This window comes from Artemia franciscana, chromosome 20, assembly GCF_032884065.1.
Source record: "Artemia franciscana chromosome 20, ASM3288406v1, whole genome shotgun sequence".
NCBI lineage: Eukaryota > Metazoa > Arthropoda > Branchiopoda > Anostraca > Artemiidae > Artemia > Artemia franciscana.
This window is the reverse complement of record NC_088882.1, coordinates 19,326,417-19,398,505: the sequence shown is the minus strand read 5'-3', so window position 1 is coordinate 19,398,505 and position 72,089 is coordinate 19,326,417. Positions and strand designations below refer to the sequence as shown.

At 35.8% G+C, this 72,089-nt stretch overlaps 4 protein-coding genes across 7 annotated transcripts in view; all 4 read right to left on the bottom strand.

The window, feature by feature from the left end:
* The window catches only part of LOC136039857 (uncharacterized), a 14,851-nt gene extending 3,576 nt beyond the window's left edge, over window positions 1-11,275 (bottom strand). Inside the window, exons 1-4 of the mRNA XM_065723795.1 lie at window positions 11,086-11,275; window positions 6,124-6,588; window positions 4,033-4,215; window positions 1-450 (exon numbers count right to left, since the gene is read on the bottom strand). The exon at window positions 1-450 is cut by the window's left edge and continues 3,576 nt beyond it. Coding sequence (XP_065579867.1) covers window positions 32-450; window positions 4,033-4,215; window positions 6,124-6,588; window positions 11,086-11,173 — 1,155 coding nt within the window. The 5' untranslated portion in view covers window positions 11,174-11,275 and the 3' untranslated portion in view covers window positions 1-31. The remainder of the gene's footprint in view (window positions 451-4,032; window positions 4,216-6,123; window positions 6,589-11,085) is intronic.
* A 7,976-nt stretch (window positions 11,276-19,251) lies between these two features.
* LOC136039855 (SREBP regulating gene protein-like) lies at window positions 19,252-57,047 on the bottom strand. Of its 2 annotated transcripts, XM_065723792.1 has the most exons (5): window positions 56,884-57,020; window positions 37,904-38,041; window positions 30,504-30,675; window positions 24,450-24,592; window positions 19,252-20,620 (listed from the first exon to the last, which is right to left on the bottom strand). In XM_065723792.1, the coding sequence occupies exons 2-5, from the start codon at window positions 37,910-37,912 to the stop codon at window positions 20,381-20,383; spliced, it is 564 nt and encodes a 187-aa protein (XP_065579864.1). In that variant the 5' UTR covers window positions 37,913-38,041; window positions 56,884-57,020; the 3' UTR covers window positions 19,252-20,380. The 2 variants fall into 2 exon arrangements, with proteins under 2 accessions (XP_065579864.1, XP_065579863.1); XM_065723791.1 differs by lacking the exon at window positions 37,904-38,041 and having other exon boundaries at window positions 56,884-57,047.
* Window positions 36,143-56,732, bottom strand: LOC136039856 (uncharacterized protein C15orf61 homolog). The gene is made up of 3 exons (XM_065723794.1): window positions 56,700-56,732; window positions 50,662-51,002; window positions 36,143-36,350 (listed from the first exon to the last, which is right to left on the bottom strand). Exons 2-3 carry the CDS (start codon window positions 50,993-50,995, stop codon window positions 36,223-36,225), a joined length of 462 nt encoding a protein of 153 aa, XP_065579866.1. The 5' UTR covers window positions 50,996-51,002; window positions 56,700-56,732; the 3' UTR covers window positions 36,143-36,222.
* Window positions 57,048-63,848: 6,801 nt separating the features above from the next.
* LOC136039854 (GATOR complex protein Iml1-like) overlaps window positions 63,849-72,089 on the bottom strand; it is a 104,730-nt gene continuing 96,489 nt past the window's right edge. For all 3 annotated transcript variants that reach the window (XM_065723788.1, XM_065723790.1, XM_065723789.1), the window contains 2 exons: window positions 69,808-70,103; window positions 63,849-64,081 (listed from right to left, as the gene is read on the bottom strand). In XM_065723788.1, the coding sequence (XP_065579860.1) occupies window positions 63,917-64,081; window positions 69,808-70,103 (461 nt within the window). In that variant the 3' untranslated portion in view covers window positions 63,849-63,916. The remainder of the gene's footprint in view (window positions 64,082-69,807; window positions 70,104-72,089) is intronic.

The window sequence follows — 72,089 nt, the reverse complement described above, 5'->3', positions numbered from 1 at the left end:
TCAATAAACTTACCAGTAAGAAGACAGCAAATTAAGGGGCAGACTTTCTCTTTTTTGGATTGCAAAATAAGGAAGGCACACTATTCGGCTTCAATAACCCACCTCCCATGTATAACTCTTCCCTGAAATGCTTGGAACATACATAAGCATCCGAGGGTGTAAGGCGCTTATTATTCGCCCTGGCAACTTTAGCCTCCCATTTTTCCGCTAATTCCGGTTCTTTTGGAAAAGTACACAAATACTTGGCATTTCCTGGAATATTTGGGCAGTTAATAAGACAGCAACGACGTGGTGCGTTTGGATCGATTTTCCGTTGCTTCTTAGTCGGTCCCCTTAGTTTCTGTAATTTGGCTAAAGGTTTATCTTCTTCGTCAGATTCAGTGGATTTGTGAGGTCTTGACGGTCCTCTTGGTTTTGTGCTTTTGGCTTCCTTCTTCTTTTGGTTCACCACTGTAAAATCAATATTAAATTAATAAGTTTTCAAAGCAGAAACCAATTTATTAAAGCCAACTTTTCAAGACGATATCTTTCGGCCACAGCACCATTGGAAGTTTTGTTTAATTTCTAGCTTGCACTGAAACGTCTAGCGTTAAAACCCAAAAAGAAAAGTAAAAATTTTCATTCGGAAGTCCAAAAATTAGCAAGACTACTTTGACAAAAACAAAAAAATATGACATGATCTTCCCTAGTATTTTATTTTTTGTTGTCTCCATACATTTACATTCTTGTTACTTTGTTACTGTCTGAGGTTGCACTTGAAGTAAATGCAAACCCAAGCTCAATCCCTGGCTTCAAACTAAATACAAAAACTATAGGCTGTTAGCCATGGTTGCACAATAAAATAGAAAAAAGGACCTATTTATAAGCTATTATGCTTTAATGTTGTTGTAACTTGAATTATTTATAATTTTGTTTGCCTTATCCCTATTTTCAGGTCATGGATTCCACTAGAGGGGGCAGGGAGGAATGCGTAATTTCGAGTTTTTGTTGTCTTATATACATCGTTGAATAAACTATGGGCTATTAACCATGGTTGCACAACAAAATAGAAAAAACGACCTATTTATAAGCTATTATGCCTTAATGTTGTTGTAATTTGAATTATTTCTAATTTTCTTTGCTCTATCCCTGTTTTCAGGTCATTGATTCCACTGGAGGGGGCAGGAAGGAATATATAATTTCGAGTTTTCGGTGTCATATATACATCGTTGATTAGACTATGGGCTGTTAGCCATGGTTGCACAATAAAATAGAAAAAAAACGACCTGTTTATAAACTATTATGCCTTAATGTTGTTGTAATTTGAATTATTTCTAATTTTCTTTGCTCTATCCCTGTTTTCAGGTCATGGATTCCACTGGAGGGGGCAGGGAGGAATGCGTAATTTCGAGTTTTTGGTGCCGTATAAACATCGTTGATTAAACTATGGGCTGTTAGCCATGGTTGCACAAAAAAAAGAAACAAAAACGACCTGTTTATAAGCTATTATGCTTTAATGCTGTTGTAATTCGAATTATTTCTAATTTTCTTTGCTCTAGCCCTGTTTTCAGGTAATGGATTCCACCTGAGGAGACAGGGAGGAATGCGTAGTTTTGAGTTTTTGGTATTGTATATACATTGTTGATTAAACATACTTAAACCTGATTTCTATGTCTCGATGAATTTACTAACAATAATTAAAAAAACAATGCAAATAATAATCGCATTGGTTTGATATTACTAATAACTAAATACAGTCAAGGGTTGCTAAATTAGTAGCGACAAAACAGGTTCCTCTCAATGTTTAAATTTTTGCTGCACTACCTTTCTATTCTAAGTTCAGTAAATAGTGTCATAATTTACATCACTGACGTTTCTAATTTACGCTTTTTCTTTACGAAAACGAAAAAAAACATTAATAAATATATCTTTTTTAAAGCCACTAAAACTAAAGATAAATATTTTCTAGGAGCTGTGGTGGTGGTGGGGGGGTCTTGGTACTGAGTGATATTTTTTTATGAAAAAGGGACTAGTTGGCCAGATAGGTTAGAGAGCATCCGAATTAGAGTAAAACAGATAGGAATTAAACTATGGCTCAGTGTTGAACATTCAACAGGAGTTAGCGACTAGTCTAGAAATGACTCTTTTCATGGCAAAACTATAATCTTTCAAAAATTACATCTTTCTATAATATAAAAAAAAAAAAAAAAATAATGGTAAAGAAAGGCTCATTGAATACGTGCAGAAAAATGCCCACGATAGGTCAAATGCCTATATTTGACTTGCTTTAAAGATAAGTTAAGGACCTTTCCAAGTAACAAAGCTAATCCAACAAACAGCCCTTTTTCCTCCACAAACTGGTTACCATGGTTGATACGTCTTTAGGATGACATGTCACATTATCTTAAAAGTCATGTGCGCACGGTAAAAGTACAAAACAAACGTGGATATTTTGTAGAGAGCACAGGTGTAATCAACTATTTAAACATGCCATCTAGGAATTACCTGACATATCACTTACAGGTTTATCCTACACTACTATGTGATTACCTTTCTTTTGCAATTTTTTAGTACATTATTTTTCTGCTGTCTTACGGTTTGTATATTGCAAAGCATGACAATAATTTTTACCACCATTCGACAGCTGAGATTCCGCTTTATTCATTATGCGAATTATTTTTTCGATATTTATTTTTAATTTTTTTTAAATTGTTTGCTGACATGTCAGAAACATGCAAAAAGCGGAAAGCTTTCCTATTTTATAGTTCCTGCACTGCAAAGTAGGATAACTCACAGATAATATAGACCGTAAAAAAGCTGACATACATGTCACAATATGCCCTTAATTTCCAAAAGCAGAACCTTTACCTGTTAGTTTATATCATGAGTGTAATACATGATATAAAGGATACCTGCAATCCTGATAACGCCAAGGAGTAATGACATATTGATATTATAAATCTTGACAACAACACATATATAGATTTGTATACAATAAAGAGAACACTCCCCAACTAAAACGTAATTAGGACTTTTTTTGCTTTCTAAAGCATTTGCTAATGTACCAAATGTCTCTGTTCTTTTATACATACAAGTACGTGATTAAAAAAGAAAAAAGAGGAAGGCATAATTGTCATATAAAAGCGAGAGACAGAGACAGTGAAGTTCATTCTTATTTCTAAGTGAAATTTTTGAGAATGTAAATTCATCACTAATACTTCAATCCAAAATGATGGTTGCGAAAAAACCCATAATGTCAGTTTATCAACCATATAGAAAAAATTTCTGCATATTCCATACCATATTCAGTTATCTGAGCATGGTCAATTTTATTACTATCGTAGTTACGTTTCGTAAAACATAGCTACTGTAGCCTCTGTGTTTCCTGTGCAATACTAACTATATCTTTCATTTTTCACCCACCATATAGAAAATAATTCTGCATATTCTAGACTAGATATGGTCATCTGAAAACAGTATCTTTCATTACTGTTATTGCAATATTTCTTAAACCATAGTTGCTGTAGCTCCTGTGCTCCCTAATATACGATGCTAACGACATCTTTTATTTTTAATCAACAATTTAAACACAAAAAAATCTTATTATGTTAAAATCTATTCAATCAAAACTTTTTAAGCTCTTTGTGGTAAACATAGACTGTATGAATAATGCATTTACTTTGAGAATGTGATGGTCATCCTAGTTAAACAGAGTTATTTACTCATACTTCTCATTGCTAAAATACATTAATAAGTGGTCAGTACAAGAAAAACATTGTATTTTAGGAGAAAACTTTACAATTTACAATTTTGCAGCAGCAAACTGTTGGGACTGTCAAGGTCCCAACAGTTTGCTGTTGGGACCTTGTATAGAGTCGGTTCATAAATGGTTCTTATGGCCCAATAATCAGAAAATAAAACCATCTAATATTTTTTTTTACTCCCTGTTATGTATCATTCAATTCAAGGATAATTCACTCACAAAATAGTGGGTCCCTTAAAAATACAATCAGCTCAAAATATGCATTATAAAAGTTACCAAACTTTACTTACATGACTTTCTGATCAGCGAAAGCGGTTGATGCTCACTTTCAGTATGTACTTTGAGAGCTTCTTCATCCTTCAAAGTAAGTTGACATTCAATACATCTACGAGAGCAAATCTCGTTCCAATGACGTTCCAAGTGGTTCTGAGTTCGAAAGTATCTTTCACACTTGTCGCATTTTAAGGATTCATCTGAAAGCATGATAAATATTACAAACATATTTCACTACCTGTTTCTAGTCCGTAATAAAAATGCTCTTCATATAATGACTTATTTGGTTACTAATGGAATGAATACAAAAGGTATGGTAATCATCAGCTCTATTTATTCATCACTGGTTCTGTGATTTTTGTCTTCCAAATGTTAACCAATTCTACCTCTAATGAATTTTTTAAAAACATTGTTTTTTGTTACATAGTTAAGAATTATCTGGACAGTTTAGTCTCCGAATAAAAAAAATTCAGGCTTGAAAGCTCCTCAAAAAACGAGCTAAAAAGAAAAAAAGGTGGTTATCATAGAAAGTAGATCAAAAAATATTCAACTTTATTAGGTTAACATTTATAATTTATTTTTTCCAGGTTGTAAGTAAACACTTTCAACAACATAAATAACTACACTCGGGCCGAGGGGGATACCTGATGGAAAGAATTCCTTTCTTAATGTCATCTTATTTCATCTGTTTAAGCAAAAAAGGTTCTACCTATAGAACAGAAATACAAGATCGTTTCACAAGATGCAAGAGGGATATAAGTCTGGGAACATGTTAGGAACGCCTGATCTAGGGTATGGAGAACACATTTGACATTAAATATTTCCTATTCTAGTTGCATATTTTTCAATACCAGCCGTCCACAAAAATATATAGGACATGATCAGCAAATATACATAAACAACCAAAACAGACATAAAAAATCAACATGTAGATATTTGAAATCAGAAACACCATAACAACGAATTGTTTTCCTGTGACGCCATTCCTGTGACACAAATTTTGCATCAGCAAAAAGCTACAAAACTTAATAACTTTATTTTTATAGTTTTTTTGTTGTTTTTTTTTGAAATTACAAATACAAATTTTACAATCCATTCCATTTTTAGTCAGCTACAACAAAAGATATTCATCTAAACACATGATCTCTACCATTTTAAAGGATCAAGTAAATACAATGGAAATAGCAAAAGAAAAAAAAAACAGAAAAGCCAAATTCGCCTTTACCCACAGAACTTTTACAGAAAACCTATAGCATTCTGCCGAAAAACAAACTTTCTGGTGGAACTGGTTCCCTTATGGAAACAATCCAATCCTTCCTTCCCAACGTAGTATTTGGACACATCCATACCATACCCACTTCTCCATACAAAAAAGCTAATCATTTCTACAAATGAGTTCAAAATTTCGCATGATTTTCCCTTTATATTCTTTTTAAGAATTTTCCCCTTAGCTTTCCCCTGGAATAAATTTGATGCTTCTCTGAACTAAAATATGCTCATATGACAGCGAGTTGGAATGAGTTTTTTTTTTGCAGAATAAACAAAATTACAAGAAAAAAAACTGAACGAGGTTGCGCTCTCCTTTCATGATAGCAGCCCAAGAAAAATTTTCAAGCCAAAGCACAAAATTTTCATTTCCTAGCCTCAAGGCAATCCATTTGAGTGATAGTCAGCAAGAAAACTTCAAAAAAAACCGAAAGTACAATTCCTATTTTCTTCATTAGTCTTATTGGCTGAAAAAGAATAACCATAAAGACAAACCAAAAAAAGTATAAATAAACATTTTTAGCAAAAATTTTGAAAATATCAATAATTCGATTTTTTATCAAAAAGACATTCATATGCATCTACGTGGTTTTGGTAGTAGTGGACATCAAATTAAAGAAATAAAAACGCAGGTGAAACGCCAGCAAAAACTTAAACACACATGGAACAAAAAGCTTAAGAGGGTGCAGATTTTCTTTGAATGCATAGTTGTAGATGTGAATAATGCTGTCAAGGTTTAATGGTGCAATTTTTATTGGGAATTGGCTGAAAAGGGATGATCATTAAGTCACACGAAAAACAATAAAAAGAAATCCACAACTAAATGATGCAAAAATACTAACCTAGCTGAACTTCATCACTGTCTGAGTCTTCCTTCTTCTTTCTATCCATCTGTATCTCTGCTTTATATTTCTTTGCAAGAAGTTCCAATTCATCAAATGCTTCTTGAAATCTCTTGGGTCTAACTATCTTCCTTCGTGAACGAGACGTTATCATAACGACCTTTTTATTTGCAGGTGTGCTCATTACTTTTCGTTTCATAGATGGCTCTGATCTAGACTTTGCAACACTTTTTCTATGAAGGAAACCTTTTTCTGGTGTTGCTTTTAAAGGGGTTACTTTTTCTTTTTGAAATATTTTTGGTTTAGGAGCAACTTTCTTCTCATATTTCTGTCCAGTTTTCTGAGGTCGTGCTGACATAACCAAGTCTGGCAGTTGAGGAACAGGGGATTCGAAGGTTGTGCTTTCGGGGGATGAAACATCTGGCCAATCCAAGTCTGAATCATAGTCAGATGACAATTCAGCATCTGAAAAGTATGAAAAAAAATTAACAAGCTACTAATATTACTTTTCCAGAGCGAATACATTTAGTGCATGTAGAAAGTCATATTGAATAAGCCTTTACTTACTTAGGTACCAAAAGAAATTTTCAGTATAGCCTGAAAACATATGTGAACACAAGTGAAGCCCAAGGGAGCAGCAATAGACTGAACAAAAACAAAATAGAGTTTGGACAAAATTTTGATATTTTTTTTTAGGAGTTCCTGAATGCAGGTACACTTTTAAGGTTTATTTAGTACACCTTCAAAAGTTTATTTGATACATGAAGATGTAGCCATTAGAGAGGGAGGCAATTAGTGCCTGACTACACCAAAGTGTCCAATGAAGACTGAACCATAAAATTTCAATTGTGCTGAAAAAAAAATTCAGATTGACAATACATGCTGAAATTGTAAATATTTTTGGACGCCTAAAAAATACCTGATAAGTCCAGGTTTATCACCTAAAAAAAAATCTCAAAGCATGAAAATATGCGAAAAAAGAGGTTTATAATTAAAATTCGAATATATTAAACATTTTAGATGTCCTTTTTGCACCTTAAACCTATTTACAGGTTTCGCATTTTGTTCTATTGCTTCTAGTTGTGGAGATTCATTCATTATATTTTTTAAACTGTCAAACTCGTACCCCCCCCCCCCACAAAGTCCTGTTGGCACTGTACAACCATGATTTGCTAAACGTTTGACTAGAGTGTAACTGAAACTCTAGAATTCTTAATATAACTTTTTGATTGTTAATTTTCTTTGGTTGAATAACTTTTACCAATCTCCTGTAGCATACTGAGGCACATACTGAGCCTATTTTCTCTGTGTTAATGATCACAAAATTTCATCACTGTGTTAGAACTCAGTGGCCAAACATAAGAGAGATTTACTGAAGAGTTACAATCGAAGCCCACTTGGTAAAAGTGACTACAAAGTGGGTATGACCCACTAAAACCAGTCTCCATTTATTTACAGCTAATAACACCACAGCCACTTCAGATAGAGAATGTAGGATGTTTGGGCATGACAAACAGCATCAGCCTTCCGGAAAGACACTCATATAACAAAACAACAAAAAGCAAAGCTTTCCTATGAATGTAAAGAGCAAAGTTGAAACTTAAAACAAACAAAAATTATTTATCTTCAGCCAGTTCAGAATATATCTACCAAATTTGAATAAAAATCTTTGATTGCTGCAAAGATTTTTCTACAAACATGGAACTTTCCCCTATTTCACAAAAACCTGTTGAAAATAAGAGTGGTATCTTTTAAGACGTTTCATAAACGAGTTATATAGATATTTGTCAGTTCACAATGATGTGTGACAAATTAAATAGCGAATGGCCCAATAGGGCTTTCGTGTGAATAAATTTATCTATCTATTTATTTTAACCATATAGCTAATTTGGTTAAAATTAGATGAATAAAAGAATTAAGAGCAATTTATGCCAGGAACAGAGACATGAGGTTGGAGGGGGCAATTCTCCTCCTAAGACACTTCTGGCACACTTATCCCGTTCTTTTTCTTTTTTTAATCTTTTTTAAAATAAACTTTTTAATTTGGTGCCCACCTCAAGTCAGATTGGCGCCCTTGGTTCAGCATATGATTAATTGGAGTCATATGATTAATTTTGCTTGCTAGATCTTCATCTTCAGAATGTGTTTTTTCTTTTTTTGGCAAATTTGTTTTATTCTCTTTCTTGTGTGCCCACCTCAAGTCACATTGGCGCCCTTGGTTCAGCAGCCCCCTTACCCAAGATTTTGCTCTTGATCTGTTAGAGATTCAGACATGAAACTGCTTGCACAATCAGTTTACAATTCATTTTTTCATAAAATTATAAGATAAACCTCGTTTTCATGAAAAATGAGTCATATGATTAATTTTGCTTGCTAGATCTTCACCTTCAGAATGTGTTTTTTTCTTATTTTGGCAAATTTGTTTTATTCTCTTTCTTGTGAGCCTGTTGAAAGAGGGTATGGTGTCTTGGCTTCAATGATGGGGATATGACAAGGCAACTTACAACATTGATTTATGTTAAGGATTAATTTTTTTGAGCTGCCCCTGTCCACTCCCCCCTCAAAAAATTCTTCATTTTGGTTTTGTGACTAATTAAATAGCAAATGGCTGAATAGGGCTTGTCTGTGATAAATCTGTATCTATTTATTTTAACTATATAGCTAATTGGGTTGAAATTAGATGAATGAAAGAGTTAAAAGCAATTTAGGTCAGGAACAGATCCATGGGGTTGGAGGGTGACTCTTCCCCCAAGATATTTCTGGCGCCCTTATTTGGTTCTTTTGTCTTTATTTTTTAATCTTTTTCAAAATAAATTTTTTAATTTGGTGCCCAACTCCAGTCACATTGGCGCCCTTGGTCCAATGGCCCCCTTACCCAATATTTTGCTCTTTATCTGCTTGAAATTCAGACATGAAACTGCTCTCACGATCAGTTTGCAAATCATTTCGTCATAAAATTACAAGACAATCCTCATTTTTAGGAAAATTTTCATATAATTAAACTTGCTTGCTAGATCTTAATCTTCCGATTGTTTTCTTTCTTTGGCAGATTTTTTTATTCTCTTCATTAAGAGCCAATTGGTTTAGGGTATGGATTCTTGGATTCATTGATAGGGGTGTGATAATGATGGGTCGCGGGAGGAGAGACACATTATAAAGGGGGTTTTGGGAAATGTTTTTGACATTTGAGTTTGCCAAGTGGGATTTGGGATAGCTAATTCCCATGCCCTATCTTATTGAGCTGCCTGACTGTAGTAAGATGCAGGGTAGAATACTATCTTCCTAATACAAAGGCCTAGTGGAATGTTGTCTATGTTATCCAAATACAATTGGGAAGTTAGAAACCCAGATTGATAAGGTTGACATATGCTGGCTGATTCACAAGTATCAATTATCTCAAGCTCTATTGTCCCTGCAAGACAACTTGGAAGACCATTGAATTTTTTTTATTGCCCTTGTCTCCCCCCTTAGTAGGGTATCTCAGGATTTCTTTCATAAGGTATAATCTCTGCCCTGGATTCATTCCTGCAACTTAATGGCAAAATTCTACTTTAGCTGCTTTTTACTATCTTGGAAGGGGTTAGGTTGGGAAAAACAAAACTTTCAGTAATGAATCCAGGGCTAATAATATACCCTAGGAAGATATTACAAAGGTTCTATGTTAAGTCTGTCCTGACTTCTAAGTGTTAAAAACTTGCCTACTCAAAAGGTCTATACCTATTGAAATTTTGGCAATATAATACCTATTTAACCTTAGTTTTCAGTTTCTAGGCTAATTCTCTGGTTTTAGTTCTAAAAATGCAATTCCTGTTATCAACAAGAATTCAACAAGAAACAGTTTTCTCATGCTTTATTTAAGCAGAAGATCTATAACCCTTTTCCAAGAGAGCAAAGAGTGGCTAGACTTAAATTTTACCCTATTTTTGATAAAATTATGCTTTAGCTATTTTTGACTATCTTGGAAAGGGGTTAGGTTAGGGAAATGAAACTTTAAGGGATAGATCTATAGGCTAAAATATGTCCTGGGAAGGTATTATGAAGTACCTAACTCTATTTCTTTGCCCTGTAGAGGGTCTGGAAATCTGCCTACATGACATGCCTATAGGGTACTTATTGAAATTTTGACAAAACAACATTTAACCTAAATTTTCAGTTGTTATTTTCCTTTTCTCTGGCTTTAGTTCTGAAATGAATTTCCTGTTGTTTAAGTAGAATTTTAAGCCAAATCAATGTTTTTTTTTCATTTTTGGTAAAATTCTACTTTAGCAACTTTTGGCTATCTTGGAAAGGGGTTAGATTAGGGAAATGAAACTTTCAGAGTGTGTCTACAGGCTAAAGTATATCACACAAGGTATTTTGAAGTACCCATCTCTACTCCTTCTCCTTCTAGAGGGCCCTGAAACTTGCCTACATGACAGGTCTATACCTATTTAATTTTGACAAAACAACATTTTACCTTAATTGTCAGTTACCAGTTGCTTTTTCTCTGCCTTTAGTTCTGAAAATGTAATTCCTGTTATTTGAGTAGAATTCTAAGCCATATCAATGTTTTTTCATCAAAATTTTGGAAATGTATTTGTGTATCTTTAAAACCTTGAAAATTGGGAATGAGCAAAGTTGTGAAGCCAAAAACAACTTTGTTGTACTTTATTCAAGCAGAAGATCTATTTTGCAAGGTTTCGCTTTTATAACAAACTTATTTTTAAAGGTCATCAAAGGTCGGGACCCTCTAGAGGGGGTGGAGGTAGGTATTTTGGAATACCTTCCCATGACATATTTTAGCCTTTAGATCCATCCCTGAAAGTTTTATTCTCTTAACATTAACCCCTTTTCAAGATAGCCAAAAGTAGCTAAAGTAGAATTTTACCCAAATTTTTTGCAATCAACTTCAATTCAATAGCTTACCAAGGTTAACTTAAAAGCCTAACCTACAAAATTCAAGTTCTAAATAATTGTACTTACCAAGATTCAAGAAACTTTGAGGGTCAAGCAGTTCAAAGGGTGAAAAAAACCCTAAATTTGATATTAGCTGAAGGGCAGCTACTTTCATTATCCTCTGCTCGAATTTCCTTACTTCTTAACAAGGTTTATTCATCAACTAGAAATGGCGTTTGGTTGAAGTCAGTGCGCTTTTGGTCAGTGTTTTCAAATAATTTTATCGCCCAAATTTAGATTAACGCAAATAAATAGAAAGTATTAAACGGCGCTTTCACATTTTGTTTTGCAGAAATACTTGAAAATAGACTAGCCAATAAATATAAATCCTAAGCAACATAAGAATACAAGATCTTTAATTTGCAGATTGGTTGGTATTTGCCTGCAATACGCGATTTGCAGTGGTATCTAGCAACCTAGTTAGATATGATCACACCCCATAATAAAAAATGAAATCCTCCATATGTCCGAAAACTAGGAATCAGACAAAAAAAAAAGTGCACAATAAGGACCACCTTGTCTGAAACCCCTAATAGGGAATTAACCATTACTTGGCTTGAACAACAAGGGAAATATATTAGCTAGAAAATCAAGAAAAGTGGCTGCAACCATGATATTCGTCATATATGGCAATTTTTTTCCCACAGCAATCATGGCACTGAAACAAAACAAAGAGTTGTTTGATGGCTAATTTTGAACGAAATTGCTAAATGAATTGTCAATTGTAATGAAAAATAAAATAGTTTCTAAAAAGAATCTTTTTTACAAAAACTCTAGTTTTCTATAGCACTGTAGTAGCTTTTGTTCTTATAACAACAGGAATCATTGGATTCATCAGATCATCGGATATAACTGAAACTTAGTAAAAATAAAACACGGCATCTAGTGACTAAAAGCTAATATAATACAAATGTCTTTTGAGAATTATCTGGATTAAGGTGATAGCTAACAACCTAGTAAGAGATATCACGTCAAATAGTAAAAAATGAAACAGTCCATAACTCCTAAAACTAAAATCAGATCAAAAAAACAAAAACAAGTAAATTATCAGAACCACCTTGTCCAAAACCCTTATATTGAAAAATCAACATCCTTTGGCTTGAAACACGAGAGAACTATATTACCTTGAAAATCAAGAAAGAGCCTACAACCACGATATTCATCATATACGGTTTTTCTTCTTTTTTTCCACTTGGCACTGGAGCATCGTAGAGAGCTGTTTGATAGCTCATTTCAAAGGAAATTGATGGGGTTCAAAACACTTTGTAATTAAAATCGATTATTTTGAAAAATGATGTCACAAAGATCAATTGAGACAGAAGAATTAAGATTTTTCTTTCAAATGGCATCACATAACTAGATTTAAAAAAATAAAACTATTTGCATATTTTTATATAACAGCAATTGTAAAAGTATTCTGGCTTTAAGGGCTGAACAAAATCAGTGTCCTAGAGAATTTACCTTCGTCTTTTTCTTCTGAGCATCTTGGATGCGGTGGTAGCTTGTATCCGGGTTACGGTGGTAGCTTGCAGCCTAGTAAGAGACGATCACGTCCCAAAGTAAGAAATCCCATAGCTCATAGCTCCTACTCACATCAAAAAAAGAAGGACAATATTAGAACTACTTTGTTCAATAGTCCTAAATAGTAAACTAACTGATTTCCTTTGGCTTGAATAAAGAGGGAAATTCATTCGCTTGAAAAACAAGAAACACGGCTCCAAGCACGATATTCTGCATCAAAGGCATTTTTCCATCTGTTTTCTTTGCAGCTAGTGGAGCACTGTAAAATCATAGAGAGCTGTTAAATGGCTCATTTGAATTATGTAAAGGATAAGTTTAGTTAATCATTCTGATGAACCATACATTGAGATCAAGGAGGCACACTCGTGCCTCTATAAAGAGGCGACACACGACAATGTTAAGCGATCTTCGGTTCCAGTGGTCGCAGACGGATGGGGAGGGATGCATTTCGTAGCCCGAGCTCCAACTAAGAAACCTGCAAAATTTCATCCCCCTCCAACTTTTTCTTCATGGGGAAAACCTGGCCGAAAGTTTCGACCTGTCAACCCAAGCCCCCCTTTAACGTTGTCCGATCGGGCTGAAATTCACAAGTTAAGGTCCCCTAGGGCCCAGGAGCTTATCCGCGAAATTTCAGCTTGATCCGATAACTCCTTCCCTGTTTTCCAGAAACCACGCATAGCCACTTAAAATTCATTTACTTTTTTTTCCTAGACGCCTACAGGTCACATCCGACATCGGATCTGGGTGTACGAAGACTCATTCGATGCGGAATTCTCCGAGTAATTTTCCTGGAAAGTTTCGTAGGAAAATCTTAACCCCCCGAAAGTTTCGACCCTCCAACCCCCCCCCCCCCCCCCCCACCCCTTTTAACGTTGTCCGATCAGGCTGAAATTCACAAGTTAAGGTCCCCTACGGCCCAGGAGCTTATCCGCGAAATTTCAGCTCGATCCGATAACTCCTTCCCTGTTTTCCAGAAACCACCCATTAGCTATTTAATTAACGGATTTCTCTCCATAAGAGCCCATGTTAATTTATAATTTTTAAAAGCTATTGAGAAGTTATATTTACACACATGCAAGTTATTAGCTCAGTTGGTAGAGCGTGAGACTTTTAATCCTCAGGTCAAGGGTTCAAGTCCCTTACGGGCGGTTTTTTTTCACAACATCAAAAAAATTTTGATAACACCTGGACAGCTTATCATTTGAGAGATAACAGAATATTAGCTTCTTATGAGCAAAAGAAACATTTCGGTCATTCTATCTATTTTTTTTCTATTTTATACAATGATTTAAAAGCGGGGGGGGGCGGCAGCCACCCAGGTTCCTCTCCTAATTCCTGTACGAGGAGTACAGGAATTATTAAATTACATCCACCATGGATTGTAAAAAAACGTACAGAAATAATATGAAAAAAACTTCGTTTTCTTAAAGAGTTAAAGAGGCTGCGTCCCAAAGTCGAACCTTAAAACGTACAGGAATTAGAAGAGGCAGTTGGGGGGCTACCGCCCCCCAAACCCCCAGCTTTTAAAGACTCTTTTGTACAGGTTTTTTTTTGGGGGGGGGGACTTCATTGTTTCTAATTACTAGTTTTGGCGCAATGGTTCTCCTGTCCTCTTGTGTTTAACATTTTTCGAAGTTATTCCATTATTCATTCATTTCAATTTTTTGTTAATTAAAAGAGGGCCTTTCCGAAGCCAAGAGCTGGGGGTTAGCAAAAAAACAAAAAACCTGTACAAAAGAGTCTTTAAAAGCTGGGGGTTTGGGGGGGCCCCCCAACTGCCTCTTCTAATTCCTGTACGTTTTAAGGTTCGACTTTGGGACGCAGCCTCTTTAACTCTTTAAGAAAACGAAGTTTTTTTCATATTATGAACCTTAAAGAATCACAGTACATTAAGTCAAATATTTGCCATAGTTATTTTGTCAAATAATCGTCTTTTAATATAGTCATTTAAGTATAACATACTATTACTACTAATAATAATAATAATAACTCACCGCAGCACCAAGCCGCCTGAGGCCAACACAGCTACGCACGCTCCTCCCACAACCTAATCTATTCCAAGCCTCTCTCTTTACACCCTCCCAGGAAGTTCCCATTTCCTTTAAAGCTTTATTTATGACATCCTCCCAACCCAAACGAGAACGACCTTCTTTCCGTGTAGCCCCAGACAGTTGGTCAAAAAGGACAATCTTCGGTGATCCTTCATCCTCCATCCGCAGAACATGGCCTAGGCATCTCAACCTTTCATCATAGCTGTAACTTAGTGAGAGGGGAATCATAGTTGTTATAACAAAGAACGAACTCTTGCCTATGCTAACTTGTGTAGGGAAATTAAATAAAGTATAGGCTTGTACAGTTATATTCAAAGTAAATATATTAAAGATTCCCTCCAATGGGGTATTGAATCCCGCTCACCCGCGTGACAAGCAGGTGTGCTTCCAAATGCACCATCGGAGACCTATGAAAAAATAAGTTACATATAAGACACGACAATAAGTTCGTCAATAGCGTCAATACACTAAAAAAATTATATTAGGAATCGGTCTGGTTAACTATAGATAAGGATTTTGAAAGTTTCATCGCTATCATAGCTGTACAGATGTCTGATACCAAGTAAATACCTATTTAAGAACAAACCACGAGACATAAAAACTAATAGTTAAGGTAATACAATGATCTTTTTTTAAGTTGCTTTTCTAGGTTATTATGCCATATTCGACTTACTCAGCTGCCTGATTTTTTTTAGGTCCGTCTCTTAGTATTCAAACTAAGAAAAAGCCGCTGGCTTTTTCCTGTTTGTAATCCGGGCTACGCGGTAGCTAGACAACCAAGTAAGAGACGATCACGTCCTACTAAGAAATATAATAGCCCATAGCTCCTGAAAATAGAGTCAGAACAAAAGATAAAATATGTTATTAGAATTGCCCTGTCCTAAAGCATTATGTAAGAAAGTTACAGCTCCATGGTTTGCGTTACGAAAAAAAATGGATTGCCTGGAAAAACAAGAAAAGTTCCCCGCTTTGCCCTTCCGGCATCCCCGTCGTAGTTGTGTCCCTGTCGTCATCTGTGTCCCAGTCTGTAACGTCATAATGTTTTCAATGGCTCTGGTGGTGCAGCCAGTTTAGGAAGTTTAACTTTTCCTGAGGCGCAACACATTCCCATTGTTTCTTCATTAAATTTCAAGGCCTTGCAATAGGGACAAATTTTAGACATAGTCTCGATTTGAACACATCTACTCAAGCTATAATCATCGACTGGGCTGTACCTGAATGCAAGGCGATAATTTTACGTTGCTCTTGTGATTCCTCGGCACGCTTTCTTTTGGCATTATCTCTTTGAGCCGCAAGCCTGCTTTCACGCTGTTCTTGTGGTTCCTCGTACATTTACAGAATGGTCAACGTGTTTATTTTTCAGTATCAACGCGTAACAAAGAGCCCTGAATCCACCACATACAACGTTAAGTGCTTTCTTCGCGTTATGTCAAAATGATTCTTTTGCAAAAACTGCTGTATTCTGAAGTGCCTACGTATTACACTTGGAATACTAATAAAAAACCATTTGAATGTGGAAAACGGGGCGAGGCAGTCGACGGCCAACGTAAAATCTTCAAAAACCACGATAGGAAGAATCCACACCATTCAACCCAATCAAGATGAATGCTTCTTTCTCTGCCTACTTTTGGTTAATGTATCCGGCCCGACGTCTTTTGAGCATTTCAGATCAATAAACGGGGCTATACATGACACTTATCGTAGTGCATGCCAAGCTCTGAATTTACCGGAGAACGACCAACACTGGGTTAATTGCATCAATGATGCATGCGAAACGTCAACTAGAAGTCAAATTCGTGCATTGTTTGGAATCATAGTGAAAACTTGCTCTTCTTCATCTCCTACAAAGTTATGGGAGAAATACAAATCGCGAATAGTCGAGGATTTACTCCACCAAATACGGCTAGAGAGGTCAGATATAAACTTGGACTTTACAACAGAAATTTATAACTGCACTTTAGTTATGATTGAAGATTAGTGCTTATCTATAACAAACGAACTTCTCAAGCATTTGGGAATGCCTTCACCAAATCGCGCTGCTGCTATCTCTTCATGTGTAGAATTGGATCGTGAACAAAGTTACAACCCGATTGATCTATTTTCGTTTGTACAAACAAATATTTCTAAGTTAACGTCTGAACAAAAAGGCATTTATGATCAGATAATGTATTGTGTCGATAACCAATTTGGAGAAATCTTCTTCTTAGATGCGCCAGGAGGTACTGGTAAAACGTATCTAATTAGATTGCTTCTGGCATCAATTCGATACAATAATGACATAGCGTTGGCCCTTGCATCGTCCGGAATAGCCGCAACGTTGCTGCCTGGTGGGAAAACAGCTCATTCTACTTTGAAATTGCCTCTGAATATGCAATCTACAGAAAATCCCACGTGCAAAATTTCCAAATCATCTGGGACGGGTAAAGTATTGCAGCAATGTAAACTTATTGTTTGGGACGAGTGAACAATGGCGCGCAAAAAATGGCTCGAGGCTCTCGAGCGATCATTGCAAGATTTGCGAGGAAATTCTAAACCCTTTGGCGGTACATTAATATTGCTTGCGGGAGATTTCAGACAAATATTACCTATTATTCCTAGATCGAAACCTGTGGATGAAATAAATGCTTGCCTGAAAAATTCTTATTTATGACCACACATAAATACCTTTAAATTAACTGTAAACACGCGTGTCCGATTGCAAAACCATCACTCTGGTGAAAAATTTTCAGATCAATTGCTGGTTATTGGAAACGCATTGTTCCTAGTTTACTCAATTTCAGGACGTATACAACTGCCTCCTGAAATCTGTAACTTAGTGACGTCAAAAATGATTTGGTTGAAAAGGTATTTCCGAATATTCTAACCAATTATAAAAATCATAAATGGCTAAGTGAATGAGCGATTCTGGCAGCCAAGAACAAAGAAGTCCACGAAATCAACAATATTATTCTGACCAAGATTCCAGACCAGGTCGTCATTTACAAGTCAGTCGACACAGTTCTGGAATCAAATGAAGCGGTTACCCATCAGAATTTTTAAATTCCCTGGATCTCCCAGGGTTTCCACCACACGTACTACAACTAAAACTAGGAGCACCAATAACACTGTTACGAAATATTAACCCACCAAGCTTTGCAATGGAACGCGACTTGCCGTAAAAAAAAACAATGGAAAACGTAATAGAAGCAACAATCTTGACACGGCCTTCCAAGGGTGAGACTGTTCTTATTCCTCGCATTCCCATGATTCCAACGGATCTGCCTTTTCAATTTCAAAGATTGCAATTCCAAATTCGATTAGCATTTGCAATCACCATCCACAAAGCTCAAGGGCAATCATTTGAAAAATGCGATATAGACCTTAATACGGATTGTTTTTCCCATGGACGATTATATGTTGCATGTTCTAGAGTCGGTAAACCAGACAGTCTATTTATATGTACAGACAATGAGACTGCGATGAATGTTGTATATCCACAAGTTTTACACAGTTAAAAATTAGCACCTTGCATACATACTGCTTTAGGGGGGGCAGGTTTAGGCTTGAGGCTCAGAGAGAAATTACCAAAAGAAAGCGTGTCGATGTATTACAAGAGCAACGCGAAACCTGGCTTGTGGCTGAAAGAGAAAATAAAAAAAGAAGGTGTGTCGAGGAATTACCAGAGTATATCAGAGGAATTACCAGTTATATATCCGCAAGTTTTAAGCAGTTACAAATTAGCACCTTGCACACGTGTTGCTGGGGCACGTTCTGGAAAAAAAACTAAAAAATAAAGAAGAAAAATAAAATAAAAAGAAAAGAAAAAGCTATTCGCAGACGAATACACAGCAATTGGAAAATACCAAAGACGGTTATTTGAAGAAGTGAGTTTAATATACACAAGAATACAATTTCCTTACCCACAGCAATGAGAAGAGATGGGCAAGGGGAGTTCTTCAAGGATCAGTGTTTCAAAGTAGAAATTTTTCGCAAAACTAGTCAGTTTGTCGCAAATTCTAGCTCCTTTATATTTAACATTTTTCATCATAAACATGTCACTTAATATTTTTAATTAACATTAATCTCAATGAATGGGGAAAATGTTAGGTAAAACTATTATTTTTACTAGTTTTTCGATGAGTTCAAGTTAACACTTGAAATACTTGACGGTCTTGATGATGTGTCTCTCAGAGACTGACTCGAGATTCCAGCCTTATTAGTTTCCCAATATCTTAGGGCCATCTAGGCTAAATTCTCCAGATTAACGATCATTCAAGTAGGGCAATTTTCAAGATAAACTACTTTCCGTTCATTGTTGTTCGTTATTTACGTTCATATACCCGGCCTTGGAAATTGCTACAAGAGAAATATTAAATTAAAATTGTTGACATTTTTCTATTTTCTTTGTCAAAATAATAATGCTAAAAACTCAAACTATGCGAAAATTTCTTACCCTGAAATATGTACCAATACTACGTTACAAGAAGACTTACGTCGACTTGACTCACAGAATAAGTAAAAGAACTCAGAGTGAGTGATTTTCAATCAATCAAATTTTCAGAGCCTATTAATCTAGCCAAGATTATTAAAGTATACATTTAAAATTTAAAATATCCTAAAATGATCAAGATGGATCAATATGTAAAGAGGTCAAATCCTTTATTTATAGTTTTAGCATTTCCCAATTCTTAAGCTAAATCAAGACCAAATACGTCTAAAGTCAGAAGTTTTAAAAACAACCTATTAACCATTTGATACGAGCTACATACACATGGTACAGATGAATAAACTCAGCACACAACAAACATATCACAAGAATTATTTCTAATCTTTAATATTGACGTCAGTACAAATTGGTTACACAAATTAGATGAACTTAAATCTGAAACAAGAATTGATTCAGCCCATGAAATAAAATACTCGACATGATAACTACAAGGGCTTAAGAAATACAGCTTCCAGGGAGGGGGAGAGCTATAGAGCCCTTGGTAATTTTGTCATGGATTTACAAGCTTTTGACACCATTAATGTGTAAAATTTGTATTTTCTTTGAAAATCCCACAAACTAAACAAAGACCTATGCTATCAATAGAAAAGACCAGGCTACAGAGCCTAATAAAAGAACATGTGACCAATATATATGTGCTCTGACTAATTACAAAACATTACCGTAATGCTTGTAAAAGATACAAAATCTATTAATGAGAGATGTGAAAAAGCGATATTGGTGAGAGTAGTTTTAAATATATTTGGAAATAATAGAAAAAAACAAGTTGGAGAAAATAGTATTTACTTTTATTCCTTTTCGTATCATCGTGATTCCCTTAGTATCATAGATTTATATTCACTATCAGCCGTGTTAATAAAGCCTTTAAAAGCCGCGTTAATAAACCGTTTTCATCCCAAGGACAAGTTCTTCTTCTTGAGTGGATTATTCATTGTTCTGAATGGTTGAGTTAAAGAAAGGATTTCGCAATAACATTGACAATAATAAAGTTTTTTTCTGCATGAATTTCCTGTTCAGAGGACATTTTTGGGGACACCGTAACTACAAAATTCATAAAATCCTTCAAAACTAAAATCTCAGTCAACATAAAAAGCAGTCTTGGTCGGATTAGGCTTTTGGAACTGTTATATAAAGGAATAAGGGTACTCAAACTTTTGGTTTTGATAATGATTTTTCTAAGATGAAAGTCATTTAGAGTTACTTCTTTATCTCTCATGAGCACAATTATCGTGTACAACTTTCCCGTGTTAAGAGTACTAGGAATTTATAGATTTTCATTGTCGTTGCGGGAAACAACAGGTGCAGCTTCAGTTTCCAGCACTGGTGGGCTTTCTCCAAAACAATGCTTAGCTCTTGGGTTCCTATATGTATTTTCATGAAAGACTGATCTTGAAGAGGTTCGACAAATTGTCCGACAAAATTCGAAAATATCAACTGCTGCCGCCCACAAAACATTCATTCCATTTGAACGTTCTGTTCCAAGGGATTTCTGTAGTATTTCTCGCTAGAAGAATAATAATATATAACATTCAAGGAGTAAAAAAAAATGGACAAGGAATTATATAGGAAATTTACAGAGCAATACGTTAAATTGGTAGGTAATATTACAAGAAAAATCTTCATCACATAAAAGAAAAAACTAAAATAAAACGAATATGTCTATGGACATTAACCATTAAACCATTTTGTTCATGCTACTTTTATGAGGTTTCTTATTTCTGCGCTTCCCATATCACTCCGCCAGAACCAAATCCTCCCAGTTAATTTAGTTTCGGTGGCACAAGCTATAAAGAAGCTTAAGTCTAGCTCTATTGTTTGTGATGGTATAAGTGCAAAACACATAAATGTTGATTGTCCAGCTCTAGTCCAACATTTACAACTTCTGTTTCAAATGTGCTTATGCACCTCGGTTGTGCCTGAAAGTTTTTTGGGCGGAACAGTTACTTCGATCCTGAAAAGAGGAAAGATTCCGACTGAGTGTGCATCTTACAGGCCAATAACGGTTTCCTGCAATATAAGCAAAATTTTAGAGTATCTTCTCCTCCCATCAGTAAATTCTTCGGCATATTTTGGTGAAAATCAGATTGGGTTTTCAGCTGGGGTAGGTTGCCAGCAGGCTCATCGAGTTTTGGCTAATGTTCTTACTGAGGCTACTAAAAAGGGATTCGAGTTACATTTATGTGCTTTGGATCTCTCCAAAGCCTTTAGCACTGTTGCGCATTCCCAAGCTATCTTTTCCCTTTTTAGTCACGGTATCAACATATCGGTAATTTTTCTTCTTAGATATTGGTATTCAAATTCCTTTTTGCGGATTAAAACGGATATGAGGGTTTCAGATAGTAAAATTCCAGTACGACGTGGGGTCCGGTAAGGTGCTGTGCTCTCCCCCTCTATTTTCAAACTTTGTATATCATCTGTCCTTTCCTCTATCCCACCTACTTGCATCCTTAATTCTGTAAATATTTCTTATCTTGCCTATGCGGATGATATTCTTTTGATCAGTAGGACTAAAAAAGGGCTCTCTTTGTCTGTTTCAACAGTAGCATCTAAACTTCATACGATTGGACTTTCTCTTAATCTTTCAAAGTATGAATATCTTTCATTTAATAGTAATATCACTACTCCCCTAATCTGTGGATCTTTTTCTATCCCGTCGGTTTCTTCATTTCGGTGGCTGGGAATTAACGTTAGTAAAACACTAAAATCCTTACGGACTCTCGCTGTTGCTGATTGCAAGAAGGATACTCTAAAATTGTTGCAAACCAAGGTAGATACAATATAAAGTCTCTTGCTAAATTATACTCGGTTTTTACAGATCATTCGGTTTTGTTTCTTTCTGGTATTTACCCTATTTTTCATAAAAAAGATATCAGTTCAATTCGTTCTTATTATTTCCGGTTTTCCCGTTTTCTATTGTATCTGCCTCCATCGTATAGGAATAGGAGTCTCATATCTATTTATAGTTTCCCGGATATTGGGTCGAAGCTCACGGAGCTTGCTGGTAAAATACCCCACTCTACTTATAAGTATCTGCCCACCCACAGAGGCCTTACTCGTTTGCTTTAGTGTCTTGTTTTTTCTGTTTTGTGTAGTGTTTGTTTTGTTTCTTTTATTGATACTACGCTTTGATTTTTTGCAGCGGGTCAAAAATAAATTATTATTATTATTAGAGCTGTTAAATTCTAGCTTTGTCAGCAAAATACCAACAATGAAAGAGAATCTAAATTTCGTCATGTTATCACAAGACGACATTTACAACGAAAGAGAATGAATCGGTGGTTGTAGTGTCGACACAAATATGAATCAGACACGGATTCTTTTTTCTATCAACAAGTGCCATGAAACGAACAAGACTATAATGGACAAATAGAGAGAAACAGGCACAAACGCAGAGATGAGACATTTGGGTCGCCCCCTCAAGGGAGCGTTCAAGTGTTTCTCCAACAGCTTCTCTTTTTCTATATAATTCACTTTTTTTTTTACTTTATCCTGTCCAAAACAGCTTGACCTCTATTCGTTTGAGTATCATCGTGATTCCCTTATTATCATAGAACTATATGCACTATCATTTACATATAAATTTTTTTTGCTCTCCTACTGTATAACAGACAAATAAGGTATAACAGTTCAAAACAGTTTTGACCCTGGGCCTGCCCAACTATCCTGCATATACACTGATAGGAAGCTACAGAGTAGCTTATCCTGATACTTCTAGGAACTATAAACTAGAAACAGAATAAACGTAAGTAAGTAAAAAAGTAAGTTAGACGGTACTAGACCCTTAAGGTCCAAACCGGCGGTGCTGATCTCTGTTTCGTAGCCCTTTAGCCTGGAAGTGCAATTGGTGGTTGGGAGCCGATTATACTGTGCTTTCACACACCCTTCCTGCTTACCTTCCCCAGTTTTCTCCAGGTACCATTTAGAGCTGGGTCAACTCTGGCTGAGCTTACAGAGTCACGCCACATACCCTCGTCCCAAACCAAATAACTGGCTACGCCTGGGATGGAACCCGTACCCCTTGGACGAAGAATTTTCAAACCAGCGCAACAACCACTTAGCCAGGACGGCTCCTTACAGAATAAACACTCTAATGTAACGCAGTTCAATAGCATCAATTCAAGATAAACCAAAGTTGCTATAATATTATTGTATTAACCACCCACTATGCGTAAAGTCTACAATCAGAGTGCAAAATTCAGATAAAAGACAACTTCTAAAAATGCAAAAAAAAAGAGTTAACTAATAAACACCAAACTGTACAGTCAAAAAGGCCAAAAGATAAGGGGCCAGTCTTGATAGAAATAATCAAATTGAAGGAAATGTCAAGATTTAATTTTCTAATTTTACAATCAAAGAAAATACTAGAATGGGATGGGAATTCCATCTACTGAAGGTTTACAACTCAGTTATATGAACTGTTTGCAAGTTTTAAATTAAGACTAAAAAGGAAACAGAAATATTTAATTCCTTTCTGTCTTCAAAAAAAAGAACTTTATGCCAAGATATAGTTACACATTCAAATCGAACACTTACACTGTCAACATGAAACCGTATCTACAAGACAAATTCTCTGCTCTATCGGCAACACTTACAAACAGAACGAGAGTTTAACTGGCCTAATGTTCTCACAGCAATTATATGTTTTTCAATGTTTACCCTCGATTTTCCCAAAATTAATAGAGCATAGTTCAATGGATGAGCGTGGTTACAATAGCTGTTCTGATATTTTAGAAGAAAACTTCCTAATTGCCCAGTAAGTCATTTTTTTTATTTTATTAATAGATTGACGCAAGAGTTAACATTTCAAAAGACTGCAACCAAGTTGCAATGTCAAGCAAATATTGCTCTCCCGTCAACATCTATCGGAGCCAAGGGTAGGAGCCATAGCATATGGGTCTCATCAATTTATATCTACGGCTGTTTTGCAAGAGCTGCTACTTTGATAAATTTTAATTATTAAATTTATTTCTCTTTAAATTTTGGTTTTAATTATCACAGTTCTGCCATAAGTATCCGCGATGAAAAGAATTATATTTAATTATTTAAAAAATTCAAAACCCAATTTCCTTATTCGTTTACAATTAAACGTATTTTACTTTTGCATTTTAACAATTATGGCAGGGACAGAATTCTCTAAATCAGCACAGAAACAAAAGCTATGTAATAGTTATCGTTACCGACAACGATTAGATTCAACAAATCTATTGACTCAGAGCCCCATTTCAGCATCCTTCACTTATTTAAGCTTGACAATAACTCAAAACTTTGGGGCTCTGCAAGCATAACACCAGTAAACATTGCTAAATCGTAACAGAAAGAAAAAGTATACCTACTTTGTCTGGCCTTAGGCAGCAAGAAACGCACATTTCGTATATGGAACAGCATCCATTCGTAGTACAAGAATCACAAGAGTACTTTTTAGATGCCAATTGACAGCAGCCATTTACAAGCATTTCTGACCGGGGACACACAAAACCTACAGAAATTTAAATTTTATTTTTGTCTTACTTAGAAAAATCAATTCGTTGAAACTGCATTCCATTTATGGTAGTTTATGTGGGACTTAAAGACTTATCCAATAACATCTGGGATCAGTGTTGCTACGAGCCAAAATGATTGGGGGGAGGAGCAAGAGATTTTACCGACTGGCTGGTCATTTTTATCAATTGTTTTTTGTCAATAATTAGCATAATGTCCGTTTCGAATACAATACGTAAAATCACTGCACGAGTCGGTAAAACCGCTGCATTTGCCAACCAAAATTTAGAATTTGGTACAAATCATGTCGCCATTTTAATCCTCTTTATTTAACAAAATGGATAATTGTGACACAATCAGTAAAAGACACCATCTATAATCTGTAACAACAGGGGTCGGTAAAACTGCTACGTTTACCGATCGAGATCGAAATCTGTGTAGATGACTTGTCAGTATTTTCGTGGTCTTTATAGGACCAAACAAGGAATCTTGCCGACTTATTTTTTTACTGAGTGAGCAAAAATATCCCGATATTAGATTGAGCAAAAAATGAAAAAAAATATTGACAAGTACCATCTTCTCTTGTCACGCACTCTTTTTTTCTCAGTTTCTAACAATTGAAAGGGGCAGATTATGTAAGTTATTTGAAGCACGAAGGAAAAAGGAGTTATTTGAAGCACGAAGGAAAAAGGTCGCCAGTTTTTGAATAAATTAATAATGAATAACCATATTCATAAAGCTTTATAACAATAAATTCATGGCAGCTAATTCACCAAAGGGGAAGTTTTGGCATACTCATTCAAAGGCGATCCATGGTCGTGCAAAACAGTGGCTACCAGCGACATCTCAGAGGAGACACAAGAAATATTAATGCAATAAAAAAAAAATTATTTTAAAGGGAAGAAATTTATGACAGATATGCTTGAGGGTCAGAGGCAGTGCTATAGCAGTACCTAAGTAAAGAGGCATATGCCTGCAATGTTTTATTCTTTTGGGTTTTTTTTTTCCTGGCCACTTCATGTTGAAAGAGTGGTCACAGAAACTCGAGAGGGAGCTCATTCGATCACGAACTGAAATTTTACTTCCTCTCTTAAGAGTTCAAATGATTGGACAGAAATCATCCCATGGTTTGTGACGCGAAAAATAGGCCCAAATTTGCTTTTACTCTGATTGGGTGCCACATAACTGGCCATGTATGCCGACACAAACGAACCATAGAGGAACAGATTGTCTTGAAAAAAACTGGGTTTCATCGATTCTTGAAACCAAAATGAGTCAAAAATTATTTTTTTCTGACCCGGCATGAAACTTTCAGGATGAGTAGAACGCTCTATACCCCTTGCCAGATTAGCCAAACACTTGGAAAACTATTGGTTCTATCACTATCTTAGCTCTTTGACTATCTACCTTGGTTCTACTGCCCTAGCAATGACGCATTGGCGGATAATAGATAGTCATATCTATTAACAAATGAACTAACAACATTTTTATACAATCCTAATGAGGGGGAATTAGTGCCAGGTTTGCTTCTCACTCAATTAGACTATCTGTCTTGGCTTTTTCTACAATTAGCTATGACTTGATGCCCACAACTATTCCATTTTAACTCACTGCTTGAGGCAGGCGTGACTTGCTAAAAGATAACAAACAAATATAGGTCCAATAAGAGAGACACACTTACTCCCGCCGTTTACCCGTGCCAAATTAACCAAAAACTTGGAAAACTATAGCTTATATCACTATCTTACCTATTTGACTATTTACCTTGGTTCTACTGCCCTAGCAATGACGCATGGACGGGTAATAGATAGACTATTAACAAATGAACTAACAATATTTTTATATAATCCTAATAAGGGAGGGATTAATGCCATGTTTGCTTCTCACTCAATTGGACTAACTGTCTTGGCATTTCTACAATTAGCCATGACTTGATGCTCAAAAATCTACTCAACCGCATAAAATTCAACCCCATTCACACGCAATTTAACGCAACTCTACTCACTCGCAATTTAATCTCCTGGAACTAAACCCTTCTATTTAACTCATTCCTTCGTGACACAACTTCACTTCCATTACAATCCATCCTCCTTAACTAGACAACATAACCCAAAAAGAAAGCAACAGAACTAATTTTATCGGGAGTGATAAAAGTTTGACTCAAATGAAATGGTCTCTATTCATTGATTAATTCTGGTTTTCCAGTCTGGTGTTGTCCAGGACTGGTACAGAATAATGTTGTAAGTAACAAGTTCATGTGATCATGCAAAACAAAGTGATATTTGATGAAATCAAAACCTCTTTCTGTCATTATTTTTAAGCCATTCTACAAGTAAAATATTCTTCAAAGAGCCTTATCAAAACCTAAAAGAAATAAAGCCATATAATAATTCAAACCTGAAACAAACAAAAATCACTATGAATGAATAGACGAAACCCAAAGGAACAGAAATTACAATAAATAATTACTTCAACCGACTACTACAAATGAACAGGTGAATACTAAAACAAACATAAATTAAAATGAATAATGAAACAAAGCTTAAAGCGAATCAAATTAGTACAAATAATATTGCTCTCCTAAGCTATCTTAGGGCCAAAACATCATTTGTGCGATACTGAAAAACGTCCTCTTATTATAATACATAGAAAAGTAAAAATTGCCGAGACTCCAAGGAACAAATGTCACTATATTTAAAGGATACAGTTCAAGTTCACGAAACTTTACTGACTTTGTATGCTTGTATTGTTTTTGTGAACTTATTTTTCATCAAAAGTTGGTTTATAATGCCGATAAAAACAAATGAACAACTTTTTTTTTATATAGGCCTAGTCTTGGACAGCCGTCAGCAACCTACGGCACGTGAGCCCCATGCAGCTCTTTCTTCGTCAAAGCGCAGCTCTTGAGTAATTCTGATTACGAATAGTTCAACAATAAAAACGAACCGCCAAAGCATAATAAAAACATTATAGCTTCTCTTTACGATGATGCCAACATGAATAATTGGAAAACGAAGTTACTCCACACAAATTATATCCAGATTTTCAACCCAAAGTATTTTGAAGTTTTTTTTTATTGGTTTATCTCCAAGGAAATTTGGTGGACCGAACCATGAATAATATTGCTGTTTTTACAGTTGTAGAAAGGTTATTTGGCTCTTAGAACCAATACAGTTGCCGGCCAGGGCTACATCCAGCTATTGGGGGAGCTGGGACACAATTCTGTTATAGCGTTGATCAAATATGGTAAGAGCACTGGAAGTTAAACTGAATGGCTTTTTCATCTTTCAGCTTAGGAATTAGTCAAAAAGTTCAACAAAATTGCCGCCAAATATTACTATAAACTTAAAATTTAAATACTTCAGATTGATACGTCTCGTTTTAGGATAAATCTTGTATATTTTTTCTCTCCTAGGTCCCTATACAAAAAGATTTTCCCCAAAAAAATCTTAAAAAGCTTGATTTTCAAAAATGTTTAGCCCTGTAAAATTATTAAAGCACCAACGTGACTGTGGGTTTAGGGCACTGCAATACGAAGTAGAAACTGCGAGAGAACCAGACTTCTGAGGTTAAGTAGCATTGAGTTGAAATGAATAAGGATTGAACTGATTGAGGCTTGAAATGAATAGGGATTAAGATGAGTAAGGGGTTGAATTGTATTGGAGTGCAGTTGCATAGAGATTAAGTTACTTGGGAGTCGAGCTAAATGAGGGTTAAGATGAAGGAGATGGGCAAAATAGAATTTAATTACATGGAGTGGAGTTGAGTGGGGTCAATTTGAATGGAGGTTGAGCTAAACGGAGGGATACCAAGTTTCGTAGAAAAATGTGGTTATTTTGATCATTAGTGTGAAGAACCCAGTTATTTCAGGCAATGCAAATACTACAATCAAAATTTGAGCAAAAAAGAAACCTCAAAGAAGACAAAAAAGGAAGCAACTTTGGCAATATTAAGTCTTGTCGTTCCATTTTTTTAAATTTAATTTTGCTTAAGAACCGAAACACAACTCTCTCCTTGAAAACTATTTTTATTTACAACACTGCGGTTTTATCTGTCAAAACGTCCACAACACAGTAACAACAAAAGAATGAAAATCCCCATGATAATTAATATTAATGAAAAGAACCTATAAAAGTAGACTGAATGTTTAAAATATACAGATATTAATTCCTTTAAGTCTTAGTATTGTTGATTCATTAATACTATAATTATTTCAAAAAATTTCTCAGGCGTGCTTTGTTTTTCAGTATAGCCCAAATTAAACTTTGGCATTTAAATAGCTTAGGGGTTATTAGCCCTTCTTTTGTTAGTTGTAATTTCTGTTCGTTTTAAGTTTGACTTGATTTTTCAATTTTAATATTTGTTGGTTTTATGATTGATTTATTCATCTGTAGCAACAGCAACATCTCTTATGTTTATGTTTTGTGTGAATTGCTATTTTAGTTTCGGTTCTTTTTGGGCTTCATTTATTCTTTGATTGTAGTTTATGTCCCTTTTGAGTTTCAATTATTATATGATTGATTTCTGCTTATTTTTAGTTTTAATATGGCTCTTTACTTTTTTGGAGTGTTGGAGTCCAAGTGTCGCTGATTGTTTGGTTTGGGATTTAGCTGTGGGATTCTGTAAGATCAGCCAGAGTTAACCAGGAGTTACTCAGCCTCAAATGAGTACCTGATGGAATTTGTGGTGAAAACAAAGGAAATGTCTGACGATTTGCCCCCAACTAGCGCACACAACTGCCGGCAGAAAGCAGAAGACCACGAAATCGATGCCTGTTGTTTGCAGACCATTAGTCTGCAAGCGAAATATACATAAAATAAAATTGGAAATTAACTAATGTGAAAGCAGCGAATAATTTAATTCATATCTAAAATGGTGAGCTTGCACTGCAAAATACTCAATCATTTAAGTCGTTGATTCCGAACCCACAATTATCAAGTGGTTCGGCATGTATGGTTTCAACAAAGCAGTACTAACCAGGTGAGAAAATAAAACATTGTTTGCGAAACTGTTTGATGGTCGGTAGTATATATATATATTTTTTTTTAAAAATTTAGCAATACAAAGAAAATTTAATAATACAATGGAAGATGGGTACAGAAAAATAAGACTACTCTGTCATGAATCTTAAAATGAATTATTAGAATACATTTTCAAGAAAACATCAGTTTGTCTTTGAATGACTTTCCCGATTCAGTTCTGGCAATAATTACAGATTCAATCCAAGGAAAATATTTCTGCATTACTATAATATTGAAAGAATATGCCTTCCCAGGGAAGGAACGTAATCTATCCAAATGCAAAACCAATTCTGCCAAGGCTGAAAGGTAGCTAAAAAACAAAACAAAAAAAACACACACACACGATACATCTTACATCAGCCAATAGTATGATTCGATTGCTTTTTCATTTCTGTTAACCCTACTAAACTAGGCGTCATTGTCGTGATCTACACGGGTGATTGCCTTGCTTACTTTCTGCACGCAGTGCCGACAATTTAAACCGAATATTCATTATGTTAAACAAGCCCAAATCTTTACCTTTCTTTGCATTTTGGTATTTTTTATTTGATATGTTTTTCCTGATTATTTAATTATTGAATTTGACTTTAAATATTATTTTCATAGTCATTGACAGAAGTCTCCATTTGGCACCTTGTCTCTTATAAATGTTTCTTGTTGAATTCAGGTTCTGAATTCTCCATCTTGCAAGTTCTGGCTGCATATACGTACATACTGCAGTTTAGAATTTACTACAGACAAGAACCTTATACAAAAAAAGAAGAAAGCTATATATGATGAGAGAGAGAGAGAGAGAGAGAGAGAGAGAGAAAGAGAGAGAAAGAGAGAGTGGGTGCGTCTGCATCAGATGACTAAGCTTTATCAAGGAGAAATCCTGCAACAATTCACCTCTGTCATCAGCAATCAGAACTTTTCCCTGTACTGTATTTCGGCAACTGGATGGCGGGCTGTCGTCAGTCGCATTTTCAGAAGCGGAATATAAAAAGCTGTGATCCAATGGTCTCCTTCCACCTGGAATTCCCTCTATCTCATAGTCACTTTCCACTGTGATGTCTGAATCCTGAAAGTATGAAAATTCGCTCAAAATTTCGAAGCTTGTAAAACCTTTCTTTTCAATTTCGCTATCATAGGCGGGTATTTTTTAGGGTATTTCGAGATCCCGAGGAGTGCAAGACCTCAATATAGCATGCGAAAAATACGACTGTCAGACCTCGTTTTCATTTTTACGTTTCTAAGAAAGGTTTGAAAAAAGGATCTGTAGCAGAAATAAGAATCTACCCGGAACCTTGTGCTTGATGTTACAAGACAAGGTGCTGAGAATCGAATGCTTAGGAAAAGTAAATAATGTCTGCTCATGGTCCCCCATAAAATGCAAGAAAGTATAGAATCACCTTTCAAACGAAATGAAGGTAGTTACATGTGCTCACTTAAATAACAGCCAGCGAGAACTTTAATAGCGATGAAATGTCTTGCACATGCTAAGATTTTCATGATGCAAAAATATTAGTAGGCTACTGGAGGTTAGATGAATAGTTTTCATGCGCACAAGAAGCTCGGATGTTCTGTGGGAGAAGGATCATAGATTTTTAGATACGGCTGAATTATAACCGCCTAAATTTCTGAAAACTTGGAAAAAAAACATTTTGCCTCCAGTCAATAGTAAACTCCATTCTCCCATTCTTGAACAATGACACACACTAAATCCAATTGTGGTACTTTAGCAGTTGACTCTGGATGGCTAAAACAGAATTATGCTACCGTGCCTACCAAACTTAAAGTGGGTGAGTGCCGTGGGTCAATCACTCTAACCCAGAGTGAGGCTTTTAGGCTTAACAGTACCTTTGTTGAGGATAATTATCAAGCTAATTGCTCTTATGTTTTTTTTATGAAATAATTTACTTTCTAACAAATCTTTGTCTGCTATATATAATATGTATTTTCAATCACCGTTCAGCCACTGGCTGTCTTCCTCAGTGTCTGATCAAGATCCGCAGTATTTATGGAATACGCGGCCAAAATCGGATGGACTAGAGCTAGTGATGGCTGCCAAATCATACTCAGAGCGGGAACCCGATGAAGAGGTGAAGCACCAGCGAGAAAAAAACCTTTGAGGAGCAGCCGAAGGTGGGAAAAAGAAGTTCTAGTGCAAGTACCAGTTCTAAAATCAAGTGCTCCTTGCCGCTAATTGACTAGCAAGTTTCAAGTGACCCCCTACTCTCATTTGAGGGAAGACTGTTATCTGTCCAAGCCAGCTCACGGAGTTTTGGGGATGGAGGAAAACAATGGTGGACACCATGACACCACCAAAGAAGGATCTTCTGCAAAGGGGAAAAAATTAATAGACAATCCTTATCTCAGAATAACACATCCAAGGAGTCATAAATAGCCAAAATGATTTGGTACTTTTTTGGGTGTGTGAGGCAGCAATTTGTCATGGCCTGAGTCTCAAATCAGTATTATGATTCTACCCATAATAATAATAATATGCTCGCATCGTAAGGCTTTTTGATTATTATTTAGTTTTTACTGACGGTCCCTTGTATTTTGAATTTTGTCTCACAGTTCAACAGTCAACAACGTAATTAATTTCCGACAGAAAAAATAGAGAGGGGTTAAATTCCCAAGGATCTAAGCCTTAACCACGTTTAGTGTAAGAATATTAATGCCACAGTTTGTGTTACGAGTTCTTAATTCGCCTTTGTTTTGATCCAACCTATAATAAAAACACAGATCATATCCAATATATTTCCACTGAACATATTTCTGCTAACATTCCAAAAAGACATTTATATCCCGCCTCCCTTTCCAAATATTTTCGTGTAACCCTCAAACAATGACCCAATCGTTAGGACGATCAAAAAGAGGAGAAGGGTGGGGGCTCAGTGCGACATTCGTTTTTTTGTGCGGAGATTTACATTACCAGTTTAACTTATTTTGTTTGATTTGTAGTCAAAATTTCCTCAAAGTAAACAAAGCTGGGTTCTTTCACCTCTTGTCAGGACTGAATAGAACAAATAGTATCTTATTGTTGCCTTTGAGTATTTTAAAAAATGTATGTAATTAAGCACATCCAACAGGAGAAACATGGACGTGGCTTAAAAAAAGCCAAGAACCTGTTTGACAAAACGAATCAAACAATCGGTAAATGACAGTGGGAGGGGGGTAAACTTCCCCTACACCTCGTGCCACCAATCTAAAATTCAAACAAATTCCAAATAATCTAAATTTTATACAGATGCATTACATAATCCATTCAAAAGCCAAATGATTAACTCAACTTTTTGAATTCTCCGAAATTTTATAATCAAAACACTTGTACAGTATTGAGTTTAATGAATAACAGGCTGCACACTTGCAACAGATAAGGACTAGTACCTCAAAAGAAGAAAAACAATAATAATAAAAATATAGGTCAGATGTTGAAAAACGAAATATCAATTATATACGTCACAACCGAAATGAATATTCGAAGAAACTGAAGCGTATCCTTCTGGACAATCAAACCTAAAAGAGACCAGAATAATTTTTTTTTACTACCAGGTTATCCGGAAAATACAATCAAAACAGCAAGACATCTTGTTGAGTCGATTTGACATTTGAGTAACTCGTATAACATTGCCCCACTTGACATTAACCCACTGTATCGACCATTGAAGTCAGAGATATTCACTCGGGTCCCTATATTCAGTTTTTTCCAAAGAGTAAGCTATTAAGCTAATTAAAAACAATGTATGTTCCCCCTCGAACATTCTCCCCACATGTAAAGTAAAGCAGCCAAAGGGAAAACAAGACAATAAAAGAATGAAGAAAAGAAGGAATTCTGGAATATCCAACTTGTTGCCCAAAATACACGACTGAATATCCTATAGAATTTATTTTTATATTTTGTTTCTTTTAGTTCTTCTTTTCTTGTTTTTGAGGACAGAGGCTTGGGTTACCTTAGCAGGGTAGGATAAACGTAAAAACACTAATTTGCCCCCCCCCCTTTCCTTCCAGTCAGTGATGGTAAATCTTAAAGCTGTGTCAATTAATGTTTTAAAGTTAAAGCTTTCTGCAATGGAAATGAAAGTTTTTTTTTCATTTTTGTCGAGTATCTGAGAAGCTCAGGCACTTAGAATCCAGAAGTGGAACAGAAAGGGTCTCAATTTCTCTCCACATGTTCGGGTGATAGCAGTTCTTCCTATTAATGAGCTTTCGAAGTGTCAGCTTTCGAAGATTTCCAGGAGAAGCTGGGCAGCAATTTTTCCAAGGTAATGGGCTACATCGAGGACATATATGTGTCATCCAGGAAGGAGCCAAATAGTCACTCCTCTATTTCCTACTGGTCTATGGAACACTAGCAATCGATGCGCCAAGAGCCTCCCGTGAGCTAACAATTAGGTAGAGGGCAGGTTACCTCGGATACAAGGTTCCATTAACTGCCAGCATCCGAGATTCTGAAGGTTTTTGGAAATCATGAAACGCCAACAGGGTCCATGAGTGCTGCTGTCACTCAGCTAGTCCATTAGCACCCTCCTCCATCCCCATTCCGCAAGAAAATGTACGTTGACATTAATGGTCAGACACTTTTTTAAAGCCAATGCATGTAATATTAGTAGATAGTAGATAGTTCTCTTATTTCGGCATGATACCCAATATTTTTTTTTTAACAAGGTTTGAAGACTTTTTGACAAGTCAGTTCTGTCAATTTTAAATTTGCTTGGTTCTGACTTAAAGTTTGATTAAATGTTCAAAATAAAAGAAAAATATGCCCCTTATCAATACATCAGACGAGAAAATTTTTTAATGCACGCCTAATGGACGTATCGCAAGGGGTTAACTGGAATCATGTGCTATAGTTGTCGGTGCCATACCAAGCCCACGGGAAGTTATTAATGCTACTTCTTAGTCGGAGCTTAGTCGGAGTCTAAGATATCGATAATTGTCTAAGATAATAGTTTAAGATAATCGTTTGACTGATTGTACAATAAGATGTAAGAAAAATACAGTTCGATCCCACTTTCTCGGGATATAAGAAAAAAAAAGGTTAAAATGGCTAGATCAGTTTTATGGATGAAGAATCCCAGATTGGCAAATATTATACTTTTGAACATCCATTTGGGGCGAAAAAAATGCAGGTCAACTCGAATGGGGTTAGAACAGTTCATACTTGCTTACTTACTTGTACTTGCAGCAGGACCAGGCGTTTATGCCTCACTCGGCATCTAAACAGAGCTTCTGAATGATGATCTCCCACGACGAGTGGTCTTGTGCCAGTTCTTCGGCAACCTCAGCCAGCATTATCCCACCAGAGGCCGAATTTATGAAAACCTCCAGCTGGCTCCAGATCTTGTTTGACTAGCGTCAACCAATTTTCATACAGCCCCCCTTGCCTTCTACGCCATGTTGGGAGGGGTTCAGTAAGCAGTACTCGTTTAATGATAAGATGGTCAGGGCGACGTAAAGCTTGTCTAAGTGAGCAGAGCTTGATGATGCCTGATAATTTTGTCGGTGCTATAAGAACGTCGGCGGACTTCATCATCAGAGATCTTCCTGAGCGCGTCGCTGAGCTGCTTTGATGGGCCAGGATTCGAAACCGTAGAGAAGAACTGCCCTCACTGTCAACTTATGGACTCTCGACGAGTCCAAAGATGCCTGCAGATTTGAGTAAAAACTATCTAAGCTCTAGATATTCTTCTGTTGACATCTTGATCGTATCTTCCTCTCGAATCCATCTCAAACCCCCGATAAACGAAGCTGGGAACGTTTCCAGCGGGAGGCCACAAAGGGTAATTTGATAATCTCTTGTGACGGTCAGGTCAAGATCCATCATTTACTTTAAGTTTATCCGAAGGCCAGGGTAGGTTGAGAAATATGTCAATTCGTTAAGCATTTCAGGGCTGAGTCTGGGGTTTGGGCGAGAAGACTTAAATCACCTATGTAGGAAAGCCTTTAGCTTTTTAGGAAAGAAAATCTTTTTAAGAGTCCATGGAAATGCCTCTAAAGGAAATCGTGATTTCATGGAAGGAATCACTAAGGAATTTCATTAAGGAATGGAGTTGAAACTAGATGGACTCGGAGGAGCGTGCACAGCTGTATTGGCCTCAGGAATGGTCTTGCAGCGAGTTGTTAGTAGTGGGGGTAGAATGATAATAGTTAATATTGATAATTGATAGTGATTTACTTTTCATTCAGTTAATAATTGTAACATTCGATGATTGAGAGGCATTTGCTGAATAATATTGAGATGATGAAGATGCACCGCGTCAGTGTGCGAAAGGTCAGAGGAAGGAGAGAGATTAGGCAAAAAAAAAACCTGTGGAGCCTCTAGTTATAAGAATTGTACCTCTCTCAGGAATCAAATTTCAAAAGTTGTTGTCTACCTTTCTACTAAAATGTATCTACTAAAACTCGCATAATTTGACACCATGCCTAGCATGTGTTTCATTTCTAATGTATTTAATTTCTTAATGATTTAAAATATCAAGTGTAATAGAGGATTCTAGGCCAGTATGACTAATTTTTATATTAAAAATTAAAACAGCAAGAATCTACTAAATTTTATTATTTAAAATTTCAGCTTTTTCAAACAAAAAACAAGCTTTTACTTGACGAAAAGGTAGAAACCTTAAAACATGGCACTTTTATCTTCTTGAATCAGGAAATAGATCACAATATCACCATGAGCAGTTTTCACTATTTCTTTAGCTTTGATTAAGAATATTGCACTGATTCCGTACAAAAAGCAGGGAATACCTAAAAGACAAAATAAAATGAGACAAATGCCTTGGTTGATTCTAGTAAAAAGAAAAAAAATACTAAAAGGTCTACACAGATGTTAAGAAAAAAATTTTCTCATTAAAAAGGGTGAAGTTTCCAGCAAAACTAACTTCAAATGGAGATTTTTCTCTCTCTTTTAAGGCTAACCGCTTTTACATAAAAATGGCTTAAATGGAACAATAAAAAACAGCTTAAATGGAACAAGACGAGTACCGACGAGTTTACCCTCATCTAAATTCGAGTGGTGATTTAAGTGTCAAATAAGCTTTCTTCAGAAATTTTTATGATTTCTTCCTTGATTGGCACATCCTTTTCAGCGTATAATATTCTTTCTTTGATAAGGATTCTCAACACTTCTGCCTAACAACCTAGAAGATTTTTCTTATCTTACTTTTCACAGTTTTTTTTTTTCATGGTAAGAGATGTTTATTTTTTGTTCTTTTGTTTTCTCGCATAATTTAGTAGTTCCTTTTTTTCTTTTTGTTGATACGGATTTGAAATGGGCAACCAGAATATTTGGGCGTAATTATTTTGGTTAATTTACCATCTAAATTAAAAGGTTTACCCCGTGATATGTATTATATTTGCACTTTATTTAAACATTCACACATGGGCCGGAAAATTACATATCTTTCTCATAACACATCATTTTATATTTACGTAGAGATAATGCTAGTAAGGCAACTTAAGACAGTTTATGGTAACGAACTCTAAGAAGGGATATGTGCCAACCGGAATTCTAAAAACTTAATCCGGAAAACATAGACATATCAAAAGATTTCTCCGTTATGGTGACCCAAATAAGCGAAATTCATTAGTTTACAAGTACCCATAAGAAGTTTCGAGCCTTAGAAACTGGGCAATTTAAGAAAAATAGAAAAAGTGATTGTCTTCCAATCCCTTTCGATCCTTCAAAGGGAGGTTAATTTTAAGATTTATAAAAAAAAACATGTAGCACGCACTAAAACTGGTGCGATCTCAGAGTAAATTGAGCATAATATTCAGCATTTTCAAGAACCTTACTGCAGAGGTTTCAAGCTCCTGTGTGCAAAAACACGAAAATTTGCACTTCTTCCGAGATATTTGATAACGGGTGCATTTCTATTTGTCTGTAAATATTTCCCCATGGATCAAAGTGGTCCTAGAGTATCAGGAGGGATCTCAATAGAGCATAAATGATCATAAATGAACCTAAATGACCAAACAGGGTCAAAATATTAACGAGCGTACATTTTTCAACTGCCAATCGGTTGGGCATTATTCACAAGTTATGTTTATAGCTTACGAGTTTTAGATCTTATTGGAATAAATTAAAACTTCTTCCTTAAAAGTGTCTACTTTATGCCCTATTCCAGTTCTAAGATATCCCACCTGGATATCTTGACAACCTGATCTATTTTGACAATGTGGATGCCCTTAAACTATTTTGAATTAGATCAATAGTAGCAGTGATAGTAGCAATAGTAGGAGTAGAAGTAGTAGCAAAAGTGGCAGTAGTCCTTGTAGCGTCGGAAATTTCAGCTTAATACCTTAGCCATTCATGGGATATTACTAATACATCCAGACGATAGCCCACATATACGTTGTGTGTTCTGGTTCAGTTCAACATCGCCCTTGCCATGTCATGAAAGTTTTACTTATATCCTTGGCATTCACAATTGCAGTAGCTAAAATAAAAGAAGTAATAGTAGGAGCATTGGGAGTAGTATTAGTGATGGCAGCAATAGAATTTACATTGCAAATTTTTAGTCTAGTCAAACATCCCTTCAACATACCCTGAAATGTTAAATCTAATACTCTAAGCAGCTCTTGACATAATGTTAATACATAAATTTGACAGCCTGCAGACACATAGCGAGTTTCATTTTAATTCGACCCCTCCACAATATTTCCTAAGAATTTCTGCTTAATAAGCTTAGCCTTAGCGGTAGTAGTAGAAGCATTATTATTAGTAGTATACATGTACTACCCTTTGGTTGGTTCAACATACCCATCGACATGCAGTGAAAATTTATACTGAATGCTCTAAGCTGTTCATGGGATATAACTATTGTAATCTTTCGTTAGAGTGCATCAACATAGTGTTTTGATTTAGTTCAACATCCACCTGAACATTCCCTGAAACTTACAACGTAATACCCTTAGCTTCAGTATTAATCGTAACAGTAGCTGCAGCAGTGGTGGTAGTAGCAGTGGCCATAGTAATAGTGACAGTTGTAGTAGCAGTACCACTACCAGTTGTGGTAGTAATAGTACTAGTAGTATGCACATACTTCCTTTTGGTTAGTTCAACATCCCCCTTAACATACCCTTCAAGTTTACTGCCCTAGACAATTCCTGTGATATTAGTGATGCATCATTTTGACAACCTGCATGCACAGAGTGTGTTTTCATTTAGTTCAAGATCCTCCTAAATATTCGCTATAAGTTTGACCTTCATACTCTTAGCCTCAGTTATAGCAGTAGCAGCAGTAGGCCTAGCAATATTAGCCATACGCACGGAGTTCCTTTTGGTTAATTCAACACCCCTCTCAACACGGCCTGAAAGTTTCAATTCAATGCTCTTAAGTTGTTTCTGAGAAATCACTAACACATCTTTTTGGAAACTTGTATTCACATAATACTTTTTTGATTTAGTTCAAAACCTCCTAAATATGCCCTGAAAGTTTCACCTTAGTATCCATTGGATCAGTAGAAATAATAGTCGTAGCAGTAGAAAAAGTAATAGTGGTAAAATGCAAATAGTATCTTTTGGTTGGTTCAACATCGTCCTCAACATATCCTGAATGTTACAACTGAATACTCTAAGTTTTTCCTAAGATACTGTTTATATGTTTTTTTAACAACCAGCATGTATGTAGTATTTTGACTTAGTTGAAACTCCCCCTAAATATTCCTTTAACCTTTAATTTTAATACAATTGGCCTCGCTAGTAGCAGTAATCGTTGTAGCATTACTCATTAGTAGTCGTTGTATGCACATAGAGCCTCTGGTTAGTTCAAAATTCACCGTAATGTACCCTGAAAGTTTCAACTTAATACTCTGAGCCGGTCCTGAGAAATTGCTGGTACACAATTTTGACAATTTACAAGCTCATAGTAACAATAATAATGATTTTATTTCAACGCTCCGTAAAAATACATGTAAATGCTCGATGGACAAAAGAAAAGAAAAACAAACAGAAAAATCACTAAACACTACAAAATAAAATCGCACTGCGATAAAACGAAAACAAGCAAAAATAATGACACATTAATACTAGCTAGCGCAAAGTCGTAGATTTTTCTACTTCGACTTATGAAACGGATAGAAAGCTCGTCCATTTTCTCGCTTAATTTCAAAAATATGGTATTTTGGCAAAGCATATGAGTTTCAGAAAAAAAGGAATTCCCAGTAAATATTTAACAGTACCGGAAAAAATTTGAACGGATTTGTTTGCGCTCGGTTTTATTAAACAAATTCTTCAGAGGGTTACAAAAAAAACAATGGGGCGCAAACTACACAAACGCCCAAGTGTTATTTTATCAACTTGACCTTTAGTTCTAGCTAACATACCGTAAGTTTTACTTAGTTTTTCTTTAAGAGCAACAATAACTAAACTTTTATTTATTTTAACGGAACTCCCATATCGAAGTCCTCGGTACTCAAACGCACCTCTTTGGACAATCGTTTCCCCCCTGACGCTAAAAGCACGACTTGGCAGTGCTTCGTCGTTAAAAACGACAAATTCAGTCTTAAGCGGTTCTATAGTTAACCCAAGAGAAGACGACACTGTACGAACAGCTTCTTGTGGAGATTCTAAATTATCACTTATTAAAAGTAGGTCGTCTGCGTCAGACAGACTACTTGTATCAAAACCCTCAACAACTCTCGAATCGGTCTTGTCGCAGAACGCAATGCATTATTAAATATTGGGCTAATGACTGAGCCCTGTTTAACACCTTTACATATCTCTATCCGTTCAGAAAGCTGTCTTCCAGACCAAATTCTTACTTGGGACTTTACATACTTCTGCCACAGACAAACGAATCAAACAGTGCCCTCAGTAGTAACAGAACTCCTTGCGAATGTAGGACAGAATCAAACGCCTTAGATATATCTATTGCACAAACAAATAATGGTTTCTCACGTTTTTCAAACCTTTCAATAATTGAAATAAATACCACATGAGCATTCTGTTTACACTTCACGCCATAACTGACGAGGATCGTTTTTCATATAACGTGATAGCTCTTTTATTCGGCTTCTTTTCCAAGACTTCACCATCTTTTGATACTGTCTTTACTCAACTTCATAATTTCGAGTACCCATCCTGATCTCGGTCTTACACACTCAATCCAAATTTGTCTCCAAAATACATGGCAAGACTTTCCGTCCGTCAAACCCGGAGAATCTGACCAGCCTACTTTACGAGTATATAGCTTTATTATTTTAGACAGAACTGCAACAGATGCTACCATTTTATACTATGATCTAATAATATGTAAATAGTGCGTACTATGTAAATTGTGTGTATCGTTTTAGTTCAACATACCCGTAAACATACACAAAAAGCTTGACCTTAATACCCTAAGTTTCAGTAGTACCAATATTTGTAGTAGTTGTATTAGCATTATTAGCACTACTCAAAATATTGGCTTTTGTTTTCTTTCAACATCCCCCTTAACACATACAGAAAGTTACAACTTAAAACCCTAAATAATTCCCGGGACACTGCTGATACGTGCTTTTGAAAACCTGCATGCAGAGTCTATTTTGATTTAGATCAACATCCTCTCAACATTCCCTGAAATTTTCATCTGAATACCCTTAGCTTTAGTAGTAGTAGAAGTAGTAATAGTGGTACCAGCAGTAGTAGTAGGAGTAGCAGCAGTAATATTAGCTTGCAAATATTGCCTTTTGGTTATTTCAACACTCTTCACAACAAGCCCTGTAAATTTCAACTTTGTACTCCTAGCCATTTCTATGATATTGCTGATACGCTGATATTAATACCCTTAACCTTAGTGGTATTCACAATATAAGTAGTAGTAAGAGCAATAATAGAGGGAGTAGTGGTTGTATTAGCAGTAATAGTAACAGTAGCAGCAGCAGTAGCATCATCATGCCCTGGAAGTTTCAACCTTCAATGTTCGAGCCGTTGCAAAGTTCAAGTTTCAACGCTAAGCCGTTCCCAAGATATTACTGACGCACCATCTTGACAACCGGTATGCACATGGCGTGTTTTGATTTAATTCAACTTCCCCCTCAGCATTCCCTGAAATTTTCGCCTTGCTATTCTCAGACTACTGTTCAAACAAACAGTGTCTAGAGACTAGGCTAAGAGAAAGTACAGAGTAATATATTGTGTCGATTGGATATAATAAAACCGCAATTGACAGAATGGCCTTGTTAGTAGAAGCCTTTAAAAAAAGATTTATCGAGAAAAACGAACTGGAAAAGCTTAAAACAGAGGTGGTCACTTTTAATACACCCGTCAGTATTCACGAATACACCGATAAATTTGCAAAACTGAATGTTACAGCTAGGTCATAGCGGAGCAGACAAGACCATACAAAAATTGTAGTTGTACGCTTCTACGCAGGGCTCAAAAAAAAAATGGTTAAGCTAGTTCTTATACGGAAGCCTGAAACTCTAAGCAACGTAATAGCCTTTGCTGATAGAGAAATTCAGATAGACAGGGTTATGAAAAAGCTAGATAGTATGTCGAAAGTAAAACAGTTCAAAATAGGGATAATACTATTTTATTGACAGTGAATTGATATAAAATTATTTAACTGGATATTTCGAACACATATACAGTGTTCATCATCAGCAGTAAAACTGCAAAACAATAAAGCAGTGTGGTCTTCGAAGTTATCTAGATAGTATGTCAGTTAATACGGCCCAACAGCAAGAGACGTTACGAAGATAGGTGCCATTTATCGGATCAGATAGGCTAAATGGGTATAGGAGTAAATATAATCCTAGTTGGATGGGACAAAATAATGAACAGAGTATATAGAAAGTGTCATTTGTTTTACGCTAAGCATAATACACGTCAGAATTTCGCAGCAGAATTCATAACAAAAGCCATCATTTTGCTATAGGAAATAGCTTCCCAACTCGCCCAGGGAATTTTCGCAGCAAGAGGTAAAATGATAGGTGGCAAACACAACCTAATGAGCGTCTTCCAGGAAAGAGAAGAGGTGTTTTATTCAAAAATTTGTAACAAGAAACTAAGAAGAAAATAGTACTCAGGGACAATATGATCCTACCGTAAAAACATGGGAAGGACCAGCAAATTTTTGGCCTAATGATGGCAAAACTTCAAACGATGAAGTCAGCCTGCAAGGGTCGGTAGGGTTACATCCTTCTCTAGAGCCTTATATAGCTTAGAATGTTCTGTTTTTGAAGATGTCAGTGATTTACCTATATTATGTTGTTTTGAGATTGAATGTTTAAAGAATAAACACTGGAACATCGACTTTATTGATTCGGGATGAGATATTGAGGAAATTTCCTATTAATGTGCAAAATCGGCTAAGAATCTGTCGTAATGGCCTTACTTCAGTCAGAGGCATAGACATACCATTTTATGGGAACACCTTCTAAAATTTAGCATACAGAATATAAAAATTGTTGTCAGAAAAATTGTATGTAAGCAACTACCCTTTCCATACATTTTAAGGTGTTGAGGCGCTCCGAAAATACGGCATTTTATGAGATCCAATAAGCAATAGCATTACCATTGCTAAGCCTAGTCATAACTCTAATCTGTTTGCACAGCACCACAAGATAGCAATCAAATTACCAAGTATGATCTACATAGACACAGCCGAGTAACGCTCGAATCAGGTGCTAGTGTTTAGGCACTTGCAACCTCAAGTAACAAAAATAACAAGTCTAAGACTATTGATGCTATGATAGGAGGTTATACTTTAAATAAACATCTATTGGTCTTCGTCTAAAGCCATTTGACTAAAGTTCCGTATACCTAAAACTGTCCAATTTGGGCAATTAAGGTAAAAATTTATAGAGTGAGGGGCCGCTGAACAAACTTAAAAAAAAGACAAAGTAAAACAAAGTCCGGAATTAAGCATAAATTTTGCCAATCAAACATCACCTGAAATGAAACCACAACAACAAGAAGAATATAGAATGACAAAGACTGAATTTTAAAAATAATTTGACTTATTCATTTGATTGAAGGTATCACGAATAATTGAGATATATTTTGTGGGAGTATAAATGGACCTTTGCAAGGCATAAGACTGATTATGGCTTGGCTCATTTCATTATGCACAAAATACCCACACTCGGATCTTCAATCAAAAAGCATCCCTACATAACCCCATACGATTTACGTTAATGACTTGATAAACAAATAAGAGAAACCGAAACGTAAAGGAGAATTACACAAGGTGTTAGTGAATGGTACTTTCTGCTAGTAATAGCCAGGAAAGAATAAGATAAGAAAAATATTAAAAAGAAGAAAAAACAAGGCTACTTAAAGCCATTGAAGATAAAAATGCAACGCAAATACTTCAGCAGAGGCTTCTGCTCGGCCGTCCTCAGTACGAAAATAAAAAAAGGACTCCACAGCTTCAAAAGGTGGGGATATTAAAGAGATGGAAGTTTCTCTTCCGAATGGGGGGGGGGTGGAGTACTGTAACAAGTGTGGTCAACTAAAATAAATAGTCTAATAGAATAAAAAAAAATCTAATAGTCCTAGCTTTAGAAATTCAAGAAATAGAATACCTAGATGGGATATATAATGTCCACTGTTCAGGGAATTTGTATGGGTGTTAGCTTCCCAGAATACGAGATGGGGGATAAGAAATTGAAGTTACAGCCGAAAAATGTGGTTGAAAAAGAAATATATAAGATCGAGAAAAAGGAGAAACTGTGAAATTAAAGTCTACTGATACATGGTGCCACTGCACTACGGTAGTTCTGGGATGGACCAGTCTGCTTTGAATGTAAGTGTTATTTAATTGAGTGTCTGTCTTTCAATCATATTGGGCCATTTTATAACAAAACACTGTATTGGTCATAGCTAAATTGTTATACCTACAAAATTACAGCAGTCTGTAGCCATTAATTTTTATGGCACTTGGATCTACCAAGTGACATATAGCGATCGCAAATTCTGTTGGTCGGTCTGTCTGTCCCGGTTTTGCTACTTTAGGCACTTCCAGGTAAGCTAGGACGATGAAATTTGGCAGGCGTATCAGCAACAAGACCAGATTAAATTAGAAATTGTCGTTTTCCCGATCCGACAATCTGGGGAGGGGAGCTGGGGGGACGGTTAAATCGGAAAAATTAGAAAAAAGAGGTATTTTTAACTTACGAACGGGTGATCGGATCTAAATGAAATTTGATTTTTGGAAGAATATCGTGTCTCAGAGCTCTTATCTTAAATCCAGACCGGATCAGGTGACATTGGAGGGAGTTGGGGTGGGTAAACCTAAAATCTTGGAAAACGCATAGAGTGGAGGGACCGGGATGAAACTTGGTGGGAAAAATAAGCACAAGTCCTAGATACGTGATTAACATAACCAGAACGGATCCACTCGCCTTGGGGGAGTTGGAGGGGGTTTAATTCTGAAAATTAGAAAAAATGAGGTATTTTTAACTTTTGAAGGAGTGATCGGATTTTACTGGAATTTGTTGTTTCGAAGGATATCGTGTCTCACAGCTCTTATTTCAAATCCCGACCAAATCCGCTGACATTGGGGGAGTTGGGGGGGGGGAACCTAAAATCTTGGAAAATGCTTAGAGCGAAGGGATCGGGATGAAACTTGGAAGGAAAATAATCAGAAGTCCTAGATACGTAATTGACATAACTAGTATGGATCCGATCTCTTTGGGGGAGTTGGGGGGAGGGTAATCCTAAAAATTTGAAAAAATGAGGTATTTTTAATTTACGAAGGAGTGATCAGATCTTAATGAAATTTGATGTTTGGAAGGATATCGAGTCTGATAGCTCTTATTTTAAATTCCGACCAGATCCGGTGACATTAGAAGGAGTAGGGGGGGGGAGAACCTAAGATCTTGAAAAAAGCTTAGAGTGGAGGGATCGGGATGAAACTTGGTGGGGAAAATAAGCACAAGTCCTAAATACATGATTAACATAACCGGAACGGATCCGCTCTCTTTGGGAGAGTTGGGGGGGGGGGTTAATTCTAAAAAAAAATTTAAATGAGGTATTTTTAACTTACTAAGAAGTGATCGGAGCTTCATGAAATTTCATTTTTAGAAGAACCTCGTAACTCAGATCTTTTGTTTTAAATCCCGACCAGATCCAGTGTCGTTAGGGGGGGGGCGGAAGTCTTGGAAAACGCTGAAAGCAGAGGGATCAGGATGAAACTTGGTGGGAAGAATAAGCACAAGTCCAAGATAAGTGACTGACATAACCGGACTGGATCCACTTTCTTTGGTGGAGTTGGGGAGGGGGAGTAATTCAGAAAAATTAGAATAAATGAGGTATTTGTAACTTACGAACGGGTGGTCAGATCTTACTGAAATTTGATAGGCCTATTTAGAAGGATCTGGTGCTTTTGAAATCTCATTTTAAATCCCGACCAGATCCAGAGACATTGGGGGGAGTTGGAGGGGGAAACCGGAAATCTTGGAAAACGCTTAGAGTGGAGAGATCGGGATGAGACATGATGGGAAGAATAAGCACAAGTTATAGACACGTGATAGACATAATTGGAACGGATCCGTTCTTTTTGGGGAGCTGGAAGTTGTTAATTTGGAAAAATTAGAAAAATTGAGGTATTTTTAACTTAAGAACGGGTGACCGGATCTTAATGAAATTTTATATTTAGAAGGAACTCATGTCTCAGAGCTCTTATTTCAAATCTCGACCAGATCTGTTGACATTGGGAGGAGTTGGAGGGGGAAACAAGAAGTCTTGGAAAACGCTTTAAATGTCGTACATTCTTGATAGACGTAACTGGACTGGATCCGCTCTCTTTGGGGAGTTAGGGAGTGGGATTCAGTGCTTTGGAGAGTTTGGTGCTTCTGGACATGCTAGGACGATGAAAATTGGTAGGCATGTCAGGGAGCTGCCCAAATTGACTTGACAAAGTCGTTTTCCCCGATTCGACCATCTGGAGGGCTGAAGGGAGAGGAATAATGAGAATAATTGAGGTATTTTTAACTTACGAGTGGGTGATCGGATCTTAATGAATTTCGATATTTAGAAGGACCTCGTGAGCTCTTATTTCAATCCCAACCGGCATTAAGCCTCTGATTTGCCTTTTAAAGCAATCTATTGATTCTTAGAATTTTGCTAAGGCTCATACCATATGAGCTCCTACATTTCTTTTCCTACATCAAATTTACCTACGCTAGGATACCGTCTATAGCTATTTCTGCCGAACTGGACGTTAAAATCTTTCAATAAAAATAGCATACTTTTCCTTGCTCCTGTAACTGTAATTCAAATTCATATGAGTAACTAGTATATCTGTTAGTCTGTTCTACAGGAGTATATACTACTATAACTGATACCTTGAACTTTTTAGTCACAAAATGAGCAATTAGTATTCTATTATTAATACCTTCCCAGGCTAAACAGGACTAAGCAGCTTCGTTATTCATCATGAGCCCAAATCCCTGTTTATGTACTTCATCCTTTCCGCCTAAGTAAATTAATTCTATATAACACAATTTCATGCTTCCTACCCCTGGGGTATGCGTTTCTGTGATTGCTAATAAGTCCTGTTCCAATCGTCTGGATTCTACAGTCAAAATGTCGATACGATAGTGATTTTTTAAAGTTGTAAAATTCCTAGTTTAAATTTTCATATTCTCTAAATCATTGAAATTATTTCGGCTTAGGACTAGCAATGGTCCCGGATACCAGTACAGGACCAAGGACCAGCATATCTTCTCAAGTCTCTTCTAGCAACAAGAGTCGAAAACCTACACAGACAATCTCAAGTCTATTCCATCCGACTCATTATATATTCATACCGACAAATATTATGCTACTACGGTGACGCAACCCATGGTAGATAAATTAGCTAGGAAGAGGATTTTCTGCCGAAAAACGCCCACCAAAACAGACCAAGTCCAAAAGAATTATCTGTTAATCAGAATCCCGTGTGAACGCTGTGTCATTTACTAGACTATAATATCCTCGAGAGGCGCTACTCCTCAAGTGGGAACAGAGTTGATGGAAAGGTCCCCGGTCTTGCAGGTACCCCGAAAGAATCGAGGCAGCCCTTTACACAGGCCGTTGTCTGGAGAACTGGATATTATGCGCTATTTCAGTTGTCCTCCCATAGAGGATTCTCCCACAACGGTGCTCTGCGTCACCATGCGATTTAATCCATTACTGTGAGAAGCTTTGTAACTCATGGGACGTGTGCAAACACTTTGGGCTCTGTTGAATGAACATTTAAAAGGCCTTCTTCCTCCTCCACCTATGTTTACGGCCCCGGGCGAGGGTTCTCAAGTTTCTTTTTTGGACCCCCAGGGACAAGATCCCCCCTAGGTCCGTGCCTCCTACGGAGGTACCCTACATATCTGTAGGGCATTACCTTATCGCCACCTGGGAACGCACTGAAAGGCCTGCTGGAGGCCCCTGCTGAGCAGTAAATTCATAAATCTACTATGACAAGCCTAAATCTAATATATCAAATTTAGAAAATTAGAAATGCAAACTAAAATCTAGGATATACAAAATTCATTTAGTTCTTCTTTTTTAATTGAATACACAGTACGAAATTACAATGAGAAACTAGTTGAATGACATTTATTCAAATCAATCTTGTTAAATCACCTCTTTTCAATAGTAAAAAAAAATAAATTACCATTCAAAATAGCCAAAATTACCAAAGCAGCCATTTAAAAAAATGTAGTCATTTTACTTATTAATTGAGAAACATGAAAGCCCTCTTTCATAAGTGGAGCTATGCAGCGCTAGAAATGCTGAAAGTAGCTTATTTGTTAAAATATCAAGAACAACAAATGAAAATATTGCCTGTCCCACACCGAACCAGTGGCGGTTCTGGCCTTTCTTGCGCCCAGTGTAAAATCTTGATTAGACCCTCCCCCCTTGTCTCCCAAAAATTTCCAGGACAAATTAAAAAAGATACTAATGTAGCCCTATCTAAAAAATAGATTTTTTTGCATCTGAATTATTTTTACTTTGGTCTCTGCAAAATTATTAACTATTTCGTCCCAACTGATTGGTTTTAATTCTTCACTTTCCAAAACAAGTTAAACTTGGCCTCCTTCCTTTTATTTTTAAGGAACGGTGATGAAGAGAAAGGATACAAAAATTTCGGATTTTTACTTATACTTACTGCCAACTACGCCCTCTACTTTATTTTAATGAATATAAAATTTCAAAAATTACAAAATAATTAAAACTATTTGATCCCTTATTAGAAATTTTTGACCTTTAAAATTTCTATGGGCAAATTCCATAACTCACAGTCCTTTCTCTAGGGGCTGTGGGAGGTCATGTCATCCCTAAAGGCATAGTTATTGAACCTTTCAACTATGCCATACCAAATACCAATCTCAAAATTTTGATTGGTGTCTTTGGGGGGAAAACAGTCGTGATAGGGAGACTAGCTACTCTCCAATCTTTTTGGTCACATAAAGTGGACACTAACACTTTAAATTTCTGTTTGAATCAGACCTCTCTTGATCTTCAAAGACCATTGGACTGATATGATTACCCCTGGGTAAGACAAAAACAAATAAATACGCATCTGTGGTTTTTCTTCTGGCCAAAAATATAAATTCCACATTTTTGTAAGTAGGGGCTTGAAACTTCTACAATAGAGTTCTATGATTTGCTGAATCTAATGGTGTGATTTTCATTAAGATTGCTTGATTTTTTCAGGTTATTTCCCCCTTTTTCAAAAACCAGAGAATTTTTCTCGGGTTCTTAGCTTTTGACAGGTATCATTAAATTTAATTTAATTTATATATTTAAAACCAGCATAAAAAGCCAATTTTTTTGACATATTGATTGTTACAAAACTTCTTTTAGGGTTTCATTTACTATTGGACTGAGTCAATCCTTACTTACAGTTTGTTACCATAAACTAATTGATGAAATTCTCTATACTGGCAAGTTTCCAAATCGTTGGAAAAGAGGTCTTATCATTTTCTGAAAAGAAAAGGTAACAGGTATGATTTCGACAGTGTTTGACCCCTTACACTTAATCTATTTTATATCAAATTATTTAGAAGCTTTTTAGCTGAGCGGTTGAAGGCAAAGATAATCCCAAATGTTAACCTGAGGCAATTCGGAAACTATTACTCTATATCTGCCACCCACTATCTTGTTCACTTTATGGACATCATGCATAATAAACCTGAAAGCCTAATAGCTGGCTCAATATTATAGCAGTGGAGTTGCAAAAAGCTTTTGCCTAATTAACAATAATACATTGGTAGAAAACTCAATAAGTTCCAAGTTGAAACCTTTTTTATGCTTGACTCTGAAGGGCAAAATCAGCTCATTAGTACTTGTGATAGCATTTTTTGGGAACCATATCTTATTCTTACTTAACGATTATTATTTTGCATCCTTTCTTAATCAACTCACAAATGATTATAACACTGGTGCATTTAAAAAGTTCTTTATGGAACTTTAACTGCATCTACACCACAATTGCCATTCCCTCTCACTTTCTTAACTACTATTTGTTTCAGCTGGATTCACCTTCCAATAGGCTCCATTTCAATTTCCCCTAATTCATATTTTAAAACCTTCACTACTACGAGACCCGTAACGATTTCACCCAAATGAGACTATTCAATCCATTAAATTAGAAAGAAAGTTAGATTTCAGCATACAAAGCAGCAGTCTCATATTTCAAGTCATTTTATGCAGAAAGGGCTTCTTTTTTAAGCTTAATTAAAATAAGGAAAATAATATATTAAGCAAACATATATAAAGCAGTTGTGTAGCAAATTTCAACCTCAAAATGAAATATGAAAAAGTACAAAATGAACTGACGCATTTTGCTATACATTCTTCAGTTTTATTTGAAATGTCCTTTGATATATTCTTTTCCTCAAAGATTAGAAAACTTTAGAGTGATACACTTTAAGCATCCTTAAGGTTGTTTTAAAAGAAAAAAAACATTCACAGACCCATTACTTCTGCTTGTTACATTAGCTTTGGGGGAAAAGTCTCAAAATATAAATATTCAAACAGTTTTCTGGTTAGGCAGTTTCTCAGTATTCTACAGCCAAAACAGGGAAACTAGGACTGATCAAGTATTAACCAATGATACCACACTTGATACCTAAATATTTAACTTACCTAGATTAATTCCTTTTACAACCTTAAAAAAATTGTCTTCTAAGGTTAGATTTGTTCTTGGAGCCTTGGAGCAATGATATTTTATATAGGGAAAACACCCAGTTCTAAGTATATGATAATTAGTGCCATCAACTTCCCAGTTAAAGTGTGACATTGCAAACTGATCATTTTCAACATCTCTATAGGGCAAAAAATATGATGTCCAATAAGGAAGATTTCTTTGTCTCAGATGACATGATAAGACTTCAGAAGCTTTTGGCCTCTGATGTCCATTCAAAACTCGAAAGATAACTTGTATTGCTAAAGAGTGGATCTTTTTCAATACTGATTCCATTAACAACCTAAAATGTAAATAGTGCCATTCATAATAGTAACACAAAATGAATCTTTTTAAACATACTCAAGAATTTTTTTCAACATAGAATTTTTTAAACATAAAGAAAATGAATTTAACATCTAACTCATCTGCAGCACATCTTTGATAAATAACTATTTTTGGAAATTAAAAAAGCTGAGCTGAATACTTCAAGACCCAGATTCCAAATTCAGCACCAGCCAATGAGCGAACTTGAAGGGCCCAATAATCTTTCTTTTAGAGAGCAGACGATTATTTTTGTTTTAGAATGCAAGAGGAACTTTTAAACAGTCACTTAGTGTAGAACTTTAGTGCAGTTTTTAGTAAAACTTTTAGTAGAGAATTCAAATTCTTGCATTAATGACTTGAATAAAACTTCTGAGCTTGGCCTTTTCTCATTTTATTTACAGTTTCTTCACAAAATGAATAATATTTTAAAAGCCTTTCAAAATTATGACTGAAATCTATAATTATCACTAATTTATCATTGAAAACTGATTACAACAGTGGAAGTGTGGTTGATTTCAAAGTAACTTCCTTATTTGAAATATACCAGAAATACTTTTGAATTCTGTTCTCATCCTCTTCTGTGAACCAAAGCAAGTAAAAAACATAATCCTTCTAAGAGAGTTACATATAGATAAGCGAACATTTTTTTTGTTTGGGGGGGGGGGGGGCTAAAATTAAATAATTCTCCAGGAAGCATGAGGAATTGGGTACAAGTGGTAAACAATACGTTTTAATTTTCATTGCCACAATTTTCTGGTAGCATCTTTCAAATCAATCTTTAGAAAAAAATCCACCCTGTTAGTAAAATTTTGTATACTAAAAAATATGCATTAATACTGAAAACTCTGTAGATATATCTCCAATCAGGAAAAAGCTGTACATTTGATTTTTACTACTGTGTCATTTTACTATGATTTTTTATTGCTAAATTTTTTAAACATTAAATAATGGACACAGCAGAAAAAAAGATAAAAGACTGACTTCATAACAAATAAATAGAAATTGCACTTAGACATTAGCCTTTACAGAAATCATAACATCTTGGCTATACACAAGACAATAGTAGAAAGTACCAAGGGTTAACTATATTTCTATTACGTTTTCTCTTTACTAAAGTTATAGTGTTCTCATGGTCAGTTACTCTGAACCCGTGAGCTACCCGTGGGTTTCTGTCCAAAGTAGGGAGCTGAAGCAGATATATAGCAAACCTAAACAATCATGATACTTTTTATATGACTTGAAAAAATTTCCAAAAGGGGGCACAATATAAAACATGGGGGGCAGATGAATTAGAAGAAAAACACAAGAAGATATCCATTGATGCACAATGTTGTGGTAATTATACATGCATGTAGTAGCCAGGTTAGGTGGAAAACACCTAATCCTGCTGCAAGCAGAAGCAAGTAGCAGAATATATAAAGTAGCAATTCTGCAAGAGACGTGGCTTTCCAGGAATTGACAGGTGACATTTTTTACTGACTGGACCAGAAAAGTGTGTGCACACAGTATTTTTGATCTAGTTAAACTTTTCCCTCAACACATCCTCAAATATTCACTTTAATACCATCAGCCCTGTCAGTCCTTGCTACAGAAGCAGCAGTTGTAATGGTAGTAGTAGTTAAAGTAGTAGTAGTAAGCATAGCAGTAGCACTAGCATGCCAATATAGCCTTTTAGGTCAATTAATAATCCCCTCATCATTTCCTAGAAGTTTTAAATTAATACACTCAGTCACTCCTGAGTCACACCCTTTAGACAACCAATACACACATAACATCTTTTGATTTAGTTTCTTGATTCACATTTTAGGTTCAGAATTCATTCTTAAAAGTTTCATTCATCTAACTAAGCCTTACTACTTTCCAAGATAGCAGAAAGCACCTAATCTAGGAAGCACCTCTATCATACATTTGGCCATTAGGCAGAGGGGCTGAAGTTTAATAGTATACCTTAAGGAATGGTACTAGTAAGTAACCTATTTTAGAATATTTTAAGGAAACCCAGCTTAGTTCTCAGAATTTTAAAATGTTTCCTTCCACAGAGTGGTAATTTTTCTGCTACCACCAAATCATTTCTGATTTTACCCTGGGAGCATCAGGGGGAATATTGTCAAATGCAAAAATAGAACCTGTAATTCAATGGACCCTGTTATTATTGATAATAAAATGAAATTTCATAGTTACATGCAAGCACAGGTTGCTAAAGCTAATTGAGTCATTGGGCTTATTAAGCATATGATAATCACAAGAAAAACAATGTGTGGTAGAGAAAGTGGATACAGCCCCTATCTGCCCACATCTTGAGTTTGGAAACAATAGTAGCAGCCTGAAATACAAAATGGGCCATAGAGAATAAAAAGAGAAGGATAAAAAACTTGATCCCATTCTCCATTACAATCTTAATGGACAATGCCTATAAACTTTGAAGTAGCCCAACAAGACATATCAATGAAAGGTGTGATTTATTACCAAATCAGAAGCTGCTGAACACTTGGGTAGTGAACCAGCATTTACTCCTTCTTTTAGGAGGGGGGGGGCAGTTGCCCTCCAATAATGTGGAGAAAAAAATTATTATATATCCCATGTCCCTTGACTATCTAGATATGGACCCCTCTTGCCCCCCAAAATAAAAATGCTGGAGAATTGCCCCTGCCTTCTTGCAATTTTGTAGATTTACATTACTGAGCTATGAATTGGGTGAACATGAAACTCAATGCCTTTTTTTATACCCTTTCTTAATATAACAGTTGACTCATAAATTCAGTTTTAAGCCCTTCATGGACTCTTAATGATGAGACCTTTTTCTCTTATTTTTGACAATAGAAAAAGTTAAAAACAACAGTTCCTACTTCATAATATGTAGAATAATTGTAGTTAACACATTTCAACTGTAGATCCCCCTATACTTTACCCCACACCCCCTGCAATGTGCAAATATATAACCCAAATTACACATTTGCCATGGTTTCTAGTTCTTGATTTTATCAGAATAAATTCAATTTACAGGTACATGGGTTTGAGCAAGAGTGATGCCACTGGCTTAAAGTAAATAGGACAAAATTCAAAAGATTAATAAACAGTTTATTCAATTGGGTCATTATGAATCAATACCTGTGGATTCAATGACTTTAAAAAAATGGAATTATTATTAAATAAAAAGTTTTAATCAATGTTTAATTCTTTTCTATGGCCAAAAAAGGGGAGAAGGTATCATCTTTTAGATTCCATTAAGGACATAAGGTAAAATTCTTTTTACCTACTTTTTGCTATCTTGGAAAGTGGTTAGGCTGGAAAAACAAAACTTTTAGTAATGAACCAGGGGCCAAAAACACATTCTGGGACAGTATTGCCAAGCTACTATGTTTGCCCTCTTTTGATTGCTATGTCTTAGAAGCCTGTTGGAAATTTGTCAAACAACATTATACCTTAATTTTCATTTTCTGCTTTTGGTTTTGAAAATGTAATTCCTGTTATTTGATTAGGATCTTAAGCCATGTCAATGGTTTTTTCTTCTAAATTTAGGAAAAGTATTTTCAGATCTTTGAAAACTCATTAATTGGGAATGTGCAAAGTTGTGAAACTGAAAATACTTTTTTTGTTCTTCATTTAAGCAGAAGATTCATTAACAAATAATCTAAATTATTAAAAAATTTATGAAAATAAGTAGCCCTATGGATTCAATAAGTATTTCTCTATTTTCAAATATAAATTAAACAAAATCAGTACTATTTAATTACTTCTCATACCAAATACTAATAGAAAAATAGTGAGAAATTAGGTTAAGTTGGGTTTGGTTAGGCTAGGTTAGATGAAGGTTGGACATTTGTTTGAGCATGTTTTTCAAGATTTAGAGAATGGACATAAAAAATTTAGAGATATGGTAGAAAAGGGGTAAAACAATGAAAGAAGTGAAGATAATGGTTCTCCCTGTGCAAAATAGATTAACTATGATTATACTGCATGAATTAAGAATTGTTTTCATAGCATGTTTCCTTGTGGGAAGGGACTTGAATAGGATTACACCCCTGCTAGTGATAGCATGACAAATTCAGTTGAATTGACTTTTGGCTATCTCAGAAAGAGGTTAGATTAGGGAAAAGAAACTTTCAGAGTGGGTCTACAGGCTAAAGTATATCCCAAGAGGTATTTTGAAGTACCCATCTCTACTCCTTCTCCTTCTAGAGGGCCCTGAAATTTGCCTACATGACAGGTCTATACCTATTTAAATTTTGACAAAACAACATTTTACCTTAATTTTCAGTTACCAGTTGCTTTTTCTCTGCCTTTAGTTCTTAAAATGCAATCCCTGTTATTTGAGTAGAATTTTAAGCCATATCAATGTTGTTTTTTTTCAAAATTTAGGAAATGTATTTGCATATCATTAAAACCTTAAAGGCCAGGTAAAGCAACTTAATGAAATTTCACCTTTTTATTTTGTTGTTTTTCCTTGCCTATCTAGTCTGGGGTAATACCATTTTACTGACTATCTGGGCATTTTTGTTAGTAAAACTACCTGAGTTTGTGAAAAAGCATAGAGAGTCAAACCCAAGACACAAGCAAAGCAAATGTTTAAGTTTATAAGTTAAATCAACTGCCTTGCATGATGCTCATTGTAGAATAGACCATATTTGACTTTAGATGCTTGTTTGCCTCTGATTATATGTGAAATTATTGGTTTCATGTTTCAATTCTAAATTCTTGATTCAATCTGCCTAAGACCAAATTTATTTGCTCAACCCAGTATGATGAACATGGTAGAACCTTCAACAGATTGACTCTAGTTCAGCACTGTCAAGTGGCATAAAGGAAAATTTTACATTATAATTGAAATTTTCAATTATAATGGAAGAACTCAGCATGCCAAGCCAGGAAGACCCTTCAACAGATTGACTCTAGTTTGGCATTATGGAGTGACATGAGAGCTAGCATAAGTGGGAGATGATAATGTTGGCAATGAAAGGGGTCAATTAATGCCAGGTTTTTCTTCTCACTCAATTGGACTATCTGTCATGGCTAATTGTAGAAAAAGCCAAGACAGATAGTCCAATTGAGTGAGAAGAAAAACCTAGCATTAATTGCCCCCCTTCATTGCTCCCGTCTCCCATTTATGCCAAACTAGTACCATCTCTCATTTATGCTACACCTCTCATGTCATTCCACAATGCCAAACTAGAGTCAATTAGCCTAATGCCAGGTTTTTCTTCTCACTCAATTGGACTATCTGTCTTGGCTTTTTCTATAATTAACCATGACTTGGTGCCCACAATGATTCCATTTTAATTCAAAAATCAACAGAATTGGCCAAGGCCTAGCTATAGCCTCAACCTCATTTACTTGGGATTGAGCAAAGTTGTGAAGCTAAAACCAATTTTGTTGTAGGCTACTTCATTTAAGCAGAAGATCTATTCTGCAAGGTTTCACTTTTATAATACACATATTTTTAAAGGTCATCAAAGTTCAGGACCCTCTAACAGGAGAAGAAGTGGAGGTAGGTAGGCTACTTCAAAATACCTTCCCATGATATACTTTAGCCTTTAGACCCATCCCTGAAAGTTTCATTTTCCTAACCTAACCCCTTTCCAAGATAGCAAAAGTCAATAAACTAGAATTTTCCCAAAATACCTTCCCAGGACAAACTTTAGTAAGTAGATCTATCTGTAAGTTTCATTTTCCTAACCTAATCCCTTTCAAAGATAGTGAAATGTACCGAAACTAGAATTTTACACATTTTCTTCTGTGGAATCCCTATCCGGAATGTTACCGAATTTTAAAACTGAAATAAGCCTAGTAAGTCTAGGCTAGCCTTACTCAGAGTTGGGTTTCCCATTTTGTCCTATTGAGCACGGTAAAGATTAACTGACCTTAAATAGTAGAGCCAGAATACAATAGGTAAAAGAAGATCCAAATGTAACTGCCAAAAACGTCCTGGATCGAATAAGACGACAGATGGCTTTTAGCATACTTTTCAAGACAAGGAAAACGGGCCAAGCATGCTTTGATTTTGAACCGTTTTTCGAATTTTGCGCTATCTTTAAATACAATGTTTTAGGGTCGGCAATACAACTGACAAAACGTAGTATTTATAGATGTTCAGTTTGCATATCCAACAATTATTTAAGAAATTTACATCGGTGTTAAATTCATAGCATCATTCTCTGATTTTGGATCACCTAGTTTAGTTAATTTATCAATTGTAAATCAAGATTACCATCATCATCCAGTCATCTGTTTTTGTTATTTGTATACTTTCGATATTTACTTCAGTTTTGATATTTACTTCGATATTTACTTTCGATATTTACGTACAGTTTTGTCTGTACTTGAAAGACTCATTATTTATTTTCAAATCAATTAATCCAGGATTCTTTGTTGCTGGATTAAAGTAATTGACAAATTTTTCTTTTTTCAAGGCAAATGCATGGTTTTGTCTGATTGTATCAATTTCTTTAGGATTGCAACACTTGAAAAACCAAAAATAGTAGTAGTTTAATCGAATAATTTTACGTGTATCAAAATAGCACTGAGAAACATAGATCATTGATGTATTTCATTTTCTAACTCTCAATAATAAGTATTCAATTTTTTGATCTTTTTCTCTTACAAAATCGTCAAAGATAACTTAATTTTGACACTTGGGATCTAGGTAATCTACATCCATGATATCGCTTTTATCATTACTTGCAGCCAAAAGATCCGAGCTAGTTTCTTCTTCCAAGAAATTCATGTTAAGCGTTAGATCTTTATACTTATCTTCTTTAAGATCTTTAGCATACAGATAAATTTTTTGAATGTATAAATAATCATAAATCAAGCTCAACAATAAATTGGTTTTACCACATCCAGATTCTCCACAAATAAACAGTCGAACAAGCCACTGAGGTGTTACTGAATGTTTATTTTCAAAACGATCTTTGTTTTTCCCACATTCATAAGCTTTAATAGGCACTTTTCTATCAATTTACTTGTTAAAAATTTTTGTCAAGTAAAATTCAACTATGAAGCTTATAGCTTTGAACCTTGTAGCTTTGAAGCTTATAGCTCAACTTTAATTATGAACACTAACTTTAATACCTAACTAGCTTAACTATAATACCTTAATTAGCTTAATAATACTTTTACTAACTTATAGATTCCAGGGTTAAAAACCCCAAGGGGGTTTGAAAATTATACTGATTTTCCGATAAGCTTTCCACCTTTCCGAATAATGCATCCTTATAGTTCTGCAATGTTATTTTATCCTTTATCATATTAGTTTTGATACCTTTTAGTTATTTTCTTTTCTTGGTTGTCGTTGTCATCATCCTTTAGATGGGCATACACTTTAGATCTTAAACCAACAAACTCAGATAATATCATACCAGACATCTCATCCTTCATTAGTCCTATGACTTTTCAATTTAATTGAGGAATTTTATAGGGGTTATCATTTTTATAATCTGAAGTGTAAAATCTATGAGATAAATAAGGTTATATACATTGAGAAAAGTCTTCGGTTCTTATATCACAGATAAAACTGTCAGTGTCCATGTGGCATAAATCTACAGCGTCACCATAATTAGGTTTGATGTATTCATAGTTAAATTCATACTTAAGTAATTTCTATACTTCTAAAACAGCAAATTTAATGTAAATAGGTTTATCTCATTTTATTTTGATTAAGCCATTCTAGCTACTGAAAATGTATCGCTAAATATGATTTTGCATTTATATTTTTGTTTTTTTAACGAGTTTTGTCTGATTTTGCATTTATATTTTTGTTTTTTTAACGAGTTTTGTCTGTTCGTGACTAGTAATTATTTCAGTATTTGCTCGTTTTCTTACATTTTCCATAGTCTTTCCAAAACATGCATTATTAATGAGTTTAAAAAAGTCTTTTTCATAATCATTTGGTCCTTTTTGATGAAGTTTAGTATTATGATTTATATAACCTTTGAAATAATCTGCTTCTGTGAATTCTAGTACTTTATGTACAGGTCAAGAATGTCAGATCTATGGATGGTAATTTGATCGCAACTGGTTGGAAGCTATTTTGTGATGGTAAACAAAGTGTATTAATAATATCGTGTTCGGCTATCTTTAATTGGGACATCAGACGGGTAAAACACGTAGTAGCATATTGTTTTAGATATCTTCCTCTTGCAGCCGGAGAAAAATTATATAGAATTACGTTACACCTTTTCTGCTCTTTTTATCTTCTTTCCATTCTTGAAATGCTATACCATGGTTAACTGCTAGTGCTCTTGATTCATTTTGCATTAGCGTCTACTGCAGGACATACTTCATAGTTTGACCAGGAAGACTTGGAGCCAAGATTAGGAAATCTGTCAATAAATTATCAATTTTGAGAGACATTGGGTTAAGAGATTTTAACTTTTGTTCCACACTTTACCACCTTCCACCATCACCTCCACCAACTTCACCATTGGGTTGCCTCTAATTGATTTTTCATATTTCTATTTCAACTTACCTACTAAAATTGCAAAGATCTACTTTAGAACGTACTAGCAATATGCTCCTTCACTAGAGTTATCAAGTGGGCCTTGATTTAGATAAATCAAATCTTAGGATACCGCGTGTTAACGCAAGCAGCGGGATGAAATGGGAAATTCTTCAAAATTAAATCAGTTGGATTTTTCCGCGAAAAGTTAATTTTTCAATCTTTCACAGTACAACAGATGATCCGATTGGACTAAAAATATTGCTCTTTATAGTTCAAAGAATAAATGAATAAAAGGATGAATGCCTATATCAGCCTTAGACATTCCCAGCAGTCCAAACTGGCATAAAAGCTAAATGCTTGGCACCATACTATTTGCTCAGCACCATATACATCAAGTACTAGACTAAGAAAAGTCAACGGATATAGAACGGTAGTTCTACAAGTACTATGACGGATCATTATTTTTAGAGTTAATCTACAGAGCGACTAAATTCAAATTAGAAAGCAAAGGGTCAGTTCCAACATCCCTAATCCCAAAAAATGTAAGGAGAACCACACCAGGCAGGCACATTGCAACTTTCTGCAGGTAGCAACTCTTCTTCTGCCTTTATAGTGTTAACTCTGTATATCACGACAAATGCTTTCAACAGATAATTATTTCCAGAATGCAGCAGACCATTTTCTTTAATATATTCTAGTAGTCGTGAAATATGCTAAAGTCAGTTATCTTTATTCTAGCGGCGTGACACAAAGTTTTCAATTTCTTCATCATTTACGGTGTTGACACACCGTACGGTGTTGACACACTGTACGGTGTTGAGTAGTAGTAGTAGTAGTACTACATCTACTACTACTGCTAGAAGTAGTAGCAGAAGTAATAGTAGTAGCATTAGTGGTAAGAGTAGGAAACGTAATAGTAGCAGTACTACTACTACTACTTCTACTACTGCTGCTACTAATTCCACTACTACAACTACTTTTACTACTACTACTACTACTACTACTGCTAATACTATTACTAAACCTACTACTAATACGACTCCTAATTTTACTAATACTATAACTACTACTACTACTATTGCTTCTACTACTACTACTACTACTACTACTAGGCTACTATAGTGGTAGTAGTAGTAGCAGTAGTAGCAGGAGTAGTAGTAGTTCTACTACTAGTAGTAGTAGTAAGAGTAGGAGTTGCAGACGTAATAGTATTAGTAGTTAGTGGTAAGAGTAGGAAACGTAATAGTAGTAGTACTATTACTACTACTACTACTCCTACTACTGCTGCTACTAATTCCACTACTACTACTACTTCTACTACGACTACTACTGCTACTACTAGTACTATTACTAAACCTACTACTAATACGACTCCTAATTTTACTAATACTACTACTACTACAATTACTACTGCTACTACTACTACAATTACTACTGCTACTACTACTACTACTACTGCTACTATTACTACTACCACTACTAATAGGCTACTATAGTAGTAGTAGTAGTAGTAGTAGTAGTAGTAGTAGTATTAGTAGCAGGATTAGTAGTAGTCGTAGTAGTAGTTCTAGTAGCATAGTAAGAGTAGAAGTCGCAGACGTAGTAGTATTAGTAGTAGCAGAAGTAATAGTAGTAGTAGTAGTAGCTATTACCACTTGCAAGAAAATGGCAAACTAATCAAAACTAGACTTTCTGAGATGTAATAACCAGTCAATTTATAATATAGCAGTAAAACACATTATACAATAGAAGTAGTAGTAGTAATAGGAGAAGTAGTACGAAGTTTACAGTATTTATGTATTTACTACCACTACTACCGCTACTACTGTAAACTACTATTACTAGTACTACTACTACTACTCCAACTGCCAATACTACTACTTGCTAATCTCTTTCTACTACTACTACTACTACTACTGCTACTACTATTACTACTACTGTATAATTTATATCAGGTAAATAGCATCTAATAATAGTAGTGGTTAGTATGCCCAATATGAGTAGTAATAGATGAGTAGTAGTAGTAGTATAAGCACTAGTAGTAGTACTAGTAGTACTACTACTAACATAGTAATAACTGGGGTACAGTAGTACTACTACTACTACTGCTACTACTCTTACTTTTGAATATTACTACTACTACTTATAGCTATAGATACTAGTACTACTACTGCTACTACTACTATTACTATTACTACTCCTAGTATGTATTATGTATATATACATATTCTAGTATGTATATATTACTAGTATGTAATATATATAAATATATTTTTAACTACTGCTAGTACTAGTACTACTAATACCCCTGTAATTGAAGTAGTAGTAGTAGTACTAGTAGTAGTAGTAACAGTAGTAGAAGTAGTAGTAGTAGTAGTAGTAGTAGCAGCAGTATTAGTTGTAGTAGAAGTAGTAGCAGTAGTAGTAGTATTAGTATTTGTAGCTTCATAGGTTCCTCCAGGGCATAACTTGCTGTCCTTGCCCCTTGCGTCATTACTAGACGCATTGTTATATGCTTTTTGAACTATTTTGTTTAAATTGCTATCTCACAATGTCAATATGATGCATTTGGTTAAGACAGGGGTAGCTGGGGGGGCTAGTTGCCCTCCATCACTTTTGACTCTTAAAGAAATATAAGTTGGAACTAGAATTTCCAATTTTCTACCAAATAAGCCACCTCTAAAATTTAAACAACCATTCCTTTCATAAAGACCTTAAATATTCCCTAGGGCATAGCTTACATCTCTTGCCCCCAGACTCAGATGGTTTGTATCAACATCAAAAGCCTTTTTGTATGATTTATTGACTATTTTGAATAAAACGGCCATCTAAAAGTTTACATTGGATGCATTTCAGGAAAAAAAGACTTCTGGGGGAGGGTAGCTGTCCTCTGATAACTTTGGCTCTTAAAAAGGGCACTAAAACTTCTGACTACCAATCCAATGAGTCCTACTCGAAGTATATACGACCACCCTCTCTATACAAACCTTATATGCTCCAAAGTCAAAACTTACAACCCTTGTCGTGAAGGCTGTGCGAGGTTGTTATCCTCAAAGACATAATTTCTGGACCCTTCAACTATGCCGAAAAAAATTAATCTCGACATTTTGTTTGGATGTGTTTGGGGAAATGATGAACGTGGGGGGGGGGAGGCAGAATGGTTGCTCTCAAATCATTTTGACTCTTAAAAGGGATGTATGACTTCCAATTTCGCGTCAAATGAACACCATCTGAAGTTCATAAGACCACCCATTCCACAAAAACCTTATATGCCCTAAGGGCATCAACTAAAATACTTGTCCCAGGGCTCTGGGGGGTTGTTTCAACCCTGAAGGGATTGTTATATGCTCTTTGGACTATAAACGGCCATCTCACAATTTCAACTAGCTACATTTGGTGAATAGAGGGGTAGTCAGAGGGAAGAGGGTCCAGTTGCCCTCCATCACTTTTTACTCTTAAAAGGGAACTGCAACTTCCTATTTTCAGCCAAATGAGCCTCCTCTAAAGTTTATGTAACCATCCCTTCTATAAAAAACCATAAATACCCCCCATGGCATAACTTACAATATCTGCCCCCAGACTCCGGGGGTTGGTTTCAATCCTAAAAGCCTTGTTATATGATCTTTAGACTATTTTGAATAAAATGACTATCTCAAAATTTCCATTGGGTTAATTTCGGGACAATACGACGTGTTTGGAGGGAGGGGTAGCTGCCCCGCAATTACTTTGACTCTTAAAAAGGGGACTAGAAATTCTGATTACCAATTCAATGATCCCCCTGCAAATTTTATACAATCACTCTTTCTATAAAACACCTTACATGTCACAGGACATAGCTTACAACCCTTGCCCTGAGGACAGTGGGGGTTGCCATACTGTGCCCAAATCATTCTTTAGTTATGCAGTGCTACTGCGCTGCCTATAATTAAGTAAATGTGTGATGTTTAGAAGTAAATGATATTATGTTCGTCGGAATTATATGAAATTTATACGCAAAAGAAATTTATGGGGTTGTTTGAAACTCTTGAAATATTTGGAATGAACAAAACAAACATCTCATTCGTTTCTGAAATGGGGACCGATATTGCTTTTCAGTTTTGCAGAAAAAACTTATCAAAGACATTGTCTTCTCTGTAATGTTCGAGAAAACTAAACAAGCGTACGGTGATAGGATCCAAAAAATGTAAGTGTATATTTGCTAAAAATACCAAATGATAATTGGGTATTAGATTCACGTTGATTGACAAGAAACTGACGGATGTGCTTTGTTTATTCGTTTTCAAACACTTATGGTAGCTATCAGCTATTTTATTGAACAAAGATATTTTATTGTGTTCTAAAATATTTTCATTTCAAGAATGCAAATATACAAATCATAGCTTTACATTATATGGATAAATATGATTTACTATTACCAAAATTACAACAAAATGTCAGACAAAACAGCACAGGTATCACAGTCTAAAGAAGTCACGTAAAAAGGTCTCATCTTGGCAGAACCTCGTCAGGTCCTGGAAGCACTTACTGTGAGCATTTTCGTCAACAATCTGTGATTCCTTTGTCTGAGACACTTTCCACTTCTTTGTTAATAGATAATTTGCAACCCAGAGGAAGCCACACTAAAAAAAAATCAGCTTAGTAAAAGCCCTTAGGTGTCAGACTAAACTAATCTAAGAGTTCTAAAAAATAGTATATGTTTCAAGTCAACTTTATTAGCATTTGACCATAAATAACTTTTCAAAATCAAGTTGCTGGAACCGTCTAAAGTTGGACCCCCTTTGTTGATGAAGGAATTTAGAAATAGAAAAACCTGAGAGACAATGTTTTACATCAAGATTAAAAACCTATTTTCTTTTCAAAATTAAATGAGGTTTTAGCGTTCGATTAAAAATAACAATTAAACATAAGAGGCAAAAACTAAACAAATGTACGGTGATGGGATCCATTTATTCGTCCCCAAACCATCTCATAGCATTGGAACAGCTCCAACCTTTTATACTCAGCCTTTCCTCGTCAGAGCATTCATCAGAGACTTGGTCAGATTCATTTGGTCTGACGTTTGACACTAAAAGTCAGAAATCAAAAGAAAACTGAACGTGGTCAGATTGGCAATCACGAGCCTGAATATTTGTCAGGTTTCAAAAGCCAACAATGAGCAAAAATAAAATAAAAAGTAAATAAAGAAATAGGGCCTTATGACAGTGAAATTAAAATAAGAGAAATATGTCAGTAATATTTGGCTAGTAGATACAAAAGGGAAAAGAAAAGTGAAAGTAAACAAAACAAATGAATAAGCAATATGAAATTAAAAAAAAAGGATCGTGAGGCAAAACAGTTGCCTCTACTTAGGAAGGAGTGATCTACTCTACTCTACGAAGGAGTGATCGGATCTTAATGAAATTTGAATTCTGGAAGGATATCGTGTTTCAGAGCTCTTATTTTAAATTTCTACTGGATCCGGTGACATTGGGGGGGATTGAGGGGGGAACCTAAAATCTTGGAAAACACTTAGAGTGGAAGGATCGGAATGAAAGTTGGTGGGAAAAATAAGCACAAGTCCTAGATACGTGATTAACATAACCAGAACGGATCCACTCACCTTGGGGGAGTTGGAGGGGGGAGGATTGATTCTGAAAAACTAGAAAAAAGGACGAATATCTAGGACTTGTGCTTATTTTTCCCACCAAATTTCATTCCGATCCCTCCACTCTAAGTGTTTTCCAAGATTTTAGGTTCCCCCCTCAATCCACCCCCAATGTCACCGGATCCAGTAGAAATTTAAAATAAGAGCTCTGAAACACGATATCCTTCCAAAATTCAAATTTCATTAAGATCCGATCACTCCTTCGTGAGTGAAAAATACCTCATTTTTCTAATTTGTTCAGAATGACCCCCCCCCCAACTCCTTCAAAGAGAGCAGATCCGTCCCGGTTATTTCAATCACGTATCTAGGACTTGTGCTTATTTTCCCCACCAAGTTTCATCCCAATCCCTCCGCTCTAAGCGTTTTCCAAGATTTTACGTCCCCCATCGATTCCCCCCAATGTCACCGGATCCAGTCGGGATTTAAAATAAGAACTCTGAGACACGATAGCCTTCCAAACTTCAAATTTCATTATGATCCAATCACTCCTTCGTAAGTTAAAAATACCTCATTTTTTCTACTTCCCCCCCCCCTGATGGTCAAATCGAGAAAACGACTATTTCTATTTTAATCTGGTCGGATCCCTGATACGCCTGCCCAGTTTCATCGTCCTAGCTTGCCTGGAAGTGCCTGAAGTAGCAAAACCGGGACAGACAGACAGAAAGACAGACCGACAGAATTTGCGATCGCTATATGTCACTTGGTTAATAACAAGTGCCATAAAAAACCCAAAAGAACTAAAAGAAAGTAACAAGAGCTTAGAGCTCATATGGCACTTGTGACGAGGTCAGAAGAGCCAAGAGCCAAGAGCTCATATGGTATGAGCTCTAGCATTATAGATTGATTTAAAAGGAAAATCAGAGGCTTAATGCCGGTCGGTATTGAAAATAAGAGCTCTGAGACACAAGGTCCTTCTAATTCATTAAGATCCGATCACCCACTCGTAAGTTAAAAATACCTCAATTTTTCCAATTTTTCCTCTCCAGATGGTCGAATTGGAGAAAACGGCTTTATCAAGTCAATTTGTGCAGCTCCCTGAAACGCCTACCAATTTTCATCGTCCTAGCACGTCCAGAAGCACCAAACTCGCCAAAGCACTGAACCCCACCCCCTAGCTCCCCCAAAGAGAGCGGATCCAGTCCGGTTACGTCAATCACGTATCTACAACATTGGCTTATTCTACCCACCAAGTTTCATCCCGATCTCTCCACTCTAAGCGTTTTCCAAGATTTCCAGTTTCCCCCTCCAACTCCCCCCATTTTCAACAGATCTGTTCGGGAATAGAAGTAAGAGCTCTGAGACATGAGGTCCTTCTAAATATCAAATTTCATGAACATTCGGTCATCCGTTCTTAAGTTAAAAATACTTCAATTTTTCTGATTTTTCCAATTAAACAACCCCCGGCTCCCCCAAAGACAATGGATCTATTCCAATTATGTCAATCACGTATCTATAGCTTGTGCATATTCTTCCCATCACGTTTCTTCCCGATCTCTCCACTCTAAGCGCTTTCCATGATTTCTGTTTCCCCACTCCAACTCTCCATATCCCAAGATCCAATTCGTATTGAACATGGCGCATCTGAGACATAATCTTCTTCTATATATCAAATTTCATTAAAATCTGATCACCCATTCGTAAGATACCTCAATTTTCAAGTTTTCTAAGAATTCAGGTTTCCCCCTCCTACTCCCCCCAATGTCACTGGATCTGGTCGGGCAGTATTCTAGGTATACGTTTCTGAAACTACGAACAAAGTACTCTGTATATAGAAAGTTCTTTACAAGCTGAAGATATAAAAATCGAGGTGGTAAAAAGCCATACAGAAAAAAATTAAATAAGAACAAAGCTGATGAATATACGAGACAAAACCGGTGGCGGTAACCCCTCTTCAGTAAATCCCTCTTCATATGTTCCATGGGTCACGTTTCCACGTGCACTATTTTTGAAAGTGAAAATCTATTATATTCTGTTCCAAGAAAAGTTCAAGTTCATGTTCTTTTATGCTTTGATTATATATATTTAAAACTATTCACATAACATACCCGACAGGGAGACTGGCTCGAAAGCCGGGAGACAATACAAACGGTATAAACAAACAAACCCAGAAGAAACGGATGTCATCACACTTCTCACTCTATCTCACACCAAAAAATAAGTGCCAAAAAACAATTATTAAAATTATTGTCATTATTTATCCGATAGCTAAAAGGCCGGGAGCTTCTCACAAATTAATATTTACTAATTGGCAGAGCTTTGACTTTAGTTTTTAATGTTAATAACGATAAACTCTGATAAAAAAAAAAAAGATTCATATGTGTTCCAATAATTTGTAATAATATTTTTAGGCGAAAATCTAGACCGTTCGGAGACAATGAAAGGCACACGGAGTTTATTTAAAGGACTACAAATATTGTATGGTCAGACTGAGGGAGGGCCTGGAAAAAATGATTTAAAGCAATCTGGTAGCAGATCCTTTAGATAACGGACACGGAAAAGTATACATTGAAAAGCTAAAATTTGTCTAGCCGGAATTATTAATATGAAATAACTGTAAAGACTCTTAGTCGAAGATTTACCAGGAAGAGGAACTGGGAAATAAAATAACATCTTAAAGATTCTCATTGCTTTATTTTGTAACTTCGCAATAGGAGAAATATGTGACTAAAACGTGCTCAAATAAATAATCGAGCAATAATCAATACAGGAATTAACAAGAGAAAAATAAATTAATTTTAAAGCACAAAAAGGAAGAACAAATTAAGACGCTTCATTACACCTACGGTACTTCCTAACTTAAGCCTTAGGCTAGTGATATAAGCTTTCCAGCTTAAATTCTGGTCAACAATGACTCCAAGATACCCAGTTGTTTGCACTCTATTTATTTTTATTACTCAACCTCCAAATGTGACTTCAACCTCTTGTAACGTTGGTACTGCAGTAGAAGTTCTTGAAAAAAACACAAAAAGAGTCTTTGAAGTGTTGACAACCAATTTGTTACGATGGAACCAGTGAAGCATCGTTCCCAGTAATAATTCGAAATTTGATTTTAGAGATTGATGATCTATGTCGCAAGTAGAGTTTGCTGTATCATCAGCAAACAGTAGACTGAGATCCATATCAGTCTTATGGCAAGTTAGGCTTAGAGGAAGATCGTTTACATAGATAAGAAATAACAGCGGTCCCAGTATGGACCCCTGAGAATTAGATACAGCATTAGATAGGTTTTCCTCTTCTGAAATTCGCATCCAAATATTTGTTTTCTGTCCTTGAGGAAAGATTCAATTAGAAGACTCGCTTGTCCTCTAACACCGCAATTATATAGCTTAGATAGTAGGAATTTATGAGAAATGGTGTCGAAAGCTTTTTTTATGTCAACGAATATTGTTCCAGGTAACAGACCTTTATCCATGGCATCACTCAAAAATTATAAAGCGTAAGAATTATGCTATCAGAGTATGATCTTACCTTGCTGCCTTGTAAGTCCCTCGTAGGTACAGGCCTTCTCTCTGTTCTTTATATACATTTTTACTGTTGCACAGAAGAGAAAAATATAGATAATTATCATTATGTTCAAAAATATATGAAGACAATTTTGTTAGTTACTTACTTCGACTTAACACATATATTAGAATGTAAATTGTTCCAAAAGACACAGACAATAATAAATTAGTTTTAAGATCTAATGTCATGGAGCTATAATTACACTGATTACCATGGTTAAATTTGACAGATCCTGTAAAAAGAGGATCATCTAAGGAAAAAGGAAAATCTGTTTATCTTGTGCTTGGCTTCTCTGAAATATTTTATTTTATGTTCTAACATTATTTCCTTATCAAATAGACATGCTAAAACGACAACTTGTGTAGAATACGTGACTGGGACGGTGTTGAGTGAAGAAACAAGAGCGAAGAACTCATATTGCACTTGTGACGAGGTCGGAAGAGCCAAGAGCTTCTTCCCATTAAGTTTCATTACGATCCCTCCACTCTAAGCGTTTTCCAAGATTTCAGGTTTTCCTTCCAACTCCGCCAATATCACCGGATCCGGTCGGGATTTAAAATAAGAGCTCTGAGAAGCGATATCCTTCTTAACAACAAACTCCATTAAGATCCGATCACCGGTTCATAAGTTAAAAATACCTCGTTTTTCTAATTTTTCCAAATTAACCGTCCCCCCCACTCCCCTCCAGATGGTCGAATCGGAGAAAAGACTATTTCTAATTTAATCTAGTTTTGTCCCTGATACGCCTGCCAAATTTCATGGTCCTAGCTTATCTGGAAGTGCCCAAACTAGCAAAACCGAGACAGACAGACCGACAGAACTTGTGATCGCTATATGTCACTTGGTGAATACGAAGTACCAAAAAAAAAAAAAATCACATGATAGGGGAAAACAAAAAATGACCTTTATTTTACTACGTTCTATTGGTCATCAGTTCAAAGAAATAGATACTCCTATGGCTTTCAGACCCGTCAGAAGGAATTTTGATGTCAGAATCTTTGTTCTTTAATGCTATTTTGCAAGTCAAAAAGAAGATATAACGAATAAAAAATCTGCAAAAAAGTTTAGACTAGTCGATCAGGTGTTAGGTAGTTTTAGGACGCGTGCAACAGCTTTCAGGTTCGTGTTATATAACTTGTAAAAGGAACAAAGAAAAATATTCTAAGAAATTCAAAACCTTTGACTAAAATCACATACCGGCATCCTAAGTCCATTTTTTTCAATTAGAGGAAGACCATAATCCGACGAGCCAAAGTTACTGTCGGCATTCGAAGAGCCAACTTTTGAGAAATATGACAGTCTGTTGGATATTGACACTGTAGAATCCTTTTCTGGAGCAATTGGCATCACTAGGAATGAGTACCCAGTGGCATGTACGTATTGCACTTGAAAGCGACGAGTATTTTCAAATATTGAAGGTATGTAGCTAAATCGTCGGGCAACAGCATCATGAAGTAGCCACAGTCGGTGAAGCCAATGACTGGCCGGAAATTCTAAAATTTAAAGAAATACCGATAAGAATGTTCTCAGAAAGGATCAATCTTCAAGACAACAAAAAAAAACGCAGAAAGAATACTCAGTATACTTATCGGGCCGACCATACTGCCCGACCTAAGTCGGGCAGTAGAATACTTATTTTTGGACTTTTCTACTTCCAAAAATTAAATCTACTTATCTACATAATTTCTACTCATTCTCGGAGGCATCTACTTACTTTCTACTTATTTTCGAATGCTTAAATATTCGTGACAGCCAGTTATTTTGGCTTTGAATCTGTTGAACTGTAATTGTATAATGTTTTATAGAATGGAAGGGTGCAATTGTTTTTAGCAGCGGCATCTTTGTCAGGAGCGGAATATTCCATATATCAATGATAATATATTTCCTAAAAGGACTGGCCTGGAAGCCATTTGGTTTATTTCATAGCCTGTTTATAATCGTATATACTTTGGATCGTATTAATTAGGCCATTCTCGTTAAAACTACCAGAGTTAGTGACGTATTATTCGCCAGTTTACTTACTATCTACTGTCAGCAGCTGAAGAGCCATTGAGATAGTAAAACGTGGCAAGTCCGGACACGCCGCTAAATGGAGTAGCGGAAAAATGAAAGCGGGAAAACGAGCCGTTAGTGCTGGCTTTTCCATTTCCATTTTTCCACTTTTACAATTCCTTTTTCTGGTGTCCAGAGGTCCCTAAACACGGAAAAGTGGACCAAAGCTGGAGAGTCTGGACGGACGTTACCAGAAAAGGTAAAGCAGTAAATTTGGAACTGATCAGCCATGGCTACCATTGTCTGTTTCAGTCTATTGGAGTCTGTTTCTGTCACACTATTCTCCTCACCAATTAGATACATACATCTCTTGAATCTGGTCTGATATTTGCTGCTCTTCTTCTCGATGTACGAAGAGCATTTGATTCAATAACACACAAGATTCTTCTTTGGAAACTATCCCATATTGGAATACGAGGTAGTACTTATTCTTGGTTTCTATCATTTTGATCTGTTCGAGTTACCTCGGTTGATCCTCTCTTTTCCAAACCGTCTAAAATAGAGTTTTATGTTCCACAAGGATTTGCCATTGGGCAGATACTCTTTTTAATGTAGTTTAATGACCTCATAATTGCAGTAAAAATCTAAAATCTATCACTTGCTGTCCTTTTCATCAACTTGGAACTATCACTAATTTTGACAAGGGTTCGTACGTCTCCGATACACTTATAGCTTTTGCGGATGACAGTACTCTTGGCATAGCCGGTAGAACTGAGTCGATCTCCATTCAAACACGATTGCCCTTTTCGAACAAGTTACTCAGTGGTTTGATGTTAATTATCTTGCCTTAAATGTCGGAGTCATGCTTTCTTATTTTCTCATGAGTTTTAAGGGCTTGTTCTGTTTAAATGAAATATAGGTATCGAGGGGTTCCCTTAATAGATCTAAGGATCGTTACGTTCAATTTCTAAACACCCTGATAGATGAAAATCTCTCCTTTAAGCCTCATATTGACCTTATTAAAATGAGAGTCTTGTAAAGCCTTGGAATCCTTGAAAAATGAAGCAAATTTTCTGAGGGCCAATTCATAGAATCCTATTCTACGGCCAAGTTCAGCCTGATGTTTCATACTGCTCTGTTATCTGGATATCAACTTTTCCCTCATCAATGAAGCCACCTTTAAAACTACATGATAAAGCAAGGACCCTTATACAGGATACTAACTGTTCCCTACTTAAACCTTTGCTTGACTTGAGATCTCTATATTTCCTATCTTGTGTGTCTCCCATTTTTTTGAGATTACATACTCCGTCAATGCGGTCTGACTTTAAACCTATGATAGCTTGTAACATGATTTGGAACACTTTCGCAAAGTCTGCAAGAGGTTGCAACACGTTTGGTAACCTCAAAAAGTATGTTAGAGATTTTCGTACAAATAATTGATTTTTTCCCTCGGTTCTCCGATGAGTTGATGTTTCCAGACTGGT

Excerpts from the sequence above, each read along its gene's own strand:
- LOC136039856 (XM_065723794.1), bottom strand. The coding sequence starts at position 50,995 with ATGGAATCAGTATTGAAAAAGATCCACTCTTTAGCAATACAAGTTATC. Across the intron at positions 36,351-50,661 it reads TGTAAAAGGAATTAATCTAG|GTATTCCCTGCTTTTTGTAC; the intron begins GTAAGTTAAATA and ends TTTGTCTTTTAG.
- LOC136039855 (XM_065723791.1), bottom strand. The coding sequence starts at position 56,982 with ATGCTAAAAGCCATCTGTCGTCTTATTCGATCCAGGACGTTTTTGGCA. Across the intron at positions 30,676-56,883 it reads TTCTGGCTCTACTATTTAAG|GATTCAGACATCACAGTGGA; the intron begins GTCAGTTAATCT and ends TCATACTTTCAG. Across the intron at positions 24,593-30,503 it reads TCTGATTGCTGATGACAGAG|GTTTTGTGTGTCCCCGGTCA; the intron begins GTGAATTGTTGC and ends AAATTTCTGTAG.